This window comes from Pleurodeles waltl, chromosome 5 (assembly GCF_031143425.1).
Source record: "Pleurodeles waltl isolate 20211129_DDA chromosome 5, aPleWal1.hap1.20221129, whole genome shotgun sequence".
Classification (NCBI taxonomy): Eukaryota; Metazoa; Chordata; class Amphibia; order Caudata; family Salamandridae; genus Pleurodeles; species Pleurodeles waltl.
The window spans coordinates 1,037,067,813-1,037,139,901 of NC_090444.1; positions in this window are offsets into that span (position 1 = coordinate 1,037,067,813).

The following is a 72,089-nucleotide window of genomic DNA, read 5'->3' on the forward strand; positions in this document are numbered from 1 at the left end:
TCTTTGCTCTGACCCTGGACTTGAAACTGGGCACTATAGCTGGTACTTTCACCAGATTCTTCAGTCTCATGAGCAACAACTTCTGCAACGTAATCATTTTTGCCAGTTTAATTTTCACATTTTCCACCCACCGCAGATTCATGATGCAAACTTTACCTTGTCTCAGTGAGTATGGGCATCCCCACATGGATTTAGGTACAGCCTGCTGTGCAGGCTCACAGTGCAGCATAAGACTACGGCCAGCGTAGTGTTTCACTGCCTGCACTAGTACAGCCAATGATGATAAAATGATGTTCCCCCTGAAAACAATTCTGCGGATGCCCATGTAGTGAGTCAGTGGTTGTCATCACCACTTCTTCAATCACTGCTTTCACTCTCCCTGTGTGAAAGATGTGAATCTAATGAAAAACTATGGCACACTTCACAGCTATGTTAGTCACAAGTATAACTTGAATGCAATGTTTGTGGCAGTGATTCTTGATGACCACCCAATCTCCTGAATTCGGTGGGTGGCACTGAATTTCTTTGATTGGCTCTGTTGCAAAATTTGCCTGATGGGAAACAGATTTTACCGTATAAGCCAAGCCTTTGTTGTAACCTAGAACAATGTAATCAGTTATTGAAACAAAGGTAGCTAAAGGAGTATAGGCCTTTCTCCTTGCTCTGCCCATTAACACTTCATGGGACAAAAGACTAGTGGCCGGATGTTTCAAAGACCCTTTTTTCAATTCTTAAATAGCATATTTTAAGAAATCACTACTTGAGAAGTGCAAAATGGGATGTAAGAAAATAGCGATTCCCTAATAGTGATTGCCTAAAATTTGCAATCACTATTAGGGAATCGCTGTTAGGAAATGGGATTCCATTCATCCCTATGGGCCAGAAGGCCTGTTGGTGCGAATGGTTTTGCATTTACTAATTTGCGAATTCCTAACTTAGGTAATGCAAATCCAAGGGGGATGGGGGCCTAAGGCCCCCGTTGATGCACCCCCACCAAAGAAATTGTGCACATGTAAAGCTCACACAAGCCACATGGCACATTTAAAAATGCATTAAAAAAAATTGCACATGGTTACCACCAAATATGAATTTGTGGTAATGGGATTTCATAAATGCCCAGTTCCCATTTAGGAAATGCATGATACATGTACATAGGTAATCGCAAATAGGTATTCCCTATTTGCGATTCCCTATTTGAGGAATCGCTATTTTAGCAATTCCTTAAATTGCACTGCGAATGCCCTTCATAAATCCTGAAAGACTATTTTGCATTCGAAAACAGTGAAATTTTGCGATTTGCACTGTTTGCGAATACAAAATTATTTGATACATCTGGCCCTAGGCTTTTTGTGGGTACTTATAATGTTCATTTGGACAGGAGGACGAGCATCAGTTTCGTGTCAATGAATGGGATGCACATAATTTGGTCAGTTTATTTTTGATGGTCCTGTTCATTCTCTCAACTATTCCAGAAGACAGAAGATGACAGCTAAAATGGACCCTTTGATCAATTAGGAGAGCTGTATTAATCAATTTCAAAATTACATTTTTTTAAATGGGATCTACGAGCTATTTCAATAGGGGTTGACAGGCTGAAACGTGGTATTAATTCCCTTAACAAGAGCTTGACAAATGTCATACTAACCGATATTCACATGGGGTAGGGATCAACCACTTTAGAGGATAAGTAAACAATCGCAAGAATGTACTTAAGGCCATTGTAAACTGCCCTCTTGATGACCTCTGTGTGAAGTTTCATAAATGGGCCCTCTGATTTGCCAGTATGATTTGTGAGGACTGTTACCCTCTTATCTTGATTATTTCTCTGACACATTAAGCATTGGTGGCACAAATTTTGTGCAACACTTCAGAATCTGTTATTTGACCAAAGTGTATTGAATGTGAGTGTCATAGAGTCTCTCTATGCATGCAACTGATTATGCAAATACCTAGCCACTGCAATTCAACATTGTTGGACAAGATATCTGTATACTCAGGAGTGATGTAAATATATTGCTAGTTCTTTTTTAACCCAACATTTCCCATTTCTCTTTTTCTCTCTCTGGGGCTTCCTCTTTTAGGTCCTTTAATTCGCTCAACAAAGTCTGAATTGGGATCAATAAGAAACAATTCTCATTTTCTGTACTCACTACATATTTTTCATTTGATTCATTTTGTTCTGCCCCTAAGAATATGATCTGTGCTTTTGATATTACCATTTCATTATCAGTTGCACAATATCTGGCCACCTGGTCTGCATATTTATTTCCAAGTGTGGCCATAGGTTTTCCAGTCTGATGGCCTGCACACTTCACTACTGCCAGTTCTTTTGGTTGCTGTATTGCTTCCAACAAATCAAGTATGTAGGAATTGTTCCTGGTGGGAGCTGTTTAAAGTCAACCTTCTTGGCTGTCTGCATAGATTATAACATTCAAGTTGTCTGACTGACAGGCAATAAGCTCTTGTCAGTGCGATCACTTCTGCCACTTGTTCTGCAGCTACATTCAGCAGGTATGATGCTTCAAGAATTTCAGAAGTTGAATACTGCATAGGCAGCCTTTAATGCTCCACAGTAATCCCTTAAACAAGAACCACCCCCACACAGAACCAGATCATCCATTTCAAGGGGAGTTTCTTTAATATCTGGTCTTGGCTTGGGATATAACTCCAAAATGCTGATGCAGTTGTGTTACTGTGCACCACCATCATCAGCGACCCTTGACCCAAGGGTAGGTCGCTCCCCCTGCCGCTGCAGCTCCTCCAGCTCCTCCAGCCCAAGTTCCTGAGACCTCCTAGCAAGCCCAGCTACCTCGCAGTAAGTACGCCCCCCACCGCCCAGCCCCTCGCCCTGCCCCGCGCTACTCACCTCCTCTCCTGCTTCCTTTCTTCTTCTCTGTTCTTCCTCTGCGCTCTTCTTCTGTAGTCTTCTTCTGTACTCTTCTTTCCCTCCTGCTCCCCGTCTTCATCTGTGTGCTTCTCTCTCTCTCCTTTGCACCGTGACCTGCGTGTGCCTCTTCTTCTCTGTCCCTCTTCTTGGCTCTTCCCTCTGCTGCTCGTCGCTCCTCTTCTTCTTCTTCACCTTCTTCTGTATTCTTCTGTCTTCCGCGCTCCTCTTCTTCACCTTCTTCTGTATTTTTCTGTCTTCTGCGCTCCTCTTCTTCTTTACCTTCTTCTGTGGTCTTCTGTTCTTCGGCTCCTCTTCTTCTTTACCTTCTTCTGTGTTCTTGTCTTCTGCGCTCTTCTTCTTTACCGTCTTCTGTGTTCTTCTGTCTTCTGATCCTCTTCTGCTCCCCTTCTTCTCTTACCTGCTTCTTGGTTCTTCCCGTGCCCATCCTCCTGCTCCTGTCTCGTCTCTCTCCCTCACTCGCCTTCCCCTCTGTATCACCCCTATCTACCTATCTCTCTATCTGTCCCCCTCACTCGCCACCTCCTCCTACCTACCTATCTACCTATCTCTCTATCTGTCCCCCTCACTCGCCACCTCCTCCTATCTACCTATCTACCTATCTCTCTATCTTTCCCCCTCCCTCACCACCTCCTCTGTAACCACCCCTATCTTCCTATCCTTTCACTCTACCTCTCACCCTCACCCACCTCCACCTCTAAAACCCCCCCTCCCCTATCTTCCCAACCTTCCTCCTAACTCTCTCCCTAAACTCTTCCTAAACTCACCCCCCACCACCCTTAACCCCCCTCCCCATCTCTTCTCCCCTCTACCTGTCCCCCCTCCCTCCGCTTTCCCGCCGCCACCTCCTGCACGCCCCGCCCCCCCAGCTCCCATTTATCACCCCACTCCCGTCCCCGCCCCCAGCTGACCCCTCCCCCCCTCCTCCCTCTTATGGCGGCCGCTGCGCGACAGTGGTAGCGACCCTTGACCCAAGGGTAGGTCGCTCCCCCTGCCGCTGCAGCTCCTCCAGCTCCTCCAGCCCAAGTTCCTGAGACCTCCTAGCAAGCCCAGCTACCTCGCAGTAAGTACCCCCCCACCGCCCAGCCCCTCGCCCTGCCCCGCGCTACTCACCTCTTCTCCTGCTTCCTTTCTTCTTCTCTGTTCTTCCTCTGCGCTCTTCTTCTGTAGTCTTCTTCTGTACTCTTCTTTCCCTCCTGCTCCCCGTCTTCTGTCTTCATCTGTGTGCTTCTCTCTCTCTCCTTTGCACCGCGAACTGCGTGTGCCTCTTCTTCTCTGTCCCTCTTCTTGGCTCTTCCCTCTGCTGCTCGTCGCTCCTCTTCTTCTTCTTCACCTTCTTCTGTATTCTTCTGTCTTCTGCGCTCCTCTTCTTCACCTTCTTCTGTATTTTTCTGTCTTCTGCGCTCCTCTTCTTCACCTTCTTCTGTGGTCTTCTGTTCTTCGGCTCCTCTTCTTCTTTACCTTCTTCTGTGTTCTTGTCTTCTGCGCTCTTCTTCTTTACCTTCTTCTGTGTTCTTCTGTGTTCTGATCTTCGGCTCCTCTTCTGCTCCCCTTCTTCTCTTACCTGCTTCTTGGTTCTTCCCGCACCCGTCCTCCTGCTCCTGTCTCGTCTCTCTCCCTCACTCGCCTTCCCCTCTGTATCACCCCTATCTACCTATCTCTCTATCTGTCCCCCTCACTCGCCACCTCCTCCTATCTACCTATCTACCTATCTCTCTATCTGTCCCCCTCACTCGCCACCTCCTCCTATCTACCTATCTACCTATCTCTCTATCTTTCCCCCTCCCTCGCCACCTCCTCTGTAACCACCCCTATCTTCCTATCCTTTCACTCTACCTCTCACCCTCACCCACCTCCACCTCTACAACCCCCCTCCCCTATCTTCCCAACCTTCCTCCTAACTCTCTCCCTAAACTCTTCCTAAACTCACCCCCCACCCCCCTTAACCCCCCCTCCCCCATCTCTTCTCCCCTCTACCTGTCCCCCCTCCCTCCGCTTTCCCGCCGCCACCTCCTGCACGCCCCCCAGCTCCCATTCGTCGCCCCACTCCCGTCCCCCGCCCCCAGCTGACCCCTCCCCCCTCCTCCCTCTTATGGCGGCCGCTGCGCGACAGTGGTAGGGACCCTTGACCCAAGGGTAGGTCGCTCCCCCTGCCGCTGCAGCTCCTCCAGCCCAAGTTCCTGAGACCTTCCAGCAAGCCCAGCTACCTCGCAGTAAGTACGCCCCCCACCGCCCAGCCCCTCGCCCTGCCCCGCGCTACTCACCTCCTCTCCTGCTTCCTTTCTTCTTCTCTGTTCTTCCTCTGCGCTCTTCTTCTGTAGTCTTCTTCTGTACTCTTCTTTCCCTCCTGCTCCCCGTCGTCGAGGGCGTGCGGGGAGATGAAGTTGGTGATGGAGTCGCTGAAGAGGGCGCGCGGTCCGGGGGGGGGGCGGTAGATGAGTGATCCTCTGAGGGTGGTCCTGGGGTCAGTGCGGATCTGGAAGTGCAGGTGTAAGATTACCGACCTTCACGACAGCTTCGGACACCAGACCCAGCCGACCAACACTGAACCCACACCCCCAGTCATCACCCTCAACGCCTGGTCCCACATCAACACAGAAGAAACCAAAACCACCATGAACTCAATCCACTCCGGCGCCCCCTCGGACCCCTGCCCACACTTCATCTTCAATAAAGCCGACGACATCATCGCCCTGTACCTCCAGACCATCATCAACTCCTCTTTTTCGTCTGCTACCTTCCCCGAAAGCTGGAAACACGCCGAAGTCAACGCCCTACTGAAGAAACCTACGGCTGACCCAAGCAACCTGAAGAACTTCCGCCCCATCTCGCTCCTCCCCTTCCCTGCCAAAGTCATAGAGAAGACCGTCAGCAAGCAGCTTACCAACTTCCTTGAAGACAACAACCTTCTCGACCCCTCACAATCTGGATTCCGAGCCAACCACAGCACTGAAACCGCCCTCATCTCAGTCACAGACGACATCAGAACCCTGATGGACAACGGTGAAACAGTCGCCCTCATCCTCCTCGACCTCTCGGCTGCCTTCGACACCATCTGTCACCGCACCCTAATAACCCGCCTCCGCTCCACTGGGATCCAAGGCCAGGCCCTGGACTGGATCACCTCCTTCCTCTCCAACCGCTCTCAAAGAGTCTACCTCCCACCTTTTCGCTCAGACCCCACCGAGATCATCTGCGACGTCCCTCAAGGATCCTCGCTCAGCCCGACACTCTTCAATGTCTACATGAGCCCCCTCGCCGACATCATACGCAAGCACAGCATCATCATCACCTCCTACGCCGACGACACTCAACTTATACTCTCCCTCACCAAGGACCTCGCCAGCGCAAAGACCAACCTGCAAGATGGTATGAAGGACGTCGCAGATTGGATGAGGCTCAGCCGTCTGAAACTGAACTCAGACAAAACGGAAGTCCTCATCCTCGGCAACACCCCGACCGCATGGGACGACTCCTGGTGGCCCACGGCCCTTGGCACCGCACCGACCCCCTCAGACCACGCTCGCAACCTCGGCTTCATCTTGGACCCTCTTCTCACCATGACCAAACAAGTCAACGCAGTGTCCTCCTCCTGCTTCCTCACCCTCCGCATGCTCCGTAAGATCTTCCGCAGGATCCCCGCCGACAGCAGAAAGACCGTGACCCACGCCCTCGTCACTAGCCGCCTGGACTATGGGAACACCCTTTATGCTGGGACCACCGCAAAACTCCAGAAACGTCTGTAACGTATTCAAAACGCCTCCGCCCGCCTCATCCTCGACATACCCCGCAACAGCCACATCCCCGCCCACCTGAGACACCTGCATTGGCTCCCCGTCAGCAAAAGGATCACCTTCCGACTTCTCACCCACGCACACAAAGCCCTCCACAACAAGGGACCAGAATACCTCAACCGACGCCTCAGCTTCTACGCCCACACCCGTCTTCTCCGCTCCACCAGCCTCGCTCTCGCCGCCGTCCCTCGCATCCGCCGCTCCACAGCGGGTGGGAGGTCCTTCTCCTACCTGGCGGCCAAGACTTGGAACACCCTCCCCACCTGCCTCAGGACCACCCAGGACCACTCCGTATTCCGGAGACTCCTCAAGACCTGGCTCTTCGAGCAGCAGTAACCCCTTCCCCCTAGCGCTTTGAGACCCGCACGGGTGAGTAGCCCGCTTTATAAATATTAATGATTTGATTTGATCATCACTCCTGTTTTGATCTTCATTATTGTTTGGAACAGTAACCAGTGTTGCAGGATTTAGGAAATTACATATTTTGATTGAGATAGTCTGAGCTGCCAGCATGACTTGTTCATTTCTGGTCAAACAGCTGTTTGTCATCTACTGAGTCCATGTGCAGGTCAGGACAATCTCAACAAAATGTAAACCAAACACAATGTAAGTCCCATTACAATTCATTTGCATTGCTAGAGTGCAATGCACACATATTCAACTTGTTTCAGACAACCAATGAAGACTTAAAGCTACTGGATCTAACACAGCTGACAGATAGGCTACTAGCCCCATAACCCCTCCCTGATTCTTTGTAAATACAGAAAGAGCACATCCTCTCCTCTCTCAGGAGAGTAGAGGTAGCATTCCATATTGTACTCAGGCATTCCAAGAGCAGGTGCATTACACAAATTTTCCCTCAACACCCAGAAGGCATCTAAACATTTGTCATCAAATGGTACAGGATCATTGATATCCTTCTGTGTCAGACTTAATAAAGCCGCGATCAAGGAAACATTTGGAACCCATTGACAACATTAGCCACTGATTCCAAAAAAACATTCTCATCTCCTTCTGGGTGGTTGGTGGACTCATCTCCAGAATTGCAGAAACATGTTCTTTTGAGACATTCCTTGCTCCCTTTTGAGTGTAATGACTGTACTATAGTTGTGGGGGACACCTTGAGGCAATTTTTAGCTAAATGATTCAACAATGCAGTTGTGTCAAGTTTACAATCTTTTTTGTCGTAGATGCCACCAATAGAACATCTATATATTGCACCAGGACAGGATTCCAGGGAAGCTGTATATTTTCCAAATCTTTCTTTAAAATCTGACTAAAAGCAAAATGACTTTCAGTATATTCCTGTGCAATTCAACACCAAATGGGAACCTTATTTTGAAATTTGGATGCAAAGAGATATTGACTGTCCTCATGCAGAGGAATGGAAAACAATGCTTGGCATAAGTCAATGACTGTATACCATTATGCATCTGTTTGGATTTAGAGCAAAATTACTGCTGTCTTCGATACCACTGGACATCATGGAATCACTATTTTGTTTATTTTTTGTGAAGATCCTGCACAATTCCCCATTTACCACTGTGTTTTAATGCACATTATGGGAGAATTCCAAGGACTGTCATGCACTTCCTGAAGAAATCCCTGTTCCATCATTTTCTCAATGAAGGCCTTAATTCCTTCTTCTGCCTCTTTTGAAAGTTTGTACTGTTTAATTCTAAGGAAAACTGCATTTGGTTTCACATTTATCCTGACAGGCTTTGCACTTGTAATCATCCCAAGCTTTTTATCAGTAAACTTGCACACCTCTTTATAGGTAGGTCTTAAATCCAGAGACAAATCATCTTTAGTAAAAGACTGGAAACAACTGAACACTCAAATCATATGAATTAATTTTAAACACAGAATCTTCATCTTGGATTTCAATTGAAACACAATCTGGTATGCAATAAATCACAAAGTTCATTTTGGAAAGCAAGTCTCTGCCTAACCAACTTACAGGACTCGAATCAGACAATATGAACTAATGATTATTCTCCATTGATCCTATTTTAACAAGGACATCTGGTAAACAATCTGCTTATTACTAATGCCTACAACTTAGTTTTCTCTTCCCAGGGGGTAAGTTTGGAACCTCCACAGAATGAACTGTTGAGCGGGTAGCGCCTGTATGTACAAAGAAAGAAGACTTTACCATCAATGTATGGGCAACTTTGGTACTACCTTCAGGCTGCTCTAAATAGGCAATCATCCTCCCCCTCAGGCACTGTCTTTGGGAATTATTTTCTGGCGAGAACCAAGGAAAACCATTGCTCATAATTAATGGATTCGGTTGGTATCCTGGCTTATATGGCATTTTGTTTTTCATGTTTAGCTTCAACACTTGGTCTATGGGAATATTCATGCAAAATTGTCATTGATTTTGCATATTCTTGTTGGGCTGGGGCTAATGACAGTGTCTACATGTGATTCACATTCCCAACATCAGGTGAACAAAATCATTCTGGAATCAATCTAGGTTCTGTCTACATTCCTGCTTCCAACAGCTGATTTTATTGCAGAAATGACAAACATTGCTCTTCTTTAGCATACCAATATTTGCAGTAATTCCAGAATTATTCACAACCCTTATTTCAGGAATGTGCATCTGCATCATCTCATTTCCCATTTTCTCACCTTTCATTGAAAACATCACATTCATTCCGGCAGTGTCAGATGGCACAAAACCAAAATCAGAACCCATGAAAAGATTCCTGTCATATCTCTAACACTGCTTCATCTGGGCAATGACATGTGGAAGAGGAGACAACATGTGGAGGAAGAGACAACTTATGGATCAGAAGAAGTGTGGAGGAGGAGACGTACCATCAGGAGAAGATGACATGTAAAGTAAAAAAGGAGGAGGAAGAGATGACGTGTGGCGAGGAGGAGACGATTTGTGATGTTGCAGCACTTGAGGGAGAACTAGCAGGAGAGCGAGATATCATGGTTGCCAAGAAGACTTCCCGATCTCTATGCTTGCTGCACCTGTATTCATGGAAGACTGCACCCATATTCCTTGTGCTTGTGCTTCTGTGCTCTCTGTGCTCTCTGTGCTCCTAGTAGCACCGTGTGCTGGACTGCAGCCCCCGGTCACTTTGCAGTACTCAGGTGCCACAGACCCAAGTGTGTGGCATGCTGGGTGGGGCTGAAGACTGCAGAGGTGCCACAGAGAGCAGAGATAGCCGCAGTGGCCACAGGCTATGGTGGTAAGCAGACAGCGGAGTGGGAGTGAGAGTGTTGGAGAGCAGGCAGAGAGCTGACAGTAAGTGTGTAGGCACTAGGCAGGCACTCCTGGTAAGTGGATGCGGCCATTGTTAGGCCGGTTCGGCATGCTTACTTAGAGAGGCCTGCAGGTGGTTCCAGCTGCTCCCTCGCTCCACTTGCTTTACAGCTCCTGTGCCAGACCAATACTCCTGCTCTATTGTTAGCAAGTTATATCCCGCCCACTAAGTTCTCTGATGCTCTTTGATGCTCCATGAAGCCCACACTTAAGATTCAGATTATTCTACTATGGATTATACTACTGTGTGGTGTTGATTTTGATGTGAGCTGAGTTGTGGACTATGGTGCGCCATGTCATTTGGGATTACATAGGGGATTGTTAAGGACCCTTGGACTTGTAAGTGCTTGTGGCACCGACTTAGCAGCAGGAAAGAAACAGGAGACTTTGCTGATTACAATCTGCTCCCGTCCGTTAATGGTTTCTTGTCTTCATTGAAACTGTTACCCACACACTGTGTCTTTTTATTGGGTATTATACGAAGAGTCAATCAAATCTTGGGCAGAAGTCTACCTGGTAGACTGAGAATGCTACAAAACAAAGGTGTAATCAAGCCTACAGATAAAGATGAGGATGGAGATGAGGAAAAGAAAGGTACTGACAAAAACAAAGAGAACAACAACATAGAACCAGGGGACCGTGATGAACTGTTTGAATCTTGTAAACCACCTGCTGCCCAAGTGAATGAGTGAATGGAGCCAGCTAACTGTTATGTCTGTACTTCAAAGAAGTCTAGTGTAGAAGGTGAAACCCTGAGCACTAATCCCACTAAGCATCACTCCATTGTGTGAAACCTACAAGACCATTGAAGTTCATGAAGCTCACGGGGCCCAAGGAAATGAATCCATGAGTGCCAACTCCTCAATTGTCTTTGACCCACTCTTCCAGACGTGCTCATTAACCTCAGGGAAACGATCAATGTAGGGACTGGTAATACCAAAGGAGATTCAGCATTGGTAGGGCCTGGTGAGCCGAATAAGTTCCTCGCAGAGAGCAGTAGGGGGATTACAATCAGATGACTCAATTTTCCTGAACATTCCGGTCAACAACTATGTGGAGAGTACCACTCTTAAGCCCCAAAATTCTCAAGATTTCATTATTTCGGAAGCTATGAATACCCTGCATAGGGTTTTGTTGTTTATACTCTTATTGATGGAGAAATCTCTAGGTGGGTCAGAGCACATAGCATTCTTACTGACTTTGATATTTCGTGCCTTAGTGTCAACAAGACAAAATAATGATGCAGCCTCACAGACAGATGCACGAAGTGAAACAGAGGATCAAGAGGTCAAGACTATAGTCCTCAGCAAATCGATAGATTCAAGTACAGCTAACAATGTTAAAGTACTTTCAACTATGAACTTAAACCAAATTGAGAAAGAATAAGTTGTATGGACAGTAGCCACCCTAGTATTAGCAACCCAAGCGTACAAGTTGGCAAAAGCTAAAGGAACTGTAAGTCCAAACTTGGGTGCACTAAAGCAGCGATGAATAAAGACCCCACATGTCACAAGGGGATACGTGTAACCCCTGCGAGTGGCACAAATGATGCTGAAGGAAGTGAGAACAATGGGAAGAGGGGAAAACAAAGGAAAAATCAAGGTAGGAGTCAAAATATCATACATAGTCACTAAAATGGCTATTTTCTAATCCTAATGTGTGCAAGAGCACAACTGTCTCCAAAAGGTGCTATGGGTTCTGATGCCACGGAGTGTTTAGACAGTCAGACATCAACTTCCATCTGTCCCATTTTCCAGTTAAAGGACATGAAGAGATCCGAGCGTATCACAATTGTAAAGCGGGATAGCAAAATGGGCTTAGATGACCACACAAAACTGCTAAAACAGCCAGCATTGCCCAGGAAAAGATTGTTAATGAAGAAACGCCACTTTAGGAGAAGGGGTACTAAGAGATCAGAAGCAGGAACCACTCAAGAAACACGTAGCATGATGCCTCTTATCGAAGATCCTGGTGTCACCCAGAATGGGAGTTCCGATGCTAGGTCCCCTAAAGTATTAGGGGCTGCTCAAAGACTACTCCACTTGCTTCCATGCCCTCAGCAACAGCAAGAGAAGTTGAAAATAACACAGCAAGCACTGGCCCATGTGGATAAGGTTGTCAAAAAGTAACCACCTGCTTCTTGGTATTTATTGCTCTCTGTCCTGCCGTGGGGGTCTATAAATCCCCTGAATAAAGCAAGGCTAATAGCCCTCTTTTATGTGGACCCTGAGCTAAAGGTGGTGGCTTCAAGAGTTGTAAAGAGAGTAATGCTGGCTAATCATCAAGCTGGGCTGGGGGGACTGAGTAATCTCCAATCGTCCAAAGTGGAGTTTGCAGCACCAATTATAACCAGGCTAGTGCTCAGTCATCTTGATAATTTCCATGTAATGGGAATTGGCATTGTCCCACGCACCTAAATAGAACGTAGGGACAAAGTCCCAGTGTGGCACAACCCGGTCCCATAACGTTTTATGGGTTGTCGATCCCCATTACCCATCACCCTTCAAGGCACTCTGGAAAGAACAATCAGCTGGGCTCCAAAAAGGATACATATGAAAACCTTTGCATAACTACAAATGACCACTCAAGGATAATTAAGCTCCCAAATTCTGGAGAAGTAGTGGCTAAACCAGAGTGTCAAGACTGAGCATGGATAGTATCAGCACTGGCAAATAGCAGAAGCAAGATAAAAGGAGAGCTTGAATGATTAATGGGGAACCAGCTATCACCAGCTACTGTTAAAAATTGCGATAGGGCACCAGGGGATAACAAAGCGAACTGCATTAAAAAAACGATTGTATATGTTATCTTGGAACATAGTGGGTTTGGCCGGTAATTTAGAAGTTGAAGACTGGCTAAAATGTATAAACTAATATGATATATGTTATTGTCAGGCAACACTGGCCTTATCCGAAAGTAAGGTAAATGGTTTCATGGAAATAAGTGTACTGGCAAAATGCTGTAGAAAGGGGTGCTCATCAACATGTTGTAATGTAAGGTACAGCAACAATGTGTGGTGCTGCTCTCTTCCAGTGTTTTGAATGTGAGGGTTTTTATTGCTGGTTTAGCAACTGACGCGGTTAATATTCTGAATGTTTATATCCCACCTGGATGGTCCCCTGAGGTTCAGGTAGTTTGGGAGAACTTTGTTAGCTACAATGAACATATTAAAGAGGAATTTGATGCCCGGATAATATTTGGGAAAAGCAAAAAGGGTATGCATTCGATACTGATGTGTGGTGATTTTAACATGCAACCATCCAATGCCATTGTCAATAGAGAGGTACCCATAGGAGAACACTACTTAGGTGTTCTTCAGCCAGATAGTAGTCATTTCAAACCAACCAAGAAGATTGAAGCCTTTTCATCATTCTTGATGAACCACCAACTGCACTTTATCAATGATTATACTCTTTCAGATTGCCCTGCTAAAGCTACCTATGATAATGGCAGAAGATCATCATTAATAGATTACATTATAATCAATACCGAATGCTAGAAGAGCATTCTTGACAGGGCTGTCATTGAAAGCAACCATGATTCTGTGGTGTTATGTATTAAACTGATCTTCACGAGGCACTCCAGTGTGGGAATGAGCAACGAGGTGAGCTATGGCCCTGAGGGTGTTCCAACTAACAGCATAAGGTGGAATAAAGAGAAATGTCAGAATAAAGCACCAATCCCTGAGGCTCTACTGACAAAATATAGTACCACAATCCTGAATGTCTATATTGGTAGCAGTGACAACATATTGACTGCATACGATTGCATAATAAAAGAACTGGAATCACTGAGGTCCAAGTCGATCATGGCTAAGGCAGCCTGCCCCACTGGTAGAAAGAGCAGCAGTCAATGCTGAATGTTTGTACATGAAGAAAGCTGCGTCACAAGCTCTGATGCCATCGTAATTGCCAAGAGTGCAGTATAGTTCCAAGCACGTAGGAAAGAGTACAAACATCTTCAAAAACAAAGAAACTGGAGCTGCAAAATTCCCTTTGGGCTGAATTGAGAAAGCGCTCTTCTGTGAAAAACATCAAAAGGTTCTGGGAAGTTGTCTCCCATGTAGAGAAGGGGGCAGCAAACCCACTGGATAACCATATTGGCCCAGGGTGCTGGGTCAAGCACTTCGGTGCTTTGTATAGGGCCAATTCCAATGGCCTTTCCAATTCCCAGTCAGTTAAAGAGGACCGTTATAAGGAGCATTCCACTCTCAATATCTTGGTACTGGAAGCAGAATGGACACTGAGAAGCATGAAGAAACATAAAGCACCAAGCCATGACCTAGTGCCCATTGACATGTAGCAGGAGGACCCACAAATATGTGCTAGAGATATTGCTTAAGTATTTAACTCAATAGTTACTAAAAGGGTTCCATCCTCCTGGTGTTCAGCAATTTTAATACCCATATTTATAAGTGCAATGAAGGTAGTCCCTCCAATTGTCGTCCAACCTTATTTTTGGATGGGGCGGGAAAAATCCTTGGAAAAGTCCTACTAAATAGCTTGCAAGGTTGGGTGGGCAGCCAGAATATTCCAACAGAAGGCCAAGCTGGTTTCAGTGCACGGGCTAAAACCATTGATCAAGCAGTATGATTATATATATGATCTCGTTCAAGCATGTAAGCAAAAGAAAATCCTCATTATATCTAATTTGTGTTGATCTGAAGGAAGCTTTTGACCTAGTAGATAGGGAAAAGTTATGGAGATCACTGGCAGACCCGTTGGATGATATACCGTTGTGCCAGTAATAATGGAGCTTCACACAAGTAACACAGCCAGGGCTAGGCACGGGCTGGGAAGTTAGTGCACTGAAATTGTCCCTGTGGAAAAGGGAGTACGGCAAGGTTTGTGCTAGCCCCTCCACTCTTCAGCCTTTTTTTTAATGATGTGGTAGAATACCCATTGGAAGAACCCACTGACGTCCCCATTATAGCAGAAGGACATTTTCCAGTACTACTATTTGCTGATGACGCAGTCTTGATGACTCTGGCAGAAAACAACCCATAGATTCCTAACAAGATTTGTAGATCACTGTCCTTGACCATAAACTGCAAAAAGATAAAAGTATGGTGCTGAGCCCATCTCCCAGTTTTAAGAGGAAGCTAAAGGTAGGTGGTGAGCCCATTGAGCCTGACAAGCAGTATGACTATCTGGGGATACGGTTGACTGAGAAATTGCATAGGAAGAATCACATGAAAAAGGCAAACACAGTTTTAAGTCAGACATCTGGGGCACATTTAAAATCCAGGCAGCAGGCAGGTGTTAGGCGTATTGGCATCATCCTCCAAATTTACAAGCAGAAGGCAGTAGCAGCAGAGCAGCAGCACTTTATAGGGCCGACCTCTGGGGGTATGGGAACTTACACCCACAACAAGCCCTGTTAAGACTGTGCCCTGGTACTCCCCTGTTAGCACTTTGGGGGTCATTCTGACCTCGGCGGTAAAAGGCTCTTACCGCCGGTCAGAAGACTGCCATCATACCGCCGCGGCCGTGGTAAACCGCCACGGTCATTCTGACCCACAACTGCCAAATCGCCAAAAACCCGACATCCACTGAAGGCCGCCTCATCAGCGGTCAGCGATAAACTGGAGATGACCAAACCTCCACCGTCACGCCAACACAAACATGCCCATGCCATTACGACCCACGAATCCACGCGGCGGTCTTTCAACCGCGGTATCCCATTGGCGGTACACACCGCCGCGCTCAAAATACACACACATTTACAAAACACAACCACATTGGACAATTCGAAATACACACACCTGATACACATACATACACCACTCCCACACACCCATCACTATATAAAACACACACCCACAACACCCACAAACCCCCACAACTCGAAATTCAGAGACAAGGCGCAAAACACAGAGAGAGAGCACAGGGAACGCAAAGCACAACACACACAGGAACCCAACATCATCACCCACACCACATCTACGCACAAAACACCACACACCACCACACTCATCACCACAAACACCACCCCACACCTCATCCACACCACCCCATGGCACCCCAAAGACACCCCAGGTTCTCGGACCAAGAACTCAGGGTCATGGTGGAGGAAATAATGAGGGTAGAGCCCCAGCTCTTCGGCACACAGGTGCAGCACACCACAATAGCCAGGAAGGCGGAGCTATGGCAAAGGATCGTCGACAGGGTCAACGCTGTGGGACAGCATCCCAGAAATCAGGAAGACATCCGAAAGCGCTGGAACGACCTACGGGGGAAGGTGCGGTCGATGGTGTCAAGACACAACATCGCTGTGCAGAAGACTGGCGGCGGACCCCCACCCACTTCACCCGAATTCACAGCATGGGAGCAAGAGGTCTTGAACATCCTGCATCCTGAGGGCCTCGCTGGAGTAGGCGGAGGAATGGACTCTGGTAAATCTAATCTCAACTACTTCACCCCCACCACCCACCAGCATGCCAACCCACACCCCCACCCTCACCCCCAACCCCCCAGCACACATCCTCCCTGTTAATGTCTCACCAGCACAACCCACCCAACCCAACACCAACCCCTGAATGCCAACACAAACCTAAGCATGACCACTGCACATACCCATCCCCCCCCCCAAACCACCCTCACAACTCCTCCCACAAGGGACTGCCAGCACTGGGGGACAAGGGCACCCACAAATCGCACGCCATGGCACACACAAAAGCAATAACCATACTCTTTCACCCCTGCAGGGCCCGAACGCCAACACACCGGCCAGGAGGGTCCAGATTTGTCCATCCCACCCCCAGAACAGGCCCCCAGTGATGACAGCAGCTCTGTCGACCTAGAACCTGATGACCAGCCCGGACCATCGGGGACCTCTGGACAGTCGGTTAACCTCAGTCAGCCACAGGCCACAGCAGACCTACCCCCCTCTGGAAACACCAGCACAGCACCCACCCAGCGGGCCCATGCTTCTGTCTCCAGGACAGGTCAAGCAGCGGTGTGTCTACCAGTACAGGGCACCCAGGGTAACCCACAACCCCAACAACAACAGGGACCTGGGGGCAGTGGTAGTGGGCACACCGTCCAGGGGACAGAGGCCCAGGAACAAAGGGGAACTGGGAGGGCTGCTGTGCGACAGAGGGAGGACAGGTCTAGGGAACCCACTGTCCAAGAGGCCCTCACCACCATCATGGGAGCGTACCATCACTCCCAAGAGACGATGGCTACGGTCCTGGCCAGGTTCCAGGAGATCCAGGCCATGTAGGAGGGCCAGTACATGGGGTTCCGGGAAGAACTGCGCAGCATCAGTTCCGCAATGGGTACAATCGTGGTGGCACTCAACCAGATTGTCACCACATTGCGGGACCATGTGGCCCCCCAAAGGGCCCCTGCCACTAGCATGGAGGAAGAACAGCCCACCACCTCCGCCGGCGCTAGTGGTCAGGAGGCCCCGACACAACAGCAACGGCCCACCCGGACCCCACCCCCTGCAGAACAAGAACCACCCCGCAAGAAAGGCCTGAGATCTCGGAAGAAGACAGAGTAGGATGTCAAGACCCCCGCCATGCACGGAATCCCCCGGATGTCATCCCACTGTCCCACTTGTTCACCCTGTCCAACCTTGAACTGCCCCTGCTCCACCTTCCACAGGCATATGGACAATGGACCTGTAGGAACAACAGTCTGGACACTGCCATGGACATGCCTCCACCATCACCCATCACCCTTTTAGAACTATACACCTATTTGAAAACTACAATAAACACATTTTTTGCACAAAAACAAACTGGATTCTGCTATCTATTTATTTAAACCAAATGTATTCAAGATAACCAACAAAACATTTCTATTAACATTGTGATGACAACATACCAGTGTCACACAGCGGTAGTCCATGGGGAAAAAAAACAGAGGGCACTCCGTGGGGATCAGATCACTGAAATAGGAAGTGAAATACACAACTAAGTTACCATACATTGGGGTGAAAGGTCAGACAGTAGAGAGCCTCTACAGTTACAGATATAATACAATGCAGGAGTAGATTCTTACCTGTGTGTCACTGGAAATACAGCAGTATCTCTCTGTCCCTGTTGTCTGTGTCGTCCTCTTCGTCTTCCTCCTCTTCACTCTCCGCAGGCTCCACAGCGGCCACAACACCAACATCTGGACCATCCTCCTGCAGGAAAGGCACCTGGCGTCGCAAAGCCAGGTTGTGAAGCATGCAGCAGGCCACGATGATATGACACACCTTCTTTGGTGAGTACATTAGGGATCCACCAGTCATATGCAGGCACCTAAACCTGGCCTTCAGGAGGCCGAAGGTACGCTCAATCACCCTCCTAGTACGCCCATGGGCCTCATTGTACCGTTCCTCTGCCCTGGTCCTGGGATTCCTCACTGGGGTCAATAGCCAAGGCAGGTTGGGGTAACCAGAGTCACCAATTAGCCACACACGGTGTCTCTGTAGCTGTTCCATCACATAAGGGATGCTGCTATTTCGCATGATGTACGCGTCATGCACTGACCCTGGGAACTTGGCATTTAAATGGGAGATGTACTGGTCAGCCAAACAGCCCACCTGGACATTCATCGAATGATAATTTTTTCGGTTCCTGTACACCTGTTCATCGTCTTTTGGGGGAACCAAAGCCACATGGGTACCATCAATGGCACCAATGATATTGGGAATGTGTCCAAGGGCATAGAAATCACCCTTCACTGTAGGCAAGTCACCCACCTCAGGGAAAATGATGTAGCTCCGCATGTATTTCATCAGGGCAGACAACACTCTGGACAACACCTTTGAAAACATAGGCTGAGACATCCCAGATGAAATGGCCACTGTAGTTTGAAATGATCCACTGGCAAAAAAATGCAGTACTGACAGCACCTGTGGGTTGGCGGATGGGTGACATCAGGTCTGGCTCCAGCTGGGCACACAGTTCCTGTATAGTGGCACGGTTGAGTCTGTAGGTGAGTATGACGTGTCTTTCTTCCATTGTCGACAGGTCCACCAGCGGTCTGTACACGGGAGGATTCCTCCATCTCCTCGCAAGTCCCAGCGGACGGTGCCTAGGAAGGACAACATGGAGCACCGAGTCAAGCAACCCACAGGTAAGTGCCCACAGCATGCACAGTACACGAATCTCTCGGTATTGAATGGCTAGTATGAATGTCGGTGCAAGGCCTAGCCATGTGTGACGCAGTAGGAATTAAGCCATTTGGGCCCTGGATATGGCGGCTGCCTGACCTGTGAAGTGTGACAATGTGAAGTGAGGTCATTGCGCAAGCGTGGCACACCGTGGCGGTAGGCGGTCGCAGTCCGCGGCGCAAAGCCGCATTGGACAACATTGAACCCTATGGGTTTCAAGAGCCAATGGCGGTGAGCGCCGGCGGTCGCGGTACGCACCGCCGCGGTACGCACCGCGGCAGCCGTAACCGCCATTTTCTCTATGCTTATTCACACGAGACCTGATCATCCACAGGAGAGGACCTATACTGCAAGTGCTGCTGTGACCTCAGTCTGGAAGTGACAATGGCTGCTGCGACTGGGGAAATGGCCCCCGCCTTCAGTTCCGAGGAGTTGGAGAAGCTTGTGGACGGGGTCCTCCCCCAGTATGCGCTACTCTACGGGCCTCCAGACCAACAGGTGAGTACACGGGGGGCAATGCATAGTGCCCAATGCCTGGGTTGAGTGGGGAGGATGTACGATGGAGGCGAGGGCAGCGAATGACGAATGCATGGCACGACAGATGAGAGCATGTGCCACATGGCAAGGTTGGGCAGGGGGGGGCACTCACATCGAGCATGCAGAAAAGTGATGATGTTTCTCTTCCCCCCCTGTACATGTCACATAGGTCAGCGCCCATCAGAAGATCGACATTTGGCGTGCCATCGCCAAGGACGTCCGGGCCCTGGGGGTCCACAACAGAAGGGGCACCCACTGCCGCAAGAGGTGGGAGGACATCCGCCGCGGGAGCAGGAAGACCGTGGAGGCTCTGCTGGGGATGGCCTCCCAACCTAGGAGGGGTGCCAGTCGTACCTTGACCCCCCTGATGTCCCGGATCCTGGCGGTGGCCTACCCCGATTTAGATGGGCGCTTGAGGACATCACAGCAGACACAAGGGGGTGAGTACCAGCACATTCGGCTATTTAGCGCGCAGTGGAGGTGCCTGGGGGGGGGAGGAGTGCTGTGGGTATCCCTAGGCCAGGGCGATTTCTGTAGGATAGGCCCGTCCGTGAGGTATGGTCCTGTGCCCCCGCCCCCCACCTCTGTAGGGTGCCTAGTAATGCGATTCATGGACCAGTGTATACTGTGTGGGCAGTTGTCGCCCATAGGCTTGTAGGGCATGTCCCACTGAATGAGTAGTGTACCCCAAGTGCGCAGCGTAGTGCAGGGGGCTTCTGTGTCTGTCCTCTCCGCCAACGGTGTCCCCAATGCATGCACTCAACTTGTCTTTATGTTTCTCCCCCCCCCCCCATTTTCTTTGTTTTTCTGTGAATGTGTGCATTAGCATCATCAGGCGGAGGAGAAGTGGCATCGGCGCAAGAGGGAGCTGCATCTCACATGGCCCCGGAGGGCCATGCAACTGACTCCGACATGACCAGTGAGACGGAGGGCGAGGGGGGCTGCACCACGGGGACCCGTGGAGACGTCAGCGACACCGACACGTCCTCGGAAGGGAGCTCCCTTGCGGTGGCGGCAACATCCGTGCCCACCGATCCTACAGGTACAGCCGCCACCCAGCGCACCAGCTCCGCCCTCCCAGCAGTCCCTCGGCCTTCGGCCCGTGCCCGCAAGGCCAGGAAGCCGGCCATCTCCTTCGCCCCAGGCACCTCAGGCCCTGCCCCAGTCACCCCTGCTGCCCTCAGTGAGGAGGTCATTGACCTCCTGAGGACCATCATTGTTGGGCAGTCTACCCTTTTGAATGCCATCCAGGGTGTGGAGAGGGAGGTGCATCAAAGCAATGCATACCTGGAGGGCCTTCATTCGGGTCAGGCTGCCCATCAACGATCGTTCAACGCTCTGGCCTCAGCACTGACGGCAGCGATTGTCCCTGTCTCCAGCCTCCCTCTTCTGACTCCCTCCACCCAGTCCCACTCCCCTGTTCCTCTGCCTATCCCATCCACACCTACAGACCAGCCTGCACACACCTCAACACCCAAGGGCAGCTCATCCAAACATAAGCACCACAGAACACACAAGCATTCACCCAAGCAACATCCAGATGCAGACATGCCAACAGTCACTACCTCCTCTGTGTCCCCCACCTCCTCGTCTCCCTCCTCCCTCCCTGTGACGTCTCCACACACACCTGCAAGCACACCACCATCAGCCATTGCACCCATCACCAGCACACCCTCCAGTACAGTCCGCACACGTGCAGTCACCACCCCCACTGCCATGTACACGTCCCCTGTGTCCTCTCCCAGTGTGTCTGTCACCCCCGCTTCCCAACCACACAAACGCAGGCAGGCACCCAAACAACAGCCATCCACCTCACGTCAGCCTCCAGCCCAAGCACCTGCACCCAAAGACAGCACACTTGATTCTCCTACAACCACATCCTCTTCCTCCACTCCCATACCCACTCCAGCTACCCTTCCCATGGCTCCAAAGAAAATGTTCCTCTCTAAACATGACCTCTTTTCCTCACCTGACCCACCCCCTCCATCCCGTAAGAGTTCCACAAACACCTCAGCCACCACCAGCCCAGCAACTCCCAAGAACGTCGTGCCTGGTTTTTGGAGTCCACCCTTTCCTTGGTCTGGGACATCGTCCAGCAGCAAAGGCACAGCCAGCCCCCCCCCTGGGAAGAGGAGCAAAAAACTCAAGGGCAGGCGCGACAGGCCTGATACGCCTGCCCCCAAGGAGGGTAGCCTTACACCGTCCCCTGCCACATCGGGTAAGGGAGCCAAGGGCCACGGACAGTCTGCCAAGGAGGGCAAGGGCAGCAAGGAGCAAAAGGCAGGGAGCAGGCGACCTGGCCATGAGGGCCCCACCAGCCCCATTCCGGGGGTATCGGAGGAGACACAGGGCCCGAGGGCTCCATCACAGGAGGGCCCCGCAACGGAGAGGTCCGATGCAGACTGAGCGGCAAGTATTGGCCAGGTGTGGTTCACTGGAAACACAAGACAGGCACCGCTGAACTGGGCCCGCCGTCTCAAGCACCACTGAACAGGGCACCGCCGTCTCAAGCACCGCTGAACTGGGCCCTTCCTGTCAAGCACCGCTGAACTGGGCCCTTCCTGTCAAGCACCGCTGAACTGGGCCCTTCCTGTCAAGCACCGCTGAACAGGGCCCCGCCGTCTCAAGCACCGCTGAACAGGGCCCCGCCGTCTCAAGCACCGCTGAATTGGGCCCCGCCGTCTCAAGCACCGCTGAACAGGGCCCCGCCGTCTCAAGCACCGCTGAACAGGGCACCGCCGTCTCAAGCACCGCTGAACTGGGACCTTCCTGTCAAGCACCGCTCCGCTGGGCCCTTCCTGTCAAGCACCGCTCCGCTGGGCCCTTCCTGTCAAGCACCGCTGGCCCATTGGCAGTCCCGGTTCTGTGTCGGGCAGGCCTTCACAACGCACTCTGCCCACCATGCCTCCTCCATGACCAGTGGTCTCTGTAATCCACCTGATGGACTGTGGCTTTGCACTCCCCAGGATGAAACAGTGGGCAAGCCACCCACTGTAGAGACTTGAGAGACTGTGGCTTTGCACTCCCCAGGATGTAACAGTGGGCAAGCCACCCACTGTAGAGACTTGAGAGACTGTGGCTTTGCACTCCCCAGGATGTAACAGTGGGCAAGCCACCCACTGTAGAGACTTGAGAGACTGTGGCTTTGCACTCCCCAGGATGGCACAGTGGGCAATCCACCCACTGTAGAAACTTGAGAGACTGTGGCTTTGCACTCCCCAGGATGGCACAGTGGGCAATCCACCCACTGTAGAGACTTGAGAGACTGTGGCTTTGCACTCCCCAGGATGGCACAGTGGGCATGGAGGCCCTTCGTGGATCTGGCATCGTGGACTCATGTGGCTGAGGTGCCCCCCCTTCCCTTCCCCCTGAGGTGCCTGTTTTATCTTTTTGTGATGCCCCAGCAGTGTTCTCTCCAATGGACTCGTTCTCGTGTGTGGGCTTTGCCCATGTGTTGCTGCACATTGGCCCACGGACATTTGGACTTTGAAAGACTGGGCCGGACTTTTGCTACTTGTATGTATATAGTTCTAGATGTGTATTTATTATTCATATATTGCTAAGATCGCTATACTTTATTGTTGCAATAATATAGTTCTACTTTTACATTCATTGCCTTTTGTCTTAGCTTTTTGGGTGGGGGGTTTGGGGGTGTCACTCTGACTTTTTATATGCATAGGTGTGTAGGTATTTCGGTCGGGGTGAGGGTGGGGGTGGGTGTGTCGCGTATGTGTGTGCCCGTAACCTTTCCTCCTCCCCCCTCCCCTGTGTCGTAGGTGCAGTACTCACCGTTGTCGTCTGCGGCGAGATTCGTGATCCTGGAAGAAGAGCAGGAAGGCAATGGCTGGGAGGATGTGGAGTTCGGGTTCCATGCTGTTCCGATTCCTCGTGGAGTGTGTCGAGGTAAGCGTTTTCCTTTTGAAATGTCTGTTTCCGCCGTGTTTTTATCGGCGGGGCTCCCGCCCCGGAAAAGGTGGCGGATTGGTGAGTCGTGATAGGGTGGGCGGTACATTGTCTGCCGCCTGCCTGTTGGCGGTGACCGCCGCGCTGTTTGTTTGTACCGCCGTGGTGGTCGGAGTGTTAATGCGGCGGCCTGTGTTGGCGGTTCCCGCCAGGGTCAGAATTCAATATTTTTGTCCGCCAGCCTGTTGGCGGGTTGGCCGCCGCTTTAACACTGACCGCCAGGGTCAGAATGACCCCCTTTATGTGGAATAGCAGAAGTAGCAGCCCTGAAACCAGTGTTATACTGGATTAGAGTGGTGATGAACCTGAAGGCAACAATTCTCTTAAAAGCCCTGGAAAAGCCTTGGAAGACGCTGACTATGCTAGTGGTCATGTGAGGAATACTTGGCTGGCTTATGTTAAATGTACATTAAATGAATTGCAGCTGGGGTTCCTATGGTCCGACTCAAGTATGGTAAGGCTGGTTACTGATGATCTTGTTAAGGATCACTACTTCGGGTTCAAGCAGGAGAATAAACTCGACACAATAAGATCAGGAAGTATACTGGGGAAGTATTTTAGTAAGAGACACTGCCCTGCCAGTATGCTATATTTAGATTCGATCTATTCCAAACAAAAATACACACTTGAATTGGTATCTTGCCGACCAGAGCATACATAGTTGGATGTTCAAGGATCACTACAGGCGGTGAATATTGTAGTTGTAGGTTTGGGGGGAGGGGCAGGGCAAAATTTTTCACTTTTTGCTATTTTGCAAAAAATATGACCTATCATGTAAAAGATAGCTTCTGCCGCCTTTTGGATTATATGAGATCAAGGGGCAGATTTATGAAAAGTGGTGCAGCACTTAGTGCAGCGCGACTTTTCCTTGCACCCCCTAGCGCCTCCCTATCTCCACAATGTGTGCACCATATTTAAAATACAGAGCACCATGGCGGTAGTCAGGGTTACTAGCATCATAATTTTTTACACTAGTCCGGCACTTTGCAGGATTAGCGTCAACGCTAATACTGCAAAGCACCCAGAGGCCCACTGAAAACAATGGGATCCTCCCTTTAACCCCTTTGCTGCCAGGCCTTTTCTCCCTCAGGTGGCAGGCCTTTTTTGGCTATTTGGGGCAGTTTGCGCTTAGGCCTTCATAAATTTTTGTCCACATAAGCTACCCACGCCAAATTTGCGTCCTTTTTTCCAACATCCTAGGGATTCTAGAGGTACCCAGAGTTTGTGGGTTTCCCTGAAGGAGACCAAGAAATTAGCCAAAATAAAGTGAAAATTTCGTTTTTTTTAAAGAAAAAGGAAGAAAGGGCTGCAGAAGAAGTCTACTGTTTTTTTCAAAGGGTTTGCGGTGCTAAAATCACCATCTTCCCAGCTTTCCGACTTGAATCAGAAAACCCAATTTCTCAACACAATTTTGGCATTTTACTGGGACATACCCCATTTTTACTATTTTTTGTGCTTTCAGCCTCCTTCCAGTTAGTGATGGAAATGTGTGTTAAACCAATGCTGGATCCCGAAAAACTAAACATTTCTGAAAAGTAGGCAAAATTCTGAATTCAGCAAAGGGTAATTTGTGTAGATCCTACAAGGGTTTCCTACAGAAAATAACAGCTGAAATGAAAAAATATTGAAATTGAGGTGAAAAAAAAAACAGCTGTTTTTCTCCACGTTTTACTCTGTAACTTTTTCCTGCGATGTCAGATTTTTTAAAGCAACATACCATTACGTCTGCTGGACTCTTCTGATTGCGAGAATATATAGGGCTTGTTGGTTCATCAAGAACCCTAGGTACCTAACGCCAATAAATGAGCTGCAATGGGTTTTCATTCTATACCGGGTATACAGCAATTCATTTGCTGAAATATAAAGAGTGAAAAATAGGTATCAAGAAAACCTTTGTGTTTCCAAAATGGGCAGAAGATAAGGTGTTGAGAAGCAGAGGTTATTTGCACATCTCTGAATTCTGGGGGGCCAATACTAGTATGTGAATTTAAAGGAAGACAAGGGGCAATAACACTTGTTTTGCTATTTTGTGTTCCCCCAAGTCTCCCGATAAAAATGGTACCTCACTTGCGTGGATAGGCCTAATGCTCGCGACAGGAAACGCAACATGGACACATCAAATTTTTACATTGAAATCTGACGTGTTTTTTGCAAAGTACCTAGCTGTAGATTTTGGCCTCTAGCTCAGCCGGCACCTAGGGAAACTTACCAAACCTGAGCATTTTTTAAAATAGACACCTAGGGGAATCTAAGATGGGGTGACTTGTGGGGCTCTCACCAAGTTCTGTTACCCAGAATCCTTTGCAAACCTCAACATTTGGCCAAAACAACACTTTTTCCTCTCATTTCGGTGACAGAAAGTTCTGGAATCTGAGAGGAGCCACAAATTTCCTTCAACCCAGCATTCCCCCAAGTCTCCTGATAAAAATGGTTCCTCATTTGTGTGGGTAGGCCTAGTTCCCGTGACAGGAAATGCCCCAAAACACAACGTGGAAACATGACATTTTCCCAAAGAAAACAGACCTGTTTTTTGCAAAGTGCCTAACTGTGGATTTTGGCCTCTAGCTCAGCCCGCACCCAGAGAAACCTACCAAACCTGAGCATTTTTGAAAACTAGACACCTAGGGGAATCGAAGATGGGGTGACTTGTGGGGCTCTGACCAGGTTCTGTTTCCCAGAATCCTTTGCAAACCTCAAAATTTGGCCCAAAAAACACTTTTCCCTCTCATTTCGGTGACAGAAAGTTCTGGAATCTGAGAGGAGCCACAAATTTCCTTCCACCAAGCTTTCCCCCAAGTATCCCGATAAAAATGGTACCTCACTTGTGTGGGTAGGCCTAGTGCCCGCGACAGGAAATGCCCCAAAACACAACGTGGAAACATGACATTTTCCCCAAAGAAAAAAGAGCTGTTTTTGCAAAGTGCCTAACTGTGGATTTTGGCCTCTAGTTCAGCCCGCACCAAGGGAAGCCTACCAAACCTGAGCATTTTTTAAAACTAGACACCTAGGGGAATCGAAGATGGGGTGACTTGTGGGGCTCTGACCAGGTTCTGTTACCCAGAATCCTTTGCAAACCTCAAAATTTGGCGCTAAAAAACACTTTTCCCTCTCATTTCGGTGACAGAAAGTTCTGGAATCTGAGAGGAGCCACAAATTTCCTTCCCCCAAGTATCCCGATAAAAATTGTACCTCACTTGTGTGGGTAGGCCTAGCGCCAGCAACAGTAAATGCCCCAAAACACAACATGGACACATCACATTTTCCCAAAGAAAACAGAGCTGTTTTTTGCAAAGTGCCTAACTGTGGATTTTGGCCTCTAGCTCAGCCCAGCACCTAGGGAAACCTGGCAAACCGGCGCATTTTTGAAAACTAGACACCTAGGGGAATCCAAGATGGGTGACTTGTGGGGCTCGCGCCAGGTTCTGTTACCCAGAATGCATTGCAAACCTCAAAATTTAGCAAAAACAAACACCTTTTCCTCACATTTTGGTGACAGAAAGCTCTGGAATATGAGAGGAGCCACAAATGTCCTTTCGCCAAGCGTCCCTCCAAGTCTCCCAATAAAAAGGGTACCTCACTTGTGTGGGTAGACCTAGCGCCCACGACAGGAAATGCCCCAAAACACAACGTGGACACATCACATTTCCCCAAAGAAAACAGACCTGTTTATTTTAAAGTGCCTAGCTGTGGATTTTGGCCTGTAGCTCAGCCGGCACCTAGGGAAACCTAGCAAACCTGCGCATTTTTGAAAAATAGACACCTAGGGGAATCTAAGATGGGGTGACTTGTGGGGCTCTCACCAGGTTCTGTTACCCAGAATCCTTTGCAAACCTTAAAATTTGGCCAAAAAAAACACCTTTTCCTCACATTTTGGTGACAGAAAATTCTGAAATCTGAGAGGAGCCACAAATTTCCTTCCACCCAGCGATTCCCCAAGTCTCCCAATAAAAATGGTACCTCAATTGTGTGGGTAGACCTAGTGCTTGTGACAGGAAACACCCTAAAACACTATCTGGACACATCCAAGTTATCAAATACAAAACCACCTGTTTTGCGGGGGGCACCTGGGTTTTTGGTCCTGGGTTCAGCAGTCATTTAGGGAAACCTACCAAACCCAGACATTTCTGAAAAACTAGACATCCGAGGGAGTCCAGGGAGGTGTGACGTGCATGTTTTCTTACCCAGAATCCTCAGCAACCCTCAAATTTAGCAAAATAAATCACAAATTTCCCGACATTTCTGTGTGGGATCACCGCACCGGGACAAATTTCCTACCACCCAACAAGTGCAGCAGAATTTTTATCGGTTTAGATGAGATAATCTTGGGTGGTAGGAATTTTGTGGATTCCTGCAGATTCCTGAAGTTTCCTTCACAAAAATGTTGGAAAAATGTGTAATTTCCAGCAAAGTTGGAGGTTTGCAGGGCATTGGGGGTAAGAAAATGGTGCGGGTGCATGTGAAGCACCCCACCCTAGAATCAACCAGATGTTTTGTTTTCAGATGTGTCTAGGTCTTGTGGATTTTTGTACATGGCAGCGTCCGAAAGTAAAAAAAGTGCAGCCCTCACGATTCCAAGTGGGACGATTTTGAGAGTTACCAAGCTCTCATGGCCCAAATGTAAAACCAAAACCGCAAATAATCAAATGTCCTCTTGCTTGCCCTGGGATAAGATGTTTTAGTGTGCGGGGAGAGCTGAAAGACTGTTACCTTTTTCATTTGGGGTGGGGGCATAACCAGGCCCATACTGGTTGGTAGCCACCACCCCACAATTATTTTTATTTTTATTCCCTGTCATCTAATAGCCTTTTTGCCCCCCGGGTGTGGATTGGGGTAATTGCCCAATCTGTCCACTGGTGGGCAGAACAACTTTGGCCCCATTTATTTTGGTTGGGGGTTTGCCCATACTCCCACCCTCTTATTTAGAAAAAAAATATCTTCCCTGGTCTCTGGTGAGTTTTCTTCCCCCCTTGGGGGCAGATGGGCCTTCCACAAATAGGCCGATCTGCCCCAAGAGGGGCAGATATGGCCAACAGTAATGTGCCCCCTTGAGGAGCGACCCTTGCCCAAGGGGCTGCCTCCCAAACAAAACACACACATACACACACACCAATCTAGTGGTTTCTGCCCCCCTTGGGGGCAGATTGGCCTAACAAAAATAAGCCGATTTGCCACCAAGGGGGGCAGAAATGGCCTAAATACAATTTTCCCTCCACGGGAGTGACCCTTGCCTAAGGGGTCGCTCCCCATACATAAAAACATAAAGGAAATAAAAATGTATATATATCACTGGTGTCTAGAGGTTTCTGCCACCCCGGAGCCAGATCGGCCTAATTATATTAGGCCGATCTGCCTCCAGGGGTGACAGAAAAGGCCTAAAAGTATTTTTCCCTCCCTGGGGAGCGGCCCTTGCCCAAGGAGCCGCTCCCCTTATGCGTAAGCATTAAAAAAAATCCTTGGTGTCCACTGGTTTCTGCCCCCCCGGGGGCAGATCGGCTTAATTATATTAGGCTGTTCTGCCCCCAGGGGAAGCCAGAAATAGCCTAAAAATTATTTGGGGTCGCTCCCCACATATACAAAAAAAATAAACGAAACCTTTTTTTATCCGTGGTGTCTAGGGGTTTTCTGCTCCCACCGGGCCCCCTGGGGAGCGGCCCTTGCCCAGGAGGCCGCTCCCCTTATTGAAATATACAAAAAGAAAATCCCTGGTGTCTAGTGGGCATTTCTGATGCCCGATCGCATTGCGATCGGGCAGCAGAAATATTTTTCGAGACATGAAAGGAAAGGAAAGGTCTTTGCTTTCCTTTCATGTCTCTACCGCCCCACCTCCCGGTCGGAAGAGAAATGCTTTTGCATTTCTCTTCTGGGATCACGCTGAAAGCATGCTTCCAGCGCGATCCGAGGTGATCTCTGATGAGGTCAGCGTGACATCAGATGTCACTGGAGGGGTGGGGAGGTTCGGGGGTGGAAGGGGAAGCAATTCCCCTTCTATCCCCGACTGGGGTGTGTGGGAGGGAGGCCCAAGGGGAGAGCGTGGGCCGGGTTCAGGATAAGCTGGTCTCATCCAGGGCACACCGGAACTGGTGCTAGTCTGGTCTTAGCATTTATGCCATTTTTTCGGCCCCACTAGCACCGGAACGACCCCCCCTTGCATAAATTATGCCTGGATCAGACATAATGTAGGGCAAAGAGTTACAAAATGGGGCAATGCAAGCACTGCACCATTTTGTGAATACGGTGCAGTGTTTTTGGTCTTCCAAAACCACATTAGTGTAAACAGATGTTGCTAATGTGGCATTGGAATGGCACTAGGCCCTCTTAAATCTGGGTCCAAATGTGTTAAATCGGTATTGCCATTCTGCCTCACGACATATGATGAATATGTTTTTAAGTCAATACCCTATTACTTATAGGGGGTCTAGCCACACATCAGGGAACTGCCAGCTGCTTTGGGAATCCGATCAGGCTTTAGCAGAAATATATATTATTGGGGGCATTATGATGTTCATGGTTCTTTTTAGTCTTCTGCATTTGCACTTTGCTGGTATGTTGATAGGTAGCTGCAGGTCCCATAGGTACCACTGCTTGCACTTTATAGGTCAATATGTCAGCTATGAGACTGTTGTTTGATATGTTTTTGAGTATTTATTATTTGTTTCATTTGTTAATGTATGGCTGTAAACTGAAACAATAAATACATTCAAATGTTTCTGTTTTGCATACCAGTCACTACTGTACTTGACATACTTCAGGAACTCATCTATGTAATCTTAGGTGCTGATTCACAAAGGTAAACTTAGACATTTGGTCTAAACTTAGACCAAATGCCTAAGTTTACAAATTTGGGAATTCACAAAGGGCATTTACAAATAGTATCTTTACATCCACAATTGGAGCGGATCTGTGGCACAGAGAATGAATTGCTATGAATCTTGAGGTACCTATTACAGTCACAGGGAGAAGTGTTTGTAACGTCCTCACCAGCTTGGGTACCCGCCAATGACTATGCCACACACAGGGCTGAATATTGCACTTCTTTATGGATCTGTGCGTACCTTTGAACTCAATTTCTAAACCAGGCTTTTATTACATTCCACTATAACGATTACACCACACTGCGATGTAGTCCGTTCAGAGCTGAAAGCGTTCTGTTATAAAACTCATAAGACACTACATCTTCCTCTCTCTTAAATAAAAAAAATACAATTTTTACAAAATCTGTACAACTATATCTCTTCAATCAACCTTCTTGGTGCTTTGATCATTCAACCTGACCTGGTTACTGGAAGCTGAAAGCTGTGATCTTCAGTGTCAAATATTTTGAAAGAAGGTGAAGAGGTAACAGCAGTCATTGAGTTTTCAGGTCCAGTCTTTCCTTCACCATCTCGATTTGAAGACCGACAAATCAAAGGCCTTAAGTGAGAGTCTCTGGTAACATACTTCCCAGGGTGCTGGGTGGTCACCATGTGTCCTTTGGTAGACACACCTGGAAAGGTTTTGCATCATATGGAGAATGAGATTTGCTTCTGCGCATCTGTTGGGTGCTCATTAAATTTCCTCTGTTAAAGGTAGTGCTCCTTGTATGCTGCCTCTTGTCTGCATAAGCTTTCATTTTCTGCTTTTTAACCAAGTCCCTTATGTGAATCATGTTCCCACTTTTTATTCTCTTGGTGGTCCATTGAGATAACTTGGTTGTCATTGTTCTCCCGAACATCAAAGTTGCAGGATTTTCACCTGTGGCCGAGTGAGGTGTTGTACAATAAGCTTGTAGACTGCAATTTTTTACAGGTTTCAACCTGAGCTTCTCAAGTGTTGCAAGCTGTCCTGCTTTCTTAAGCGTACTCATAAAATGCTCAACAAGTCCATTGGCCTGCGGCTGCAAAGGTGTACTGTTTTGGTGCTTTATGTTCAGATACTCCAGGAATTCTTTTAATTCTCAACCGTTAAAAGGCGGTCCATTATCAGCCATCAAAATGGCTGAAGTGCTCCATGCTGCAAAGATGCCATCTAGTTTTTCAATTACTTGTTTCTGAGTTGGTGATGAGAGAACTTCAACCAAAGAAAAACGTGGGTATTCATCTACAGTCACCATCAGGTGTTGTCCATTATTGAGTGGACCAAAGTCATTGATCGCTGTTCTCTTCCATGCATGCTTAATGAGTTCTGACATGTTCAGAGTATGTTGAGTAACATTGGTAAAAAGACAGTGGCATATATGACAGGCCTTGAGTTCTTTTTCAACCCTTTCATCTAAATACGGAAACCAAAGGTGCATGCCCCTTCCATGCAAAGTGTTGCGTGTGAAGGGGCTGTATTTACAAGGTGGCATTACGCCACAAAAAGTGGCTTAATGCCACCTTGTAAATATGGCGCAGGGCATTGCACACTGGAGCGTTACGATCAGTGACTCTCCGGTGGCGCTAGGAGCTCTTAAATGCCCCAAAGTCTTTTGTATCGAAACAGACCAACATGTGTAGAAAAGGCTGCAATGTGCCTGCGATTTTCTTCGAGTTCCAACTGATGATAACTTTTATTTAAATCAAGGCGAGAGAAGACCTTCGCACCATTTAATTGTGTTATCATGTCAACAATGTGTGGAACAAGATGTCATTCTCATTCAATTGCCTTGTTTGCCTGGCACATGTCAACGCAGATGTGTACCGCTCCTTCACTGTCCTTTTTGGGCACTACCTCTATGGGAGACACCCATGGCATTGGACTAATGGAATGCTTAATAATGTCATGCTTAAGTAACAATTCAAGTTCTTTTTCATCAGCTTCCTATAAATGAAAAAATATTTGTCTTTGTCTCTGAGCAACAGACAGACGTCCTCATTATTACTCAACTTTACTTTCATAGTCTTAAGTTTTACTAAACCATGAAACAACAAAGGGAATTGGCATTCCATTTTGTGATGAGCATTCATATTGTAATTCAGTCCTATATCAGCTTCTGTGTTGAAAGTGAGTAGACAGGCACTTGACGCTTTACCTTGAGGCACATGAAGGTGCTTGTACCTTTGTTTTCTTAAGTTTCACTCTTGCTACAAATAAACCTTGACTTTTTATGGGTGTCGACATGGCCCACAAATACACTTTGGTTTTTAATGGGTTAAGCTGTTGTAATTGAGATGGTTCATTGTGTTTCTCTCCAGGCATTATGTTTATCATGCACCACTGTCGATAATGAAGGGTATCGACAACCATTTATTTTCAAAGTAATCTTTGGACATGGTGTTTGTAAGCTTTAGTGGCTTTGGCGTGTCAACGTTTCTGTGACTGACATTTTTCTTCACATGCGCCACTCCAACATGCGCATGTTTGTCTGAGGTAAACATCGACATGGCTTAATCGTCTTCTTCACTTTCATTGAGGAGGAAGAACTGTTTTACAATGATTTAGATGGCGATTGGCTTTGTTTGGTGTCAGTTTGTCTCAACTGATTTTGCCACTTGTCCTTGTGCATCGAGCATTGCTTCTGGAACATTCTGATAACCATTTTGTCTTCGCGCCATGCTATACTTACTTTTTCCTTCACTTTATACACTGTCAAAAAAATGTTCTCTTTTCCACAGCCTTCACATACCTGTTCAATTGCAGAACATTTACTTTCCTGTGGAAATGAAAATCCACATCTAAAATATAACTTATTTGTTTTGGCTTCCTTTTCACCCACATGACTGAATTGCTCTGGGCACCTCTGGCCTCCATGTCAGCAGCTGGTCTTTCAGCATGCACTTCAACTCTGGCAGCCATTAACACTTGCTCCAGACTAAGAGTTTCTTTCAGCATTCATCATCTGAATGAATCTGACAAGCATCCATCAATAACTATAACACTTATAGCTTCTTCATCATTACATTAATTGAACTTACAGTGTTTGATGAGGGCATCAAGTCTCTCCACAAACTCATCAATAGTTTCAACTCTTAGGTGTTATTGACTGACAATATATCTTTTGTAAGCGATGTTTGGTACTGGATTAGATTTGAGATTTAAAACTTCTTTAATCTGATGGTATGTGACTTCTTTGTCAGTTCTCTGCATTCCCTTTATAACTGTCTCTTCAAGTGCATCAATTAAATCATCAAATGTCTCTATCCAAGCAGTCCATCTTTTGCCAATATTTTGCTTTTTTGTGGTATAGCAAGGAGGTGGTGGTTTCAGGAAGGTGGCAAAATTGTAACTGTTCACAGGATTAGCTGAAGCTGCAACTATAGCTCTCTCTGGCTCTTCTTGCTGGAAATCAGCATCTGTTCCATTCATGTCCCTAACCTGGCCCTGTTACGGGTTGGCCTCAGGGTCCTCTTTGATGGGTTCCATCAGCAGAACAGCTTTCTGCCAGACTTCTAAGCGCTGCCGGTATTGACAGCTCCGTAAACACAATCCATGGCACTTCTCTTGGTGCCACCCTCAGCATCAGTATGATGACTGTTTAATTAGTTCAGGTAAGCAGATGACCCTTTTATGTACTTGAGGGATTGTCTCTTTTTTTCACACCTTGTTGATATCTACCTTGCAGCGCTTCTGTTTGTAGTGTTTTTTTGGCAAGTTATGATTATCTTTGAATGCACTCTGTAAACCTGGTTGTATCCGCCGTCAGAGTTAATGCTCTGCACAGTGTATAATTTTACCTTGCATTGCAGTGCGGTACCTTTATGCTTGGTCTCATTCTGAATTCCTTGACCAATGATGTGTAGACTTCTCAGTAGACCTTTCCTTTTCTTCAAATGCTTTTCATCGGCTGGAGTTGTGCTTTGACTCCACATGCACTGTCGGCTTATCACATCGACAAAAGCACACGTGGCACACAAGAGCAGTTTGCCAGACAATGGGAAACCCTTTGGTAGAGCGCGATATTTCTTTATCCCCATTGCATCACAAGCTGTAGCTTCCTCCTCAGGTTGTGTACCCGCCAATGAATACGCAACACATGGAGTTGAATAATACATGTTTTATTCTTCTGCGTGAACCTGTGAGCTCAACATCCTAAACACAGCTTTTATTACATTTCACTCTATGTCACACTTCTACAGGGTCTGGTCAGACACAAAAGGGTTCTGTTATACAACTCACAAGACACTACTGTGTTAATGAACACATAAATTAAGTACTTACTTTTTGTATTTTTATTTGTCTGGAATTACAAGTTACACATCAAAGTACAAAAAGGTCGCTACGTGGAGGTTGCAAAGGTATATCCATTCACTATTACAACTAAGCATAGAACTTTCTATGACAAGTTGCTTAAGCTATTGCTTAGCCTTGCAGACATCTACTTTATTCTCTAACCTAATACCCATCCCTGTTTTTACCACTGGCATTAATATTCCTGTGTAGCTGGTTAGTGGGTGAGGCAGTGAAAGATGGAAGAGTACGTTACTCCCACTGGATTCTGAACACAAGGTTAGTGCATGCTGACAATGGAAGGAGTTATCACTGGGTACTTATCTTGGAATGTGGAAGACAAAAAAGAACAGGATTAGCAACATTTCACTTCAACACCGTCTAGAGATTGGTACAGGTGGGCCTGCTTTAGACTGGTTTGCCTCCTATCTTTCTTACCGTTCCTTCAGGGTATCTCTCCCCATATAGATCCAATTTACACACTCTGCAGGGCTGCATTCTCCAAGGTTCCTCTCTGAGACCCACTTTGTTTAATATCTACATCCAACCTTTGGCTGAGGTTGTAAAATCCCTGAGTCTCATGCTGCTGTCCTACACAGATGACACCCAGCTCATGCTCTCTTTTTCCAGCACCCCCATGTCAGACATGGCTAACTTCCAAATGGGAATGGTAGCCGTTGCAGAGTGGATGGTTGCTAACTGTCTGCAACTGAACACAAGCAAAACTGAGATTCTCCTTCAAGTGAAAGATACCGACTTTTGGGGTGACCATTTGTAGCCTCCATGACTCGGAATCCCTCCTCGTCCCATGTTGGTGGTCAAAACCTAGGCGTTTGGCTGGACATCACTTAAACTTTTGAAGCACAGGCGAAAACAGTGGCAGACACATATTTTGGACTTAAGCGTGGCCTTAAACCCATTATTGTTTTTTCCCCCCTTCCATACATTAAGTAATCATTTAGGAAGCCATACTTTCCTGGTTGGATTATTGTAATATTCTCTACCTGGGAACCAACAACACTGTGATTCGCAGACACAAACTGCTCAAAATGCAGAGGCCAGGCTGCTGTTCTCTCTTCCAAAGCATTGTCCTGTCTCTTGTCTTATTCGTAAATTACACTGGCTCCCTATAGAGAGGTGTGAGCACTTTAAGACTGTGCACTACTCATAAGATCTTTTTCTCCCAGGGGGCCCACATCGTGTCCAATCTAGAGTCTCCATATCTACCCTCGCATCCACTGTGGTCAGGTGATCAGTGTCTGGCTTGTATTCACCGTGTTAAAAAAGCCAGAGCTGGAGGATGTTCCTTCCCTGCTAAGGCCCCTGCCCTTTGGAACACACTCTCTCCTTCTAGTAGGAGTGTTCAGACCATGATTCTTTTGGAAAAATTTGAAGACATGGTTGTTCTCCTCTTAGTTGGTCCTGTAGCATTCTGCGATAGGTCACTTCTGGCACTTCGCTCTGTTTTAGGATTAGCGCTGGGACACTTCATTGCTGGGGCAGCTATGCACTCAATAAATTGTTTAACATAACATAACAGATCTAACTAACAAATAACTAACTGGAACTTTCATGATTGGTGTGTTTATAGCGACCAGATCTATTGTGTCAGGTGGGGATTGAAGCATTTGAAGTCTCTTGTGTTCTACTGTCTGCAAACCACTCTGGACTAACAAGCAGGGGGTGTTGGCCACCTAGTAGTGGCCAAGCCACCAGCATCAGTTTAGGTTTGGTCCCTCAAAGGAGTAGATCCTTGGTGGGAATTCCGAGCCCAACACACTGGTCCTGGGCATCTGCAATTTTGAAATACCTCCAGAGTAAGGATTCCTGTGACAGTTCACTATAGAATAACAGGACATGCTGAAAAGTAAAGTGGTTCGAGCATTGCAATTTTCTTAGAATTGGATTGGATGTTGTCACCAATCAGTAGCTAGTGTGTCATTTAAGAAATACTTCTCATCAGCGTCTTATCAGAATATAAATGAACGTGGGAAAGAACAGAAGAAGCTATTACTTTGCTGACTCTCTGGAAGGGAACTGAGAGGGATCCTGTTTCTCCTTGTACCCTTGCTTTAGATGTGCTCTTCCGGCGTCTACAGGCAGGCCTCCTGTAGCTTTAAGGACAGAAGAAGCTGAAGAGAGGGGTTCCTTTGTGGACGAACGGCTGACCAATTGAGAGTTGATTGAAATCAACATTTCTTTTTTTCATGTTCTTTTTTATTGAAATAAAAATACAAAAACATACGGTTTGACCAGGCATGACTGTGAATAACTTATTACAATCTTGGGTGCTGTGTGTCGATTAAAGAGAGAAAATAATATTACACATCAGGAGAATAGGATATTCAACAGATAATATACCTGACACATGGCATGGTTCACAATACAATAATAGAGAAGAAAGGTTCCCATTACCACATTGAGATATATTGATGGGGCAATGAGTGTGAGGTGCATAATGTAAGAGACATTTACATACTTGACTGGTTATCAGCGCTACCTGACCTCTCAAGGGCTTTTCATGTAGCCTGCCTTCACTTCCCTCTGCCTCTCCTGTCTCCTTGCCAACTAGATAGGTCTGACAGGGACCCATTGGTTCGTGGGACAGCTCTGGGGTGGAAGCAATTCACTATACGTATCTGTTTGTGTGTTACAGTATACCATGTCTGTATGCCAATCCTTAAGGGTTGGAAGTGGGCAGCAAGCTCATCTCAAAGCCACACGTCATCTAGCAAGAAGTAAACCTATGGCTACCAGTCACCTGACTTCCCCATGGATGTCTCTATCGTACTCCAACAATACCAACATCGGAGTAAATTACAGCGAAACCCCAGTAATAATATCCAATACGCCAAATACTGCTTTCCAGAACTCTTGTACCAAGGCCTATCTGAGTAGTCGTTCTGGCATGTAATATACCCTATTGATATATTTTAAATGTATCAACCTGAGTCTGCCATTTAGGCAATACCAAGATCTCTTTGCCATTCAAGTCAAGCCTTAGTAAGCCCAGGTCTGCATGCCTATTGTGCATATGCTTAAAATCTCACCACCACACTGTTTGGGGCAGTGTCCTGCAGCAATGTGGTTAGTGCTGGCATGTCGGAGTGCTCTAGGAGATAGTCACCCAACAGGCCCCACATTGTATGTCTATCTCTAGAAAAGTGGTAGCGAGTGAAAATGGTAGGCATTTCGCTCCATTCCTGAATCATCACCCAGGTGCACATTGTGCCATCCTGGAAAAAGTCTCCCATGGTATCAATCCCTAGCAAACATAAGGCCTGTATTGCCTCTCTTTCTCGACTCTTTGGGAACCAGAAACAGCAAGGCACCGGGACATGTGGGGAATAAAATATAGAACTGGCTTGGCATTCAAGTAAACTATGCCATGCATGCACTGTGCCATGTAAAGGATCTAACATGCCCTGTCTCTGTTTTGGTTTGTTAAATAGTGTTTGGGGTAGCATGAAGAGGTGTGCGGCATCTCTTTCCAGTTACAGATGTGGTAAACCATGCAGACAGTGCAGCCAATAATGTGCAAACATACTCTACACCGCTTTGTAATATGTCTCCAAATCTGGAGCATTAAGGCCGTTGCATTAGGAGCAGAGATAACCCCATTGACTCAAATCAGCAAGGTATAGAGCACCTTTACCAAGTGCAAAAACACTTCCCCTTTGCCGAAGCGATGCACCATAAACCCCGTTCGACAGAGTTGAAGGCTTTTGCTGCATCCAAGAAGACAGCAACTGCCCAGACCTCCGGATCAATTCTCTGTATTGCTCCGAACAGAGTTCTGAGATTGAAGGTGAGCATACAACCTGGGACAAACCCCGCCTGTGACGCTCACACTACTCCAGGCAGGTGCAGAGCCAGCCTGTTGTCAAGTGATTTAGAGTAACATTTAGTATCCACATTTAGCAGTGATAAAGGTCTGTAAGATGAACACTGAATTGTCGGTTTCCTGGGTTTTAGCGATGTTACTATTAGGGCCTCCCACATGGATGAGGACATAACACCCTTCTCCGCCATCTCCCTGAATAATGTGACCTGGTGAGGATCTCTTAGATTTCCTTGTGCCATGTTTTCTCTCCCCTAACGGGGAGGGGCACAGGTCATGCATGCATTATGCAACTCTGTAAATATGGAGCAGGGAAAATGCCACTTAAGTGACACCTTAGCATAACAAAAAAGACTCTAAGGTGGCTCTAAGGTGGCACTAAGGTGGCGCCAGGGGCTCTTAAATCTGCCCCTTAGTGCCTTGGTTAACTCTGTTGGTTGCAGCAGTACAATCAATTGTCCCCTATATTCAGTGGTAAGCCAGGTCATGGCTATATGTGCTAGATAATCAGCAGCATTGGCTTTGTCATGTGGAAGTCTCAACATAAGTCTGCATAGTATCCATGGAATCTGTTTGCTATCTCATCTGGATTGCAAATAGTTTGCCCCTGCTCATTTTGTACCTTTGAAATTGCACCAGCCTCCCTATTGGGGAGCAGCAATGCAGCAAGCATGGTGCTAGGACATCCCCCCTCTCCATAAGTACGGGCTATAGCATTTTTCCCGGAGTGATGAACTTCACTTTGTGCTGTCTTGTGAAATTCATCCACTTTTGCCTTGATTTTGCCCAGTAGACGGTCATCCGCTGAGCCTTGGTGTTTCTGCTCCAAATCTGCTATTTCCCTCTCAAGTAGCCTCAAGCGGCTCCTTAAGGATTTAACGACCCCCACGTGCTTGGACGGTGTGACACCTCTGATATAAACCTTAAAGGTCTCCCACACTCTGAAAAATTAGTTAACTGTTCCCACAAACTCCTCAATAGCCTGAGCCAATTCATCTGTCATTACTCTTTCCAACCTACCAAGATTTTTACTCCAGTCAAGGGGTGGAGTAAATTTCCCTCCAGGTTACAAAGGGAATGTGGTCACACCCAGATTTTATAAATTGATGTGGAGAGGTTTCTCCGCAGAAAAAAAAAAATCCAAATGGAAAATAAGAACAAAAAAAAGTTTTTTGCTCCCTGTTTTCTCCCTGTGCAGTTCTAAAAAGATCTATGAGGAGGAAGTAAATAATTTAAATGAATTGGCAATTACTCAAGAAATAACCTCATAAGGTGTGGTAATGTGGTAAAAAACAAGCCAGAGCATAAGGGATAAGAGGAAATGAGAAACACAGACAGACACCACACTTAATTTAGTAATGCACGAAAATAAGCCAATTGACAAAGTAGGCTAATTTGTTATTTGTTTAATTTGGTTGTGCCATTTTTTAGTGCAGAAATAATTTCAGATAGCTCCCTGGTGCTTAGGTGTAAGGACGATGTAATAACTGTGCACATGAGTATGGTATTGTGGATGGAGTAATTCAGTTCTTGTGTGAAGTGAGAGTACAGAGTTCTCAGAAGCATTTGAACAAAAACTACATGTAATATTAGGCCATACAAAACAAAATAATATTGGTATGAAAGACACAGCCTCAAGACAATCTTGTGTAACTATAAGTGTGTTTATAGCCCTCTGACATTTTTAAGTACTTATGATAACAAGAGTTATTCTTACCTATTTAATGGTACTTAGGCCCATATTTATACTTTTTGACGCAAAACTGCGCCAACGCAGTTTTGCGTCAAAAAAATTAGCGCCGGCTAACGCCATTCTGAAGCACCATGCGGGCGCCGTATTTATTGAATGACGTTAGCCGGCGTTAGCCGCCGGCGCCGTCTGGTTTGCGTTAAAAAAAACAACGTACACCAGGCAGCGCCGGCATAGGGGGATATGGGGCTTGGGCGTCAAGAAATGGGGCAAGTCAGGTTGAGGCAATTTTTTCGCCTCAACCCGATTTGCGCCATTTTTTACGACTCCCAACCCCCATAGAAATGACTCCTGTCTTAGCAAAGACAGGAGTCATGCCCCCTTGCCCAATGGCCATGCCCAGGGGACTTATGTCCCCTGGGCATGGTCATTGGGCATAGTGGCATGTAGGGGGGCACAAATCAGGCCCCCCTATGCCACAAAAATAAAAATAAAAAATACTTACCTGAACTTACCTTAATGTCCCTGGGATGGGTCCCTCCAGCCTTGGGTGTCCTCCTGGGGTGGGCAAGGGTGACAGGGGGTGTCCCTGGGGGCATGGGAGGGCACCTCTGGGCTCCTTCAGAGCCCACAGGTCCCTTAACGCCTGCCTTTTGCAGGCGCTAAAAAACGGCGCAAAAGCGGCTGTACGTCATTTTTTTTTACCCGCCCACTCCCGGGCGTGATTTTTGCCCGGGAGTATAAATCCGACGCACATGCCTCGGAGTCGATTTTTTAGACGGGAACGCCTACCTTGCATATAATTAACGCAAAGTAGGTGTCCACGCTAAAAAATGACGCTAACTCCACGGACTTTGGCGCTAGGCTCGTCTAACGCCAAAGTATAAATATGGAGTTAGTTTTGCGTCGAAATTGCGTCGAAAAAAACGACGCAATTCCGGCGCAAATGGAGTATAAATATGCCCCTTAATGTGTGGACCTCAGAAAGACAAAGGGGGTCATTCCGACCCTGGCGGTAAAAACCGCCAGGGCCGTGACCGACGGAAAGCACTGCCAACAGTCTGGCGGTGCTTTCCTGCCCATTCTGACCGCGGCGGTAAAGCCGCAGTCAGAAAAGAGGATCCGGCGGATTACCCCTGGCTGGGCTGAATCTCCATGGCGGCGCTGCTTGCAGCGCCGCCATGGAGATTCTGACCCCCTTCCCGCCATCCTGTTTCTGGCGTTTTTTACCGCCAGGAACAGGATGGCGGGAACGGGTGTCGTGGAGCCCCTGGGGGCCCCTGCACAGCCCATGCCAATGGCATGGGCAGTGCAGGGGCCCCCTAACAGGGCCCCAGCATGATTTTCATTGTCTGCTTAGCAGACAGTGAAAATCGCGACGGGTGCAACTGCACCCGTCGCACCCCTGCAACACCGCCGGCTCCATTCAGAGCCGGCTCCTGTGTTGCAGGGCCTTTCCCGCTGGGCCGGCGGGTGCTCCCTTGGCGGGCGCCCGCCGGCCCATCGGGAAAGTCGAAATGGCCCCCGCGGTCTTCTGACCGCGGAGCGGTCTTTTGACGGGGGAAGTTTGGCGGGCGGCAACCGCCGCCCGCCAAACTTGGAATGACCCCCAAAATGTTAGATTGAGTTTGCTGGGATATATTGCAGGGCTTAATTTGTAAAAAACATAAGTGCCAGGGCCATCATCAAGAGATCCTTGCAGCTTGCACCACCCATTACTCCTGCCAGCGTTGTCAGTGGAATTTCCAACACAACTACTAACTATGACAGTGTTACAAGTGTGACAATTCAGACTATTCCAAGACCCCACCACTATAGGAATGTCTTTGATGGTGGTATAACTAATTTTAATGCATACAGAATTAATAAAAAAATTTGGTATGCTCATCTCTAAATTAGATAGGCAGCGCCACCTTGTGCCAGATTGCCATAAGTGCAGAAGTTGACAATTTAGTGCTGGTGCTGAGCATTGGAAACAACCAGGTCAAATTAAGTACTAGATATAATCTTGTGATTTTTAGTGCCTGGATTTGAGCTTGTAAGTCATTAGGCCATCTGGCTGCTAAGGGGGACGTTTGGCAATTTGGGACAAAGGCTAGGGCAGTTTTGAGGAGACAGTGGCACTGCCATTGCTTTATTACTATGACGTTTGATTTCTTTCCCTGTTGTCTAATCAAGAGCTTTGCTAAATGGCTGACACTCTCAGTTCGGTGGTGTCTGAGTCTCTAAACTTGAACTCCAATATCTGCAGTGACTAAGAAAGTGCTGTGCTTTTTGGCCCTCATTATGTATTTCTTGTAGGGAAACATTGTACAAATTGATGTGAAAACAGCAATTTGCCCAGGTATTCCTCATTTGAGGGGTGGAATTCATAATGGTATGCTAATATCACACCCAGAAATTATTGTATTCCTGAGTTAAACTGCATTCACTTTTTAGCAGAGCTCACAATGAGTCCTTTTGTATGTAAAGCATGTGATTGCTGCATGCTATGGTTGCTACAGATAATGTGCAAATGTTCTTATCTTTTTAAAGATCTTATGACTCTAAAGTGAGGTGTGCGTGCACACAGAGAAGCCAAGTAGGGGGGCTTCCTAGTGCCTGACTAAAGCATGGTGCTCATTTTACCCCTTAAATCTTGGTGGCCATGGCAAGTGACTACCCATAGTCACAACTCATAATGGCTTTAATTAATGTCTTCACTGAGATGTTTTTCTCAGTTTTCTATAGCATGTACTTGACTTGAGAGACCCACAGCGATTTACACATTTTTAAACACAGGGAGATGGCTCCTCCAAATATGGTGTCTCAAACTGCTAGGCAACATTTCCTCCCTGCAGGCTGAGTAGTGATGGGCTTAACTCACTTAATTCCGTGTAGCGTAATCAAGCAGAATTGCCAAAGTATTCTGCGAGATTACGCTTGAATTATGCAAGAAGAGTAATTTTTCGTTTTGCTCTATTTTTTAGTACTTAAATGCCCCCTCCTGCTCAAAATGGACGCAAGGATGTATTTTGCGCTATGAAATAGTGCTAAATTCAACAGACCACGAATAGCGAGTGCAAGCAGTGGCTCATGCTCCCTACATGTGCCTTTGCCTAGGATTTTTCCACAATTTATTACCAACAGTTAGCTCTATTTTGTTAGCGCAAAATGAATAGGCCTGGGCGGAGTTCATGGAATTCTGCAGAGTTGATTAAAACTTCTGTGGAATTCCACTGAGTTTCCTGAGCCGCAGAGTCCTGAATGTGCCTGATCTCAGAAGCTCTAAGCAGGGTCGGGCCTGGTTAGCCAGGCCCGACCCTGCTTAGAGCTTCTGTGATCGGGCGCATTCAGGAGAGGGCCTCAGGCAGTGAAAGCTGCAGTTTCAGGCCTTTTGTGCACCAGCCTGTCCTGAGTGCACTGCACACGGTGCAGGCTGGTAAACAAGAGGCCTGAAACAGCAGCTTTCTTTCACTGCCTACAGCCCTGGTTTCAATTCAGGCCAGGGCCGTAGGCAGCAAAAGCTGCCATTTCAGGCCCCTTGAGCACAAGTGTGCAGTGTACAGTGAAAAAAAAAAATCGGGGACTCACTTGGGTCCTCGTTGCCAGCCGCGTTCTGTCCCTCTCTGCCCCATGCTGGATCCGATTCAGAGCTCATGCCGGCAGCAGCTCCATGCTGTTGTGCCAACGTCGGCCCAAGTGTAAGCTGTCTGCAGCCAAGTTATGGGCTGCACAGCGCAAGTGCATACTGTCTGTGCTTGTGCTGTGTGGTCCATAACTGGGCTGCAGTGCACACACGGTGATCTCTACTCCACTGGCAGGACTAGCGGAGTTTTGGGCAAACTGAGGGGCATATTTATACTCTGTGTGCACCGAATTAGCGTTATTTTTTTTCACTCTAATTCGGTGCAAAACTAACTCCATATTTATACTTTGGCGCTAGACCCGTCGAGTGCCAAATTTATGGAGTTAAAGTCATTTTTTGGACGTGGAAACCTACCTTGCCTTAATTAGATGCAAGGTAGGCGTTACCGTACAAAAAATGACTCTACGCCATATTTTTTACTCCCCTGCAAAATGGTGCACAGGAGGAAGGAGGGGTGAAAAAATGGTTCAAAGCTTGCTTTGCCCCATTTTTTAATGCCTGGGTCAGGGCAGGCGTTAGGGGACCTGTGGGCCTATTCCCATGGTGGAACACCATGGAATAAGCCCACAGGTGCCCTCCTCGGGCCTCAGGGACACCCCCACCCACACCAGAGGGACTGCGGAGGATGGGGGACCCCATTCCTGGTAAGTGCAGGTAAGTATTTTACTTTATTTTTTAAAGCGCCATAGGGGGCCATGAAATGGGCCCCCATACATGGCACAGGGTGCAACGGCATGCCCCGGGGACCCTGGTCCCCTGTGCTGGCCATTGGGGTGGTTGGCATGACTCCTGTCTTTTCTTAGACAGGAGTCATGTGGTATGGATGGTTTTGTGTCAGAAAATGACTCTAGACAGGTTAGAGTCATTTATTTTTTACTCTAACCTGCCTAACGTCATTTTTTGGTGCAAAACACCCTTCTTCCATACTGCAAGCCCCACCCGACTAACCTCATTTTTTTTATGCTAGCCTACCCTTTGCACCCGCTTGCACCATTCCATAAATATGGTGCCAGGCTGGTGCACAGAAATGGTGCAAGCTGGTGCTAAACTTTTTGGTGCAAAACTTTGTTAGTGCAGTTTAGCACTAAAAAGTATAAATCTGAGACAGGGGAACGGAGCTCGCCGGCCCCCCTAAAAATGAACCCTTGTGTCCAAAATGGATGCAAGTATGCATTTTGCACTGAGAAATAGTGTGAAATGCAGCAGAGCATGAATAGTAAGCACGAGCGGGCGCTTGCTAAATGTGCTCCTGCTGTAGGATTTTCTTTCCTCCAAATTACTCTTAATTATGCAAGCAAGAGTAGTCTCAAAATTATCTGTAATTCCACGTTGCAGAGTAAAACATAATTACCAAAATCACTCTGATTACTCCAGCATAATCAAAATTCTACCCAGGCCTAATGCTGAGATGAACTCTGCATAGCACTGTGGAGCTGGAGTGCCCTGCCTTTTGACTTTTTTACCTCAGTGAGCTTAACAAAAAATGTGTTCAGGATTCTCCTGTTTAAATAGTTTGGAAAATCAAAGCTGAACTCTGATGTTGAGGGGGGCCACTCAATGTGCACCCATCTATTTAGGTGTCTGTGCGCTTTCTGAGACTGGTGAAAACGTGAGACTGCTGCTGGTGCCTGTATAATGAATAGTGTTTGGACATACCTTTATTCTGTACCCATTGCAGGAATGCCTAATGGCTCTGCCAAGGTAAAGTTCTGTCCAATCGCCCAACCTGTGTCCTTAGAGCAGTTCACACCTGTGTATAGTGCCTGTACATATAGGGGCAGATTTAAGAGCCCCTAGCGCCACCTTAGTGCCACCACAGCGTCATTTATTTTATACTAAGGTTGCGCTAAAGTGGCATTTTCACCACGCCATATTTACAAAGTGGCGCAATGCATGCATTGCACCACTTTGTAAACCCTTAAACCACATAATGCCTGCACCAGGCAAATATATATAAGGGAATCTAAAAGATTTCCTTGTTCCACTTTTTCAGCACTTTTAATGCCTGCTCAGAGCAGATGTTAAAAGGGGGCTTCAATTATTTATAATGGGCCCCTATGTACTCTGCAGGAGTAGCTCCAAAAGTTTTGCGCTACTCCTGGAGAGTACATCAATAGCATAAAAAAATGACACTATTACCCCCTACCCTGCGCCATGGTGGTGGTAGGGGGCGTTAAGGGGTGCAAGGAAAGTGGCGCTGCACTGGGTGCAGCGTCACTTTCCTTAAATCTGCCTAATAATGTGTTAAGTATGATAGAGTGTTACGTCTGCAGAGATGTGTACCTGAGTGAATGATGCAGTTCATTAGACTCCACATGTGTTTTTACTGACATGGTGGTTGGCTTTGTACAAGGTTGCTCAAGGACAGCACTTTCAGTCTCTTTTTTCCTCCCATATTTCAGTTTTTTGGTATGTTGGGGGGAGGTCAAATAGCCCCTTTGAAGTAGCTACAGTTACTCTGCTAGAATGATACCACACCTTCCCATTCTTTTTGCTGTGTTTTGCATACCTTTGGCACTTGCCCCAAAGCCCGGGTTGATAGACACGTTTGCTGGACATGCTTGGACTCGCCCAGGAGAACTTAAAATAAGCCATGACCTGTGCATGCACAGATCATTCAGTGGTCAAGTGCCTCTGGTTTGGGGGAGCCTCAAGATTCAAGAGCTGTACAAGATCTGGTTGATAAGGTCTGGATATAAATACTAATCCCCTTAACAAGCTTTTTCATTTTGCAGCATCTGATGGTGATCTTGACAACAGTGGGGTGCGAAGAGCTGCAATCCAGATATGGGACCTTACTGCCAGCTATTCTCCTACTAGACAAATAGACAAAAGTCTCAACTAAGCCTCAAAAGCCTGAAGACCATAATTGTGTGAAGGACCTTTGCAAGGAAGTAAATCTTCTGTCCTGAGGAAAGAAGGTGAAATGCATCTTTCATGAGGAGTGACTGACTGCTGGACAAGTACAGAATCCAGCAAACTGATGAGACATATAGGGGAAGGCTGTGGGAATGTACTGGCTCCAGAAACATGGGGTTGCTCTAACCAGCTGCTTAGGAGCCATCAGTTGCTGCACAGCTAAATCAGGATCTGGAGGATGAGCTGTTGCCTTCCACTTCTGTTGAGATTGAGCATACTTTGTCTCTGACCCCATGCTGTGTGCTTCTCTGTTTGCCCCAACTTTAACCCCTGAACTGGGGTGTCAGTGGGTTAACTTGAGAAGGTTGTCCTCACTTGGGAAATATTGGAAGTTGGGTTTGAGTTCAAGAGGTTCCAGTTACATAAACTGTTGCACCGCTGGTCCCTAAACAAGTACTTGCATAGGGTCCATCCAGATCCATCCTTAACCTCTGCCTGCGAGTACCACCATACTCGTGACTAACCCACCACTGGGGTGTCTTGACCTCAATCAGTACAAATCTGACTCAATTAAATCAACTTTGATGGCTTCGAATCCCAACTTTCACCAAATGGTAAGTCATCTGGATTCACCTTAAACACCAATATGTCCTTCAAGAAACACATTGCCAAAAAAAAACCACAAAGATGGTCTTGTACCAGCTCTCCTCTCTTCTGCAAAAAGTCAAACTATTTAAACTAGAAAGCAACTTTGAAACTGCTATTCAAGCCCTCATACTCTTGCACCTGGATGGTGGTACTTCCCTACTCCATGGACTCTCAGACTCCACAGTGGCACCTCTTAGAGGCCTTTTGACAAGCTGCAACATATCTCATCCAGGGCCTAAAAGAATATGATCCCATTCACCCATCGCGTTGGCTCCCCTTTCCGTTGGCTACCCTTTCCGGCTCACATCATCTTCAAAACCAGCAGCATCATTTACAAAGCTATTAAGATCTGCACCTCTTATCTTGGAGACAAGCTCACCACCTCTGGTGATCTCAGCACACCCACAGCCAGGACACCATCAGACTGCAGACTTAGAAGTGTGAAAAAGAAGAACAAGACAGGATGCCTTTTCTATGCATTCAGGATCTGGAGAAACATCCTGCTACCCATATAACCACCTCAACATAGGAAGAGTTGAAGACTAGCCTCTTTAACAAACCAACCAACTTCACAATGCAATTACAAGCCACAACCCAGCTTCCTCTACTGCTACTTATTGATGTTATGCTTGTCTTTGACCCTGCACAGCATTTTACTGCCTTTTTGGCTAGGTTTGCGCTATAGAAATGCCGTATACATACACACATACATACATACCCCCTATGACTAGAGAGTGGCAGCTGGGCTAACGGGACTGTAGTAGACTCCCCTTTCACAGGGCACAGGTCACTGTATTTGGACCATCTGAAGAATGATTTGCTGATTGCCAGAACTGGGTGCCTCCTTTCATAACTCTCAGGCTCTATAGACATCCATACCCTCTTTATCAATGACCATGTAACCCAACTATATCCATCTTCCTAGAAGATAGAATCTTTTAAGACCCAAGCCCATATTTATGCTTTTTGCTGCGAAACTGCGCTAATGCAGTTTTGCGGCAAAAAGTTCAAACGCCGGCTTGCGTCATTTTACAATGCCACCTGGGCGCCATATTTATAGAATGGCTCAAGCCGGCGCTAAGCTTGGGAAAGCATATTAAAAAAACGCTAGCCGGGTGGGGTGGCAGTAGGGGTGAAGGGTATTTTGCATCTAAAAAATGGCGCTAGGCTGGTTAAAAGCAAAAAAATGCCACTAACCAGCCTTGCGTCATTTCCAGAAGCACAACCAACCACAAACTTGACTCCTGTCTTATCAAAAACAGGAGTCACCCTACCCTACCAATCCAGTGGCCAGCACAGGGGACCAGAGTCCCCTGGGCATGGCCATTGCCCCCAGTGCCATGCAGGGGGCCCCTTGTTAGGGTCCCCAATGGCACTTTAAAAAGCAAATCCCCTAATACTTACCTATACTTGCCCTACTTACCAGGGATGTGGTCCTCCATCCTGTGGTGTCCCTCTGGAGTGGGTGGGGGTGTTCCTGGGACTTGGGGTGGGCACCTGTAGACCCATTCCTTGTTGTTTGACCATGGAACTTGATTCACAGGTCACCTAATGCCTGGTCAGACCAAGGCGTTAAATAAAGGCGCTAAGCTTAGCGCCCTTATTTGGGGCTGCATCCCACCCATGTGTCATTTTTGCACAGGGGATAAAGATGGAACTATGGAGATAGCGCCATTATTTGGATGGGAACACCTACCTTGCATCCCTTTGATGCAAGGTAGGTCCACACATCCAAAAAATGGTGCTAACTCCTATATTTTGATGCTAGATATGTCTAGCGTCAAAATATAAATATGGAGTTAAGTTTGGCCGCAATTGCATACAAAAAATGACACAAATTTGGCAAAGAGTATAAATATGCCCCCAATTTTGTCAAGGAAACAAACTGTTTCACTTCAGAATGGGGAAGACAGATTGCAGGATAGCAGAAAAGCAAGACTGGAAGGAAGCCTAGAAAAAAGCATGTACTGAGGATATGAATTATAGCCCATGAGAAGGAATTGAGTGACATGAAAGAAAGATTTCACAAGAGTAATATCTGTTTTTTGGTGATCTTTATGGTTTGGAATCCATTGCCATACTGTCCTTCTTATCAACACTCTTGTCAGAACTCAATAAAAAATCCTTTCCTTTGATTTGCTACTAGAATTCTGGAGAGCTCATACGATTCAAAGTTGTGTACCGATCTTTGCTGTCATGTTTTTTTGTGTCACTCCCAAGCCCAACAAGTCATTCACGCTGCACACCATCAAAATGGCTCCTTGTTACATGGACTGCATAGGATCTATGTCTGCCGTGATGTATCATAAGACACCAAGCCAAAGTGGAAATAATTTTTAGCCCCCAGGCCATTGTTCTTCTAAAAGACAATAAATATGGACTACGGGAACCTGTGAAAATGCTACTAACTACAGATGAGACACATAAGGAGTTTACTGATCTTGAAGATTTTAAACGCTACCTAGACTAACTAGAAAGCTACAGATAAACTTCCCGAATATACCCGCGATCATACATGCAACACACCTCAAGACATGCATGAGACAGTACATCGAAGACTAGCACCTGTAACAAGGAAATGGTCAGCAAAGGACAAGAGAATGGGTTGATCTTGAATGGGAGACAGAGAGGTCATGGTTGAAAGTGAAATAATGGACAACTCAGGATGAAAAATCCCAACACCAGAAAAAAAAAAAAACAACCTCCGTAAGAGACAAAGAATACCATTTATAAAAAAACTTATGTAGAGAACTATACTTCTGAAGCCCTTCATTCACTGTATGAATCAGATAACCCAAAGAGAGACTAGCTGGGTAGAGTAATCAGTAGCAACAAGACCCAACAGCATGTGCACAAGAGTCCAGATGCATCAGATACCTCACTGTTAAAAACATGCAGAGTGGTGATTCTGATGTAAAAATCCCTTCCATATTCGACCCTGACGACATGGACTAAGCTGATGCGTCAAAATGTATTTGACGCATCAGTTTGTACAATGAACAAAACACTTGCTGTTGGCTGTGCGCATGCTCCTAATTCCTAAAATTCCTCCCTTCAATCCACCATCTTCAAATTGCCAGTATAATTTGGACACACTCAAACTATAATAGGAGGCAACAGGAATGTTATGCTCTGTCCTATTGTGGGCAGAGTAATCGACAGACATAATGATAAAGACAGGGCAATACTCCATGATAACAACAGTGACCACATACTTGTTGGACTACATCACCCTAGAAATAGAAACGAAACGTTTGTGTCATCTGTCCACTGCACTTTTCTCTGATACACCACTTTTTGACCTCCCAGTAGTCAGTTGGATAACAAACTGTGAATGTTTGCTCCACTCCTTTGATTCTGCAATTTGGAGTGTCTGCATATCATCCTGGGGATGTCAGTTTGGCGTATCTTAACCCTGTTCATGAATATGATCTGTTTATTTAGAAAACATAATACAATGCACTCTCACTAAGCATTTTGAGTCCAAGTGATGACTGTTGAAACTCCCTTTATGGAGTACTTGAATACCAGTGGTGGCTGGTGACATTTGAAAGCAGTGAGGCGTAAAATCTTTGTATGATTTCTATGTAGCCAGGATTCTCCCCTGATACCCTGATACAAATTAGAAAAATGATTGGCAAATGGTGCATTTTAAAGCAAGGTTTAATGAAGAATTTAGTGAGAAAGAAAGAAGGTTTAGGAAGCTATTGTGAAGATGTAGTTTTGAAATATTTACATACATTAAAAACTGCCATACGTCTTATTGCATTATTATGTTCTGTTATTGTAGTGTTACTGTAGTGTGCAAATTGTACAGCTCAACAACTTCAGGCTCTTTAAAGCGTGTGCTTGCCCAGTGTCTTACACTGTGTGTGGCATCAATTTTGGAAACAAAAATGCTCTAACTAGGCTTGGGGAAGCACTTGCAGCTTCTGGCTACAATCTGTCATATAGAAATATGTGCACACAGTGCTTTAGGTGGGATGAAAAAGTGGGGATCTCTAAAAAGGGGAATGTCTTAAACATGTAAAATAAATTTTTGTTACTGCCTTAGTGTGCTACCCGGACTGTACTTTGGTTTCTCTCTGAGCTTTCTGTTATTACAACCATATATATAACACAACAATAGACATACACCTAAAACCTGCCAGGACTATGGCCTTTGTCAATTGTTTGTAGCTTTGTAAGGTAAATGAGTAATAACAATGATTTTGTTGTAAATAATTAACATTAAATATGTTTCAATTCTGAAATTGCGATACAGTGAACGAAATATTATTGAGGCCTGTGGAACGAGTATCAGTCTTTAGTTATGGCCCTTTATGTTAGACATGTATGCTCCTTTCCTCCCCACATCTGCCTTTCTTAAACCTGATCTCTTTGCTCTTAGACACCCTCTTTTAATTATTTCCTGAATGCACTTCCTTGCATCTCCTTCACTTCACCTCCTTGAAACATACACTGCACTCACTCACATGTAAACACTTTATTTTGTTTTCACCTTGTCAATATTTTGTCAGCTGTGTACCCCCTTTACATACATTTATGCAGAATTGTATTTGCATCTGGAATATGTGACCAGAGCCTGTGTGCTCTGCAAAGAGGCCAACCCACTGACAGACACTGGGAGAAACTCACACCGGCGTTCTGCTTCACCCCAGATCTCTACATTTCGGTCCATCATAAACATCTGGTGCGACTAAATTCAGAGTATGCATCACACAAGAGTAATAAGATGCTTGAAAAAAAACACAGAAACGTATCATGATGAAAATAGCTAATCCTCTTAGGGAATACAAGATAAATTAAAATATGTGAAATGGACACGGGAAGTAAATCGCTGACACACAGTACCGATTTTAACATTCATTGTTCGGAAATCAATCAGTGTTTTTGACATTATTGTTGAGGGCATAAATATAGGTACTGACAGGGCGCCTTCAATGTCTGTTTTACAGAGTCAAACCCCTAGAATCACGTAACCACAATCATCTAGCATGCCACAGCATATGCCTTTAAAATTCTACAACCAGTGAGCTGATAAAACAAAATAAATCAGAACCTTAATAAGCACCAAGTAGGCACACCATATTCTAGGCATGCATACTTATAGCATTCAACATGTTTGACTTTTTTGGTATTCCCTATATCAGGGCGCTATAAGCACATATTTCTCCCTTTGACCTTGACTCGGATATTTGGATCAGCTTTACCAGGGAGCAAAAGCCCTGAACATATTTTAGATCAAGTTTGCAGTCGAGCAAGTACAGCAGCTCCACTTTGAAAGGGTCCTGTGACTTACAGCAAAGACCTGGGATGTTACACTGGGGGACGTCAGCATGATCAGGCATCTCAGCACAATATACCTACTACGAGTTTAGCATTATAACACTTAACGTTACCGACAACAAGGTGCCAAATCTCACTTACAGAGCTCGCATCCAAGCCTACCCTGTAATGATTGAGAAAGGGTGAGATCTTTGCTTGTGAATGATATGCATTTGAACTCATGCAGGAATGCCACCTGCAATGCCTGAAATACATAAAAACAAATAAAATATAGATAAAATATTGTTAACAACAATAACACCTAAAAATAAATAAAAAATATGCCATTAAAAATTATTTTAATAACCTATGCAACAATATGAAATCTACAACAAATGCAACATTATTATAAATGTTATTAAACTTTTGTTCACCAACACCAATACAACTTAAAAATAATATATAATACTCTAAAACAATGGCAAACGTTAAAACAATGACACCAAATAGAGGAACCCATAAAACAATATTAATTATAATGTGTGAGCATTATAAATAAATAAATGTAACAATATACTAAAATACACATTTATATATGTGTGTGTTGTGAGGGTGTGTAGAGGAAACATTAATTATCATTCACCAAATAAGGAACAAACTGAAAAAAAGTTCAAACTTCACACAAAAAAAAAACAATAAAATACAACTTAAATGTAAGTAACCAACAAAACTCTACTTAACTAACACACCACTAAATAAACAGCACAAGAACCAGCTACATTTGCAGCAGATATTCTACAACTTGAAGAAAATGATTCTCTGTCAGATTCAAGAGGAAAACATTTCACAAAAATGTCTTCGGATAAGTACACAGTGAAATAACCTACAAATTGTAAAATGAGTCACAAACATTGCTTCCATTTTATTTTTAAATAAATAATACCTACCTTTTAATTTATATCTTCAAACTGTAGCTTTCACATCAGCATCACAAAACAAAAAGTCATTCTCCACACCAACACCAACTTCATTGACCTCAAACTCAACAAGGATGCATTAAAATAAGGAAAAGTCATTAAAAGTATCTTAGAACCCAGCCCCTAAACTCTCATATTGAAACTAAACCCAAACCAACCCCCAACCTAATGAATGATATTTTAAACTGAACATTCAAAGAAACTTTCTACCTAACAGGAAAAGACACCCCAGCTGACCAAAACCTCGACTAAAACAGAATCGAAAACAGCAGCACATAATAAGGACAGCAACTATGTAAGTTTGAAATTTAATCGACCAAAATGTATTTTGCAATGTTTGTAATAGGTCGAATTACATATCTAAAAGAAGTTAACAAAGTTCCCATTTTCATATATCATAGTACAAATATCCACATAGTTTACTTTGGAGAAAGACAGACACTTGTTATCTCACATGAGACATACATACAACAAGGAAGCCACAAGCAGCAAAAATATCAACTGGAAATGTACCAGATATTGGCCCTCATTTCAACCTTGGCGAGCGGCAACCGCCGTCCGCCAAGTTGAAGCCGCCGGGTGGCCACCAATGCAGCCGCACTCCCGCGGGGCCTATTTGGAGATCCCCGCTGGGCCGGCGGGCAGAAACCTGGTTTCCGCCCGCCGGCCAAGCGGGGATCTCGGCCGCCAAATGGAGCCGGCGGTGTTGCGGTTGTGCGACGGGTGCAGTTGCACCCATCACGCTTTTCACTGTCTGAAAAGCTGCATGGGGATGTGGCAGGGGGCCCCTGCACTGCCCATTCCAATGGCATGGGCAGTGCAGGGGCCCCCAGGGGCCCCGTGACTCCTCTTCCCACCAGCTTTTTCATGGCGGTTCAAACCATGAAAAGGCTGGCGGGAGGGGGACTAGTAATCCCTTGGGCAGCGCTGCAAGCAGTGCTGCCCTGTGGGATTTAAACCACTGGGACAAAAGTGGCGGAAAACCGCCGGGACAAAAGTGGCGGGAAAATGCCCGGACAAAAGTGGCGGGAATCCGCCGGTCCCAGCGGTGCGACCGCGGCGCTTCCGCCGCAGTCGTAATTCCCAAGGAAGCACTGCCAGCCTGTCGGCGGAGCTTCCAACAAAACAGCCCTGGCGGTCAAAGACCGCCAGGGTTGTAATGACCCCCATTATCCTAGTGCTTGTTATGGGCCACAACTATAAATGTCAATGTAATCAATGTTAGAGAACAGAACCAACCCCTAAAAGTAACAGAGGTAGAAGTAAGGCACATTCTTCAAGACCTCAAAGAAGCAACCACTAGCACTCGGGAACCCACAGACACCTAGTGTAAAAAATGTACTGTCTAAAGTTTCTGGGCATATTACAGGCCAAATACCAACATCCCACAGTCTAAAAAAGATTAATATCACATGTAAGAAAATCCACAGACAATACCTGTGCCGCTCCTAGAAAATACAGAGACATAAACATTTCAAAACGCCTAGGTATTGCATATAATGGAGAACCATTTATTCTTCATTGCAACAGAAATATTGACAGGAGAATAACCGTATAAGCAACACAAAACATGTTACTCATACTAACCAATGTGCAACATAGATGTTGGAAGGCACCTCCACCATTCACACAAGTATACATGAAGAATATCAAAATAGTAACTAACCCCTCATTTCTGCACCACTGCCTAACAAGAAAAGTGCAACATAATATGAATTACTAAACAAAATAAAATTCGAACTAACAAATACTCCTTCAAAAACAAAATATAGATTTTGAGCAGGCAATTATACAAACCCTTCATACCCACACACAGCTACTATCATTTAATCGAAACATTCAAAAACACTTCTAAAATCTGAACTAAGTGTAGAATATTCAATAAACAGCGAGTTTACCTTTGAAAATAAAACATTAAGAGCCTATATACCAGACCTAAAAGTAACTAACCACTAAAACATACTAATAGAATGCACATACTACTAATAAAATGAACAAAAACTAAGGACCTCATTACGAGTTTGGCGGTCAGACCGCCGGACCGCCATGGTGGCAGTCTTTCAAACGGCACCAGCCCGACAGTCCCAAGCCCACCAGATTACGAGTTTCCCACACGGCTTGTGTGACGGGGATACATTGGGCAGTACAATGGAACTACCACAAGCCATGATTTCCTACCTGTCAGCATGACAGGCAGACTGTGCCCATTCACCACATCATGCATGGGACACAGTGCACCCCCGAACACCACATTTTTCGTGGGGCCCACATATCCCCCTGCCTCACCCTCCATTGGGCCTTACCCCCGGGAGACCCCATTTTGGGCCCCTTACCTGCCTGACTGCTAAGCTTTCCATGGCGGTGTGATCGCCATCGAAAGCTTGGTGGTCCAGCATGTCGTAATGTCCATGGCAATCCCAGTGCCAGGTTCGCCAATATTGGCTGTTGCACACAGGACCACCTTGGTTCCCACCACACTGACTATAGAGGTGCTAGAGGTCCGCTGGCTGTCTTCTGGTGGTCCAAGTGCCAAACTTGTAATGAGGCCCTAAGCCCCTTCATGGGCTACTTTGAAGACCGTTGGAATGACAGAATGCATTGTTCTGGCCACAGATGCCAACTTAAATTCCACATTGCATGGTGGAATGTGTATGACAGCGCAATAGCTCAACAATCCAAAATAAACAATGCAGTAGAAGGGTGCCATAATGCCTTCCAAGCCACATAGGTTCAAGCCACACTACCCTGTATTAATTCCTAAAAATCCTTCAAAATTTACAAAGCTTCCTACAACTAAGAACAGTGCATTAAGTAAGCCAAATCAAACCTAAAATATCTAAACAGACCAAAGAAATGTACACACCGTTACAATTTAAAGTACAACTCTAACAAAGGACTACACTATCTCGAAATGGTAGCCAAAATAATACTCTAACCAAATTAAACAGAATATCGAACTGATAAAAATATTATAAAATAAAAATTATAAAAAAAATATCTCAAAATATATTTCAACAAACACATATTAAAACACAATGCATTAAACACTCCACATGACATAGAAACAAAATAATAATTTACATCTTTTATTACAAATAAAAGGAGCAACAATAACTTACCCATCCAAATTATAAAAAATGTAAACTTATTGTTTTATAGCTGATGTCCAGATACACCATGAATCTACAAAAATGAAACCACAAATATAGAACAAATATACCCACAAAACTGCAAAACCTAAATATCCAAAAATAGCAATAATCTAATATCCTAGGATACCATATAAATATGTAGAAATCAAAAAAGAACCAAAAAAGAAAACGATCTTCAAAAATATTTTTGGTTGAAAAATAACCAAGCAAATGCTGCTATTGCCAAAAACGCATCCCAAAAGAGGAAAAATCTTCTACTCAAATCAACAATCTGTAATAAAAAAACATACCCACCCTCACACAACATACATCCCAAAACACATTTCAAGCACCACAATGTTATATACAAAACATAATCAACATAACTAAAACCATTAATACAACTACGTAGACTACTGAAATTATGGTAGGCTTACTTTATTACACTACGCTACTCCAAAATGCTACCTAACACTAAACAAAACAAATACAAAAAACTAGCACTGCCCACTACAATTAAAACACCCTGCTGCAACCCCCTACCTCAAAAACCCCTAATAAATAAATAAAAATAAATATTACCTTAAAACTTGAGCAGCAGCAAGGAACTGCAACTGACTGGAACAGAAAATGACAAACAATGATGTTAACAGAATACAAAGTACAGGTACCAGAAAGAAATGAGTCCAAAAACTATTTTCCTACCAAAATTAACTCAGATGTTACTATATTTGTTAACAAAACTATAAAAATATGCTTGAAAAATGGTATAAAATATATACAAATATTTAAAAATATTACAGACCAATACCAATATATATGTAACATATGCATTAAAAACTACACATTAATAAAATGGTACTTATTATTATATATAGATATGAGTACATAATGTTAAAAAAAGTTTACATGGACTTTAATTCAGAAAAATGTATATGCAAAGAAACAAATAACATAAAAGAAAAATTTATGTAGAATAAAAATGTATTCATAAATTGATAGAACACATTTTTACATTTTGTTTAAAATGTACACACATATATATATGTATATATATATATATATATATCAACAAAACAATGTTGTAACATTTTATTCTTCATACTATATGATATGTAGAGCATAAATAATGAAAAAGTGTGTGCAACAAATATTAAAAAGTGAAATAATAAAATATGTATAAGGAAACTTGTATTTTTGAACTACAAAACTGAAACCATACAACAATCAACTAAAACTACTGCAATAGTAAAACACATCACATATTTAACATAACATACATACATAATTCAAATATAAAACACAAATCAAGTTCAATATACTTAAAGCCCTACACTTGGGGAGATGCAGATCAGGACTCCCTACATGATAAGACTGATGCCAGGATTGCTACTGATGAAGAGGTTCACTTTCACCAACCATAGAACCTGTCTAATCTTGGGTTATGGGCTCTACTGTGATAGAGCCTCTCTTGAAACCCCAGAATAGTGCAAGCAACAATAGGGTTCTGGGGTCTGCCCAAATAGTTGGGACTTGGTCAGCCTTTTGTTTTTTTCCTTGTAACTAGGTGGAATTTGCAGATGTTGACATGTATGGTCACAGTGCACAATCCAAATGGATATGTCTATGGGAGATGATATGACCTAGCTGGAATGATTTCTTAACCCCTTGAGCTCTCTATTTGAGGTTATAAGTGTTTCTTCCCTGATTCATTGTCTGTGATCCAGTGATTATGGTGCCAAATGCTGAAACATAATTTCCCTCAATGTCAGTATAAAAGGAAGGAAGGATTTTCCATTTATTCCATCTGGCATTTCCCTATGGCTGAAGCTACTGAAAGTCAGTTTTTGAAGATTGGTGGTTGCTGCCTCTGTCTCCAGCTCCTTCAGGGTTTATGGATGGAAGCTCAGCTGGCAAAAAAGAAAGAGATCGAGCAAAGAAGAGAGAGTGAGAAAAAGAGTAAAACACAGAAAAAGAGAGGGTGGGAAACAGAGAGAATGATTGGAAAGAACAAGTCAGGAAAGAAAGAGACAGGGCAAAAGTGGAATCTGTCTTGAATATTTTAATATGAGCTGCTTTGACCATTTCCTGCCAGGAATGCTTTGGGTTCCCAGTTCTGCCTTATCTCTATAGTCAGGAAAGTCCGAAATTGCTTCTGTAAACCAAGGTGCGCAAAAATCAAATATGTCATAATCTTTGCATTAGGCACAAGAAAATATGAAACTATCCCTGTAGGTTGCTTCTAACACCACAGATGACCTGAAACTAGACCCAGGTGAAATTTATATTATGGCAGTGTCTTTTTGGAAATTATGTGCTATACTTGTTATGTGAAACTCCTGAAATGATGTACTCCTGAAATTATATATATATATATATATATATATATATATATATATATATATATATATATCCAAAAGTAAAGGTACTCCGGATGTACTTAGGACAATGTTATAACACCATATAAAATGTCTTGTGCTGTAACAACTGATTTTCAACCTAACACCTTTGCACTACAGTAAGGCAGAACAAGACTTAAAAGGGCCAGATTTAAATAAGTTTTGCACCGGCACTGGTGCACCAATTGTAGTAGTTAATATTGATGAGGCACAATATTATGACCATACTATCACAAGGCAAAATATTGAACAGGTAAGTGCACATAGGGAAGTAAGGATTTACTATACTTAACTCTACATCTATGTACCTTGAAGAAATATATCTCACCAAGGTGTCTATAAGTGGAACACCCCAGGGTTTAATAACAAAGAAAAATCAATTGATATCATGTAACGTAGTGCACTGAAAAGAGAAGCAAACAATTAGCAAAGCATATGTATGTGATATTTACACAGGAAGCAAGTGTAATTCTTGTAAGAATTACACATTTTTTATTGGTCCATGACACTTGTTTGCTTGAAAAAATATGTAATGGAGGGTGTGCCTCAAGTACAAATTCCACAAATAGCCATGCTCGCTTGCCTTGAGGGTGCAACAATATATCATGTTATGCATTGCACAAAACGGTAGAAATGCAAACACGTGATAGCCTAGTCAGTGCCAATTGTTGATCCCCAACTATTTTCTCCAACCCAGAATATATCTCTGGTCTCATTAAGATGGCACAGTATAAGCATGCTACACTACCCTTCTGTTTAAAAAAAGACAATAAATGAAACAAAAGCATAAACAGCTCCCTTGATTTTATATATTGGGAAAAAGTGATATACTATGCAATTATGCAAACATGATGGAATTTTGCTCCACTGCCACTACACTGAACTCAATCCATTATTACTGGGGGAGAGAAAAGTCTCCTGCAAGCGTCTGACAGTAGTGACAATGGCAACAACACCAGTCTTAGTAGTAGGACAGGGATTTTCACCTGTAGAAGATACATGTGGTACATGTGTGACAGATGTGGCTAAAGTGACACTAGGTTGCATTTAGTGCTGCTACTCTCTAGTGAGACATGAGATGTGAATTGGGGCCTCTGCCATGGCTTTTCAGGAATCCTTTGTAGCGGATCTGATAGAGGAGTTTAAAGAAACGGGACAAAGAGCCCATTTAAAGCAGGAGTTTCTTGCTGATAGCTGTAGTGATATATTGACCCTAACCACCAAACTTTAAATGTTATTTATAGGCTAAACAAATAAGAGCCTTAACGAGAAAGCCTCATGGTGAAATGTTTTTTTTTGACAAATATCAATCGCAGCGTTAACTTTGAGGAGTCGAGTAGACCCTCAGAACAGGGTTTGGGAATGGGGGTAGATGATAAACAGTTTGGGCGAACAATAGTTAATATACCAATGATCTCTTCAATTAAACTTTGCATTAGGCTACAAGAAAATATTAGACCATTTATCCAACTTGCGTCTAATACCACAGATGCCCTAAGACTGCACCAAGTGAAATAAAAATGATGCTGTGTAATTTTTGGAATTTTGGGTTATGCTTGTTATTTTAAATTCCCGAAATTATGCCACATTGTGTAATTACTCTATAGTTTGGGGCAAATTTATAGCGCAAGAACATGGGAACATCGCGATCAACTAGAACGTGGGTGGTTGTTGTTCGCTGCAATTATGTCTTTTGTGCTATTTTTTACACAAAATGTGTAGTCACAAGGCCTCGGTACCAACTCCCATCAATGTTCAAGAAGGTCTTTCATCATTTGTAGCAATTCTGAATGGCAATAACATTTCCTGCCTTGCAAGTACAGTATCCCTGCTACACTTTCCTTTGTACTGTTCTGTACGCAACACCTCCCTTTCTAGTATAGGTTGCATGCACAGCACTGCCTGATCTCCAACTCTCTGGCCGATATCCAGGCCTGCGCAATGCGTTGCTTAGTAACACCCAATGCTAGAACAAGGAACCCATTGCCCAACCTCTTTTTGGATCAGGGAACTAGTTCAAGCAAAAAAGTTTCATGTTTCATTGACTTCGGTTCTATCCTTCATCTGCCCCAGATGTTCCAGCTCCACCTATCACTTATACAATCTTGGAAAAATTCTCGCAGTCAGAGAGAGTAACTGATTATTGAGAAGGAAAATAAAGAAATACATTTGACAGCCATTTTCAAGCACCAATAAAGATAGCACATACTTACCAGTGACCCGATTGGCAGAATTATTGTAAATCTGTGTTGCACTGTATTACATCTATGAATAGGTGAGATGTATGCCTTTTTATCTATTCACAAAAAACTTGTGACCTGGCAATTCCTGATTTTCCTAACCCTTTCAGTGTACACCTCTGAGCCAGCAGGTCCTCCAACTTTAGATAAACCCAATGAGCACAATTAGGCTGAATGTGAAATTTTATAATTTTGCACGTGACGTTTTCCTACATGATGAGGAGTTGCAAGCTCTTTCTCGCACTCCCAGCATAATCTTTGCATGGATCAATCAGGAAGACATCAAAAAAGCTTTTGAGTTTTGTCTATGTGTTGCTGCTATTTACATTGACCACCCAGGAAAAAAAAAACCTTCCCACCTGCTGAAGACTATAGGCCTGATTACGACTTTGGCGGTCCCACCACAGTACCGCCGAAGCCGCTGGAGGCTGTCACCGCCTTGCCGATGGCACCTCCGTCGTATTGAAAAGTTCTTGTCAGGACAGGTGGCAACATCGTATTACGATGATTCGGCCAGTCAGCCTGGATGGAACAGTGCTATGGTATTGGCTTCGGCTCCCTTAAGGGAGTCAAGGCCAATACCATAGCACACCAGCATCATTGGAATGCGCAAAGCAGACAGTGCACTTTCCGATAGTGCTGGGCAGGGGAGGCCTGTACCACCCATGCCATGGGTATGGGCAGTGCAGGGGCCCCTTGTGACCTCCAGCAGGGAACCATGTTCCTGGCGGAGATGAAGGTCCGACCACCAGGGTCATAATATGGTGGTCAGACCACCTGGAGTGTGGCAGACAGACCGTCACTGTGAGTCTGATGGTCTTTTGACCGCCACACTCTTAATCAGGCCCTATGAACATAAAAAGCAGCAAAATATGTTACTGGTATCATGAGCCAGGTGGCATATAAGTACATAAATAACTGGGTATCTTGTCTTTGTAACCCAGCATCCATCCTTTTCATTTTCGTGTTCCGTTGTAATTTTTTTCATGCATGAATCTAGCCCTATGTGAGATAAACACTTGGCTTAGAGTCAATACAGGACCTCCTTGTCATCCCACTGGCATCATATAAGAGGCTTGAGGGAAAATCCCTCCAGACTTAAATATCTGGGTCTTTTTTTGAAGATGCTTCAGGACTTTCTGACACTAACATATGACCTGTACCTCGTCTTATGGTGACAGTTAGATTTGCCACTAAGCAGCCATCTGGACTTAATATTTCTCTGGATTCACTGTCCTTTGACCTAAAACATCTTGAAATGGCTAAGTGGCATGACCCTTTTACAACTCTCAAGTACAAAATAAAATAAGTTAATCTGAATCAGCTGCTTAAGTACTTACTTGGAATTATTTTCACCCTCCCTACCAGATAAATGCTTCCATTGAGGTCACCTGTCCTACAAAACTTCCTCAGCCGCCAAAAATCTATTCTCCTGAATGACCTTCAATGAGATCCCACCAGATGAACGCCTGATTTACCTCACGGTGGAGACTCAGTAGGTTGAGAGGTGTGTCAGTACGTAACTTAAGCTCACAGGTTCTAAGCCCCCTAGGCAAATTCACCCATTCATCCTCTAGAAGCAGATAAACATAAGTTGGGCATTGGTACCTACTGTTACATTCAGCATTCTGTAAAGGAAAAATAGTGGAAAAGAGAACTATATACAAAAAAATATAGCATTAATATTAATGTTAATATTGTTATCATTGTTTTGTTTGTTTTGTTGGAGGGCACTGCCATCAGTGCAGGAAATAGAAATATAGAAGCGCTGGTACTTACTCTTTAGAATACCTAAAGATAAAAGAGCCACAGCACATCCAAATGTTCATAGGAACGTTTCTTTATTCTTCCAAGTCCAATCGTAGAATAATTCACGGCAAATTTTGCGCCATCATGACCGTGAGTCAAGTCAATATATTAATATATTAATATAATATCAATTGCGAAGACGGCCGACACGTGTTTCGTCATTGGCGACTTTTTCAAGGCTGTGAAACAATGTTACAGATAGAAAAATGTATGTATATGTTAACTGTTGGCTCCAACAGTCCAAAAAAATGGTGTCTAATGCGCCCAGTGAGTGGCAATCCACTTTTAGTGTGTGGACCAAACAAGTGCCAATTAGATTATCCCATGCACTCTAAGGTGAATACCCTACAGTCAACTTGCAAGAGACTGGTCCTATTATAGTGCTTAGTGGAGAGATATATACACCGTCTATTAGAAGATAGGCGCAAGATAAAGTTCAATAGCTATAAAGACCATAAATGCCAAGGAGATGTGGTACTGTGATATAAAGTAGTGTGAATAAAAAGGAATCACGGCAGATCAAGAATTGCTGATAAGTAACATACCTATTTATGTGTGATAAAGAAATTCATGATACAATGTATATATTGTAGCCGTATTGTATTTTCTTCCAAAATCCAAAACCTCCTAAGCATTAGAGTGTTTCTTGTAAGTATATTCATCGGTGCGTTTTGGTAATACCTCCAAAACTACACCAAGACCATGATACGTCTAATTAAGAGAAAAGAGGGGGGTCCCGATTAGTAATGATGGCATGATTCGAGCAAGAATTAAATAATGTACAATAGTGAGTATATAGTAATGCCAGAACAAAGTTTTGTACAAGAGTTATAACATATTTTAAATATGCGGCATGTTTATGATCTCATAGGGGAAGTAGTTCACTGGAACACCGTTAAAAGTTCGGCGTCCGTGAGATCACGGCCTGTTAAATTTAAATGGTATATACGCGGCATTGTGGAGATTTGAAGGAAAAGAAAATGAGAAGCCGCTTCTAAGTTATGCATATAAGTGGTATATACGTGGCATGGCATGTAAATTGGACTGACTATGAGGATGCCAGCTATAAATAACATCCCAATGTTAAAACATGTGCGGAGCGCTCCCGACTAGGTTTTGCATTTAAAAAAGACATATTCGTCTAATGTTATAGAAGGCCGGTATCGGCTGGCCGAAACACAAAATATTAAAGAGTCCAGGTGGCGTCTTACCTAATGAAATGAAGTCATAGGAGTTCCAGGTATAGCGGCGTGTATAGTAGCAGGCCACGTTGCGAAAATAAGCCGTTTAAAGAGCTCGTGTGTAGTAAAGATGGTAGACGGACTAGAAAGTGTCCGGAGTCATAGTTGGCGGCCATGTTGTAATGCTTAAAATGTGTGTGTCGAGTAATGATAGAATGGTGAATAGCACAAACTACCCCCGATTGCAAGAAATGCCCATGAGAGAAAAAAGTAAAGAGAAAGAAGGGAAAAAGATAAAGATAAAGAAAAGTTATCCGCATGTGACAACATCCCATATTCAAAATGCATGATCACAAGAATAGTGATGGAACCACAACTATATAACAAACTATGTACATAAACGTAGCATTGATAATTAGTCCCAAATATGTACCATTCTTTGGTGACCAATAGGTGTACATTTATAGATATGCTAAGTACCATGCGTACGTACGAAATCATTGCTAGTCCAAAACATGTAAATGCTAGAAAATATGTATAAAACTAAATGTGCATGTCCACATATAGAAATATGTGTTCATGTCGCATATGCCATCAATTAAGTAATTTCCATCGCCTATATATATATAACAATACAAACAATAGTAGAGTGTGTATCACATTTAAAGCTTGTATAGAGGTCACATACGTGTATATGATTACATAATATATGTGTTTAAACATCTATGTATAAATATGTTTATTTATACGTCACAACAACAAGATTTACAGAAATACATGGAGATCTTTGTCCAAATTCAGTCTTTCCTCCACCGCAGGTAACTTAATTATCCACCTACTTTCTAGGCGCCTTAGCAAAAGAGTCCTATTGCCTCCCCTAGGACATCCGCCTAAGGCGGCAATACCATGTGTTTTAATATCAAGTATCTCTCGTTGGGCATGTACAGAATTGAAATGAACATCAAAAGGATAATCTCTGTTGTTATTTTTGATTGCTCGTTTGTGTTCCTGTAAACGCTCTTTGTATGATCTAATAGAGCTGCCAACATATATTTGTTTGCAAGTACAGATAATACAATATACCACAAATCTGGTATTACAGTTCATGAATTGCTTTATGTGATGGGTAATACCCGTGTTGTAACAAAAGACTTTTGTTCTTTCCATGGTGTATGTACATATATTACAATGACCACTCTTGAAAAATCCTTGTGGGGGTTGTGGGATCCAACTGTCCCTAGTGTCCCTAGGTAGAAAGCTATGGCACAGCCTGTCCCTCAGGGTTCGTCCCCTGCTATAAGCAATATCTGGCCTGTTCCTAAGACCATTTCTCAAAGTGTCATTGGATAGTAATAAGTGCCAGTTCTTTTTAAGAATTTTGAAAACATCCAAACTGGCATTGCTATAGGGAGTAATGAAACGTAGACCTATCCCTTTCGTGGTCTTTTTCGGTGTAGTGTCTAATAGTAAAGATGATCTCTGAACTGTGCAGATTCTCTTGTAGGTCTTTTCCCACAATTGGTCCGAGTATCCTCGGTTCCGAAACCATTGTTTTAATTTTGCCAATTGGTGTGAAAATTCCTGTTCCTCACAACAGTTGCGTCTCAATCTGATCGCCTCCCCATAGGGAATGGCTCTTATTTGAGTGGAGGGATGGGCACTGCTTGCATGTAAAATTGAGTTTGTTGCAGTGGGTTTTCTGTATAGTTTCGTGTAGATTTTGTCCTTTCTGGTGTAGAGGGTCAGATCTAAAAAATCTACACACGTTGTACTTGAACAGCAAGTAAACTGAATATTAAAGTTGTTAGTATTGAGGTGATTGATGAAGAGATCTAATGCTGCAAAGTCCCCTGACCAAAAAAGCAATACATCATCAATATATCGACTTGACGTTAGTCACATTAGTATTATCCCATAGAGAGCTATTGGTATCCTCACTGTTTATAGAAGAGCAGCTGGACAACAGATCCGTGTCACTGGTCCGAATGTTTGAACGTATAGGCGACTGGGGTCTAGTGTACGTCAAGTCTACTTTTTTATTAGATCTAGAGAGGTTCTTCAGGGGACAAAAAACAATCAGAGCAGGACAAACTACGTACCAAAGAGAACTAGAAGGGGAAAAAGGAAGAACACCAGAACCAGACAGGGGCAAGACAGGAGTTATCACCAGATCTACAGCACGCAACATGAAGAACTAGAACACGATGCTCAGGATAATGTTTCTGATCACAGCAATATATGTGTAACTAATTTGTCTAATAAAAGTTCGGATTCAAATCAATTGAGCCTCCTTAACAAGGGATTAGGGTTTGTACCTACATCACCACCTGACTTCACTGAGGTACACATTAATCTGTTCAAATTCATACGTAAATGCAAGCTTTTCAAACACTTCAAGGACAAGCAGAATGTGACTAATTCCACGACTAGCAACATCACAGCCTGTCCACTATCCATCAGAGACATCAAGGACATACAGACACTTCTTTCTCTAGATGATGTTACTGCTACCATACATACACCCCCATATGAAGAAGTACTGTCGGATTTGGGTCTGGAAATTTCCGAGACTTGTTACAGTGAATTAAAACCTACTACGAAGTTTACACCCACTTCGCCCGCTGACAATGCCATTGACTTGTTTTACAAAATAGTGACCAATGACCTATACAAATTAGAGGCACGATATAAAAATAAATCCCACACCATCACACACAACATCACAGCTAGTGAACACAAAGTGTTATGGGCCCTATGTCAGGACAAGGACATTGTAATCAAAGAGGCAGACAAAGGGGATAATGTTGTGTTAATGAATCGTATGGACTACACTGCAGAAATTGATCGACAATTGTTGGACAATGTGGCCTACTGTATACTAGCCAACAACCCTATAGCCAATATCACCAGGGCTATAGAGACTAAACTGTGTACATAGAGGGACATGGGTCTTCTTTCGGATTTAGAATTTAAGTATTTGTTCAATTCTACACCTAGCTTCTCATACATCTACATACTCCCAAAAATACATAAAACTGCCAATTTCCCCCCAGGTAGACCAATCATCACTGGCATAAATTCCCCTACTGAGAGATTGGCAGTTTACATAGATCTGTACTTACAACCCTTTGTGTAGAATCTCCCATCATATATTCGGGATACTAAACATCTTCTCTGCATACTTGCCTACTACAGTGGACAGAGGGTCACATCCTAGCTACTTTGGATGTGACCTCCCTGTATACGTGTATACCCAAAGAAACTGGTCTGATTGCTTTGCAACAATTTTTGGACAAGAGAGAGGCTACACTTTCACGACACACTGACATGTTACTTGACCTTATCCATCTTGTTATGGATAACAATGTCTTCTTACACAAAGGTCTCTAGTATCAACAGACACAGGGTGTTGCGATGGGGGCTAAATTTTCACTCTCCTTCGCGAATCTCTATATGGGGCATTACGAACAACAGCATATTTGGCGTAAATGTACCTCTGAACTTACACAACACATCATGTACTGGGGACTATATATTGATGACGTATTGCTTTTTGGTCAGGGGACTTTGCAGCATTAGATCTCTTCATCAATCACCTCAATACTAACAACTTTAATATTCAGTTTACTTGCTGTTCAAGTACAACGTGTGTAGATTTTTTAGATCTGACCCTCCACACCAGAAAGGACAAAATCTACACGAAACTATACAGAAAACCCACTGCAACAAACTCAATTTTACATGCAAGCAGTGCCCATCCCTCCACTCAAATAAGAGCCATTCCCTTTGGGGAGGCGATCAGATTGAGACGCAACTGTTGTGAGGAACAGGAATTTTCACACCAATTGGCAAAATTAAAACAATGGTTTCGGAACCGAGGATACTCGGACCAATTGTGGGAAAAGACCTACAAGAGAATCTGCACAGTTCAGAGATCATCTTTACTATTAGACACTACACCGAAAAAGACCACGAAAGGGATAGGTCTACGTTTCATTACTCCCTATAGCAATGTCAGTTCGGATGTTTTCAAAATTCTTAAAAAGAACTGCCACTTATTACTATCCAATGACACTTTGAGAAATGATCTTAGGAACAGGCCAGATATTGCTTATAGCAGGGGACGAACCCTGAGGGACAGGCTGTGCCATAGCTTTCTACCTAGGGACACTAGGGACAGTTGGATCCCACAACCCCTCCAAGGATTTTTCAAGAGTGGTCATTGTAATATATGTACATACACCATGGATAGAACAAAAGTCTTTTGTTACAACACGGGTATTACCCATCACATAAAGCAATTCATGAACTGTAATACCAGATTTGTGGTATATTGTATTATCTGTACTTGCAAACAAATATATGTTGGCAGCACTATTAGATCATACAAAGAGCGTTTACAGGAACACATAAGAGCAATCAAAAATAACAACAGAGATTATCCTTTTGATGTTCATTTCAATTCTGTACATGCCCAACGAGAGATACTTGATATTAAAACACATGGTATTGCCGCCTTAGGCGGATGTCCTAAGGGAGGCAATAGGACTCTTTTGCTAAGGCGCCTAGAAAGTAGGTGGATAATTAAGTTACCTGCGGTGGAGGAAAGACTGAATTTGGACAAAGATCTCCATGTATTTCTGTAAATCTTGTTGTTGTGACGTATAAATAAACATATTTATACATAGATGTTTAAACACATATATTATGTAATCATATACACGTATGTGACCTCTATACAATCTTTAAATGTGATACACACTCTACTATTGTTTGTATTGTTATATATATATAGGCGATGGAAATTACTTAATTGATGGCATATGCGACATGAACACATATTTCTATATGTGGACATGCACATTTAGTTTTATACATATTTTCTAGCATTTACATGTTTTGGACTAGCAATGATCTCGTACGTACGCATGGTACTTAGCATATCTATAAATGTACACCTATTGGTCACCAAAGAATGGTACATATTTGGGACTAATTATCAATGCTACGTTTATGTACATAGTTTGTTATATAGTTGTGGTTCCATCACTATTCTTGTGATCATGCATTTTGAATATTGGATGTTGTCACATGCGGATAACTTTTCTTTATCTTTATCTTTTTCCCTTCTTTCTCTTTACTTTTTTCTCTCATGGGCATTTCTTGCAATCGGGGGTAGTTTGTGCTATTCACCATTCTATCATTACTCGACACACACATTTTAAGCATTACAACATGGCCGCCAACTATGACTCCGGACACTTTCTAGTCCGTCTACCATCTTTACTACACACGAGCTCTCTTAAACGGCTTATTTTCGCAACGTGGCCTGCTACTATACACGCCGCTATACCTGGAACTCCTATGACTTCATTTCATTAGGTAATGGACCTAAAGTCCACCTGGACTCTTTAATATTTTGTGTTTCGGCCAGCCGATACCGGCCTTCTATAACGTTAGACGAATATGTCTTTTTTAAATGCAAAACCTAGTCGGGAGCGCTCCGCACATGTTTTAACATTGGGATGTTATTTATAGATGGCACCCTCATAGTCAGTCCAATTTACATGCCATGCCACGTATACATCACTTATATGCATAACTTAGAAGCGGCTTCTCATTTTCTTTTCCTTCAAATCTCTACAATGCAGCGTACATACCATTTAAATTTAACAGGCCGTGATCTCACGGACGCCGAACTTTTAACGGTGTTCCAGTGAACTACTTCCCCTATGAGATCATAAACATGCCGCATATTTAAAATATGTTATAACTCTTGTACAAAACTTTGTTCTGGCATTACTATATACTCACTATTGTACATTATTAAATTCTTGCTCAAATCATGCCATCACTTACTAATCGTGACCGCCCCTCTTTTCTCTTAATTAGACATATCATGGTCTTGGTGTAGTTTTGGAGGTATTACCAAAGTGCACCGACGAATATACTTACAAGAAACACTCTCATACTTAGGAGGTTTTGAATTTTGGAACAAAATACAATACGGCTACAATATATACATTGTATTATGAATTGCTTTATCACACATAAATAGGTATGTTACTTACCAGCAATTCTTGATCTGCTGTGATTCCTTTTTATTCACACTACTTTATATCACAGTACCACATCTCCTTGGCATTTATGGTCTTTACAGCTATTGCACTTTATCTCACGCCTATCTTCTAACAGACGGTGTACATATCTCTCCACTAAGCACTATATTAGGACCAGTCTCTTGCATGTTGACTCTGGTATTCACCTTAGAGTGCATGGGATAATCTAATTGGCACTTGTTTGGACCACACACTAAAAGTGGATTGCCACTCACTGGGCGCACTAGACACAATTTTTTTGGACTGTTGGAACCAACAGTTGGCTTATCCATAAATTTTTCTATCTGTAACATTGTTTTTCACAGCCTTGAAAAAGTCGCCAATGACGAAACACATGTCGGCTGTCTTCGCAATGGATATTATAATAATATATTAATATATTGACTTGACTCACGATCATGATGGCGCAACATTTGCTATGAATTATTCTACGATTGGACTTGGAAGAATAAAGGAACATTCCTATGAACATTTGTATGTGCTGTGGCTCTTTTTTCTTTACATATTGACTGTGGACCATTTGGGCTCACAGTCCACACACCTTGTGGCTAGGTGTGGAACCACTCCGGCACTCCTGATACAAGAACTCTGAGAATTCTGGACTTTGAATAACTATCTCACATCATTTATTTTCCAGCAAACAATTTGGAAGTGCGCACCACTGTTTATACACAGCCACAGATTTTCTTCATTAAATTCTTTAGAATACCTGTTTGCTCCTGAGAAGTGCCAGTACTTTCCTATTAAATGTATTGCAGCAGTGCTGAGAATTGCTGGTGCTCTCCCTTTCAAATGAAAGAAGCGCACTCAGGCCCATTTTTATACTCTGTGCCAGATTTGCGTATTTTTTTTTAATGCAAATCCGGAGCATATTTGTACTTTGGTGCTGGACCCGTCTAGCGCCAACGTTTTGGAGTTTGGGTCGGTTTTTGCTTGCAGGAATCTACCTTGCGTCAATGAGATGCTAGGTAGGCATTCCAGGGCAAAAACCCATGCTATGGCCATAGCACCATATTCATCCTCCTGTGCTGAATTAACACATGGGAAGAGGAGGGCCTTAAATAATGGCGCTCAGCCTGCTTAGCGCCATTATTTAACGGCTGGGTATGGGCTGGCGTTAAGGGATCTGTGGGCCTTTTTCAATGGTCAGAGACCATGGAAACAGCCCACAGGTGCCCTTACCTGCTCCCAGGGACACCCCCACCCACCCGCACCCACACCTGGAGGACAACTAAGGATGGGGGGACCCATCACAGGTAAGTCCAGGTAAGTTTAAAAAAAAAAAAATCAAACTGCCATAGGGGGGCCTAACTTGGGCCCCCCTACATGGCACTGTGCCCAAAATCCCCTGGGCATGGCCATTGGGCTGGGGGGCATGACTCCTGTCTTTACTAAGACAGGAGTCATGCCCATGGGGGTTGTGCGTCAAAAAAACGCTAGTCAGGTTAAAGTTATTTTTTTTAAACTCTAACCTGACTAGCCCATTCTTTCACTGACAATGTACAGTTTTCCCTATGCCTCCCCTACCCGGTTAGCATCATGTATTTTGACGCTAACCAGACCTTAGCACCGGCTTTCGCCA